At 42.6% G+C, this 72,089-nt stretch overlaps 3 protein-coding genes across 13 annotated transcripts in view; 2 read left to right on the top strand and 1 right to left on the bottom strand.

Moving 5' to 3' along the window:
• The first annotated feature begins 39,543 nt into the window (after window positions 1-39,543).
• LOC110526372 (eukaryotic translation initiation factor 4 gamma 2) lies at window positions 39,544-47,091 on the top strand. Of its 8 annotated transcripts, none has more exons than XM_036981772.2 (21): window positions 39,544-40,126; window positions 40,939-41,049; window positions 41,214-41,279; window positions 41,362-41,487; window positions 41,737-41,839; window positions 41,934-42,065; window positions 42,209-42,275; window positions 42,361-42,512; window positions 42,596-42,706; window positions 42,786-42,968; window positions 43,060-43,195; window positions 43,281-43,444; window positions 43,554-43,661; window positions 43,779-43,907; window positions 44,009-44,113; window positions 44,216-44,431; window positions 44,535-44,793; window positions 44,897-45,101; window positions 45,205-45,413; window positions 45,513-45,634; window positions 45,779-47,091. In XM_036981772.2, exons 8-21 carry the CDS (start codon window positions 42,429-42,431, stop codon window positions 45,842-45,844), a joined length of 2,097 nt encoding a protein of 698 aa, XP_036837667.2. In that variant the 5' UTR covers window positions 39,544-40,126; window positions 40,939-41,049; window positions 41,214-41,279; window positions 41,362-41,487; window positions 41,737-41,839; window positions 41,934-42,065; window positions 42,209-42,275; window positions 42,361-42,428; the 3' UTR covers window positions 45,845-47,091. The 8 variants fall into 8 exon arrangements, with proteins under 8 accessions (XP_036837667.2, XP_090094730.1, XP_090094731.1 ...); XM_090238604.1 differs by having other exon boundaries at window positions 39,887-40,126; window positions 45,498-45,634; XM_090238605.1 differs by having other exon boundaries at window positions 39,920-40,126; window positions 43,554-43,673.
• A 1,585-nt stretch (window positions 47,092-48,676) lies between these two features.
• Window positions 48,677-58,206, bottom strand: LOC110526370 (RNA polymerase-associated protein CTR9 homolog). 2 transcript variants are annotated; one of them, XM_090238597.1, is made up of 22 exons: window positions 58,003-58,206; window positions 57,449-57,547; window positions 56,378-56,617; window positions 56,168-56,285; window positions 55,986-56,075; window positions 55,647-55,903; window positions 55,449-55,556; window positions 55,121-55,357; window positions 54,755-54,973; window positions 52,838-53,021; window positions 52,473-52,747; window positions 52,284-52,371; window positions 52,021-52,169; window positions 51,790-51,906; window positions 51,082-51,227; window positions 50,925-50,996; window positions 50,587-50,722; window positions 50,230-50,379; window positions 49,963-50,090; window positions 49,777-49,876; window positions 49,553-49,659; window positions 48,677-49,453 (listed from the first exon to the last, which is right to left on the bottom strand). In XM_090238597.1, exons 1-22 carry the CDS (start codon window positions 58,045-58,047, stop codon window positions 49,060-49,062), a joined length of 3,459 nt encoding a protein of 1,152 aa, XP_090094723.1. In that variant the 5' UTR covers window positions 58,048-58,206; the 3' UTR covers window positions 48,677-49,059. The 2 variants fall into 2 exon arrangements, with proteins under 2 accessions (XP_090094723.1, XP_021462962.1); XM_021607287.3 differs by having other exon boundaries at window positions 50,236-50,379.
• A 13,106-nt stretch (window positions 58,207-71,312) lies between these two features.
• Window positions 71,313-72,089, top strand: part of LOC110526367 (inositol 1,4,5-triphosphate receptor associated 1) — a 28,983-nt gene continuing 28,206 nt past the window's right edge. For 2 of the 3 annotated variants that reach the window (XR_016496813.1, XM_021607274.3), the window contains exon 1: window positions 71,313-71,714. Coding sequence is in view for 1 of the 3 variants with exons in the window: in XM_021607274.3 (XP_021462949.3) it covers window positions 71,657-71,714 (58 nt within the window). In the remaining 2 variants the exon portion in view is untranslated. The remainder of the gene's footprint in view (window positions 71,715-72,089) is intronic. The other variant, XM_090238598.1, reaches the window with a different exon arrangement.

Genomic DNA, 72,089 nt, shown 5'->3' with positions numbered 1-72,089 from the left:
ATTCCGTTGCTCCAAACATCCCATTTCTAAGTGTTTTTGACAACCTGGGTTGACTCCTCCTGCTCAGTATCATTCCGTTGCTCCAAACATCCCATATCTAAGTGTTTTTGACAACCTGGGTTGACTCCTCCTGCTCAGTATCATTCCGTTGCTCCAAACATCCCATTTCTAAGTGTTTTTGACAACCTGGGTTGACTCCTCCTGCTCAGTATCATTCCATTTCTCCAAACATCCCATTTCTAAGTGTTTTTGACAACCTGGGTTGACTCCTCCTGCTCAGTATCATTCCGTTTCTCCAAACATCACATTTCGAAGTTGCTCTAAACATCTCATTTAAAAGGTTAGGGTTAAGGTTTTGGATAGGGTTAAACCTAAAGTTTAGGCACTCATTCCGGATGCTTAAGGTAAGGGTTAAGGTTTGGGATAGGGTTAAACCTAAAGTTTAGGCACTCATTCCGGATGCTTAAGGCAAGGGTTAAGGTTTGGGATAGGGTTAAACCTAAAGTTTAGGCACTCATTCCGGATGCTTAAGGTAAGGGTTAAGGTTTGGGATAGGGTTAAACCTAAAGTTTAGGCACTCATTCCGGATGCTTAAGGTAAGGGTTAAAGTTTGGATATGGTTAAAACAGAAGACAAAAAACGAGTGTCCACCACTGAGATCAATCTCCCTAGCAAAACCCAAGCCTACTTGATGGTTATAGCACTCACTGTTGCCTCTAGTGGCCTGTTTTGAAGGCATTTCCTGGCGTCCTCAGGAAATGCCACAAGATGAAGGAGCTGCCAGAGAACATGGAGGACCAGATATTACTCTTACTACAGACTCTGCTGGTCAGAACTCATTTCAACAAGTCATGCACACACTGATAAATGGTCTCTTGGGTTGTACTGTGGCCTTGCAATCCTTTAGTCATTAGAAAGATCAGATCACACCACTCCTTCATAATAACATGACACCAAGGACCTGAGAATGCCCGCAGGCAGGTGCACATATAGGCTGCTACAATGGTTCTGTCAGTTCTGTACCAGCCGAAAAAAAAATGATAATAGGTGCAGTCCGTTCAGTCTTGAAAATCCCCTGCAATATACTCTAATCAAACTGTATCACTATGATCTTCTGTGTCAAGATTTGCTTAGCTGAAGTTGGCAGGGGAAACACCGTGATTCTGCATAAACACACATTTCTGTGGCAGCGTGGCTCTGCAAATGTGGTCCCATCTACCTTAGCCCCAGTCTCTGTGTGCACTCCCAGGGTTGGCAGGCTAAAGCCTGAGTATGATGTGGAAAAGACACAAATAGACTAGTGCAGGAACTCCGGAGTGAAGCACTGCTAGTGACTACACAAAACCTGCCCAAGTGCTAAAGCTTTTAATCACATTCCCCAGGAGACTGGGGAAGGAACAGTCCATTGTGTGTATGCACATATAGTACACAGTATAGTGTGAAGTCTATTGCTTGTGGGACTTCCATTGTGTCTGCACATGTTCAGTGATGAGACGTCAATTGTGTATGGACATACATTGTTGTGCAGTGGTGAGGCTGGTGAGAAGTGCTTGCTTTGTGTCACATCCTCTCACAGAGCTGCCTCTGTGGCTATATGGGATTCTCAGCAATGTTTTGAATTTGCATGCTGGGTAAGGGAGCACACAGTCCATATTCATATTTGCTATTCAAGTTTAATCCAAACAGTTCTATTTCTAGTGGCTCAATCCTAGAAGATTTATGCTTTGTAAACACTGTCAATTTTTTTTGGAATGTGTACAGCCTTTGTGGCACAGTTTTTTCCACCCTAGTATAAATATACACCGAGTGCACAAACATTAGGAACACCTTCCTAATGTTGAGTTGCATCACCCCCTTTTGCCCTCAGGACAGCCTCAATTCGTTGGGGTATGGACTCTACAAGGTGTCGAAAACGTTCCACAGGGATGTTGGCCCATATTGACTCCAATGCGTCCTATAGTTGTGTCAAGTTGGCTGGATCTCCTTTGGGTGGTAGACCATTCTTGATATACACAGGAAACTGTGAAGCATGAAAAACCCAGCAGCGTTGCAGTTCTTGACACAAACCCGGGTGCCTGGCACCTACTACCATACCCCGTTCAAAGGCACTTAAATATTTTGTCTTGCCCACCCACACTCTGAATGTCACACATACACATTCCATGTCTCAAATGTCTCAAGGCTTAAAAGTCCTTCTTTAATCTATCATCTACCCTTCATCTACACTGATTGAAGTGGATTTAACCAGTGACATCAATAAGGGCTCATAGCTTTCACCTTTATTCACCTGGTCAGTCTATGTCATGGAAAGAGCAGGTGTTCTTAATGTTTTATACACTCAGTGTACACACGCAGTCTCTTGAAATAAGGCGTTGGCATTTCCTGGACCCTTTGGGTCGTCCTTGAAGTTTTTACTTTCTACCGGTTGCTGTCTGCTGATGGGAGCTTAGGTATCTCGTGTCATTTCACCCTCAGCTCAAATACCCCATAGTCTTACTTGTATTTGACTTACAAAATGAAATTTACTAAGTTTTCTTATCATCTCCGTGTCAATTGTGGTCCTCCAAACAGATTCTATGACAAACACAACTCCTGCTGCATTAAAAAAACAGTTCACAGTATACAAGGAGCTGAAGGAGCCAAGAGGAGAGAAGTTATTGCAAAATAATGATTGCAAAAGGCAGTGTGTGTGTGACTATGTTGTGAAGTCAAAACTAAACTGCATCCCTTTGATCGCAAATAAAGTCGTCCTTGAAGGAAGGGCCAATGAATCAAAGTAAACTTCAACTCGATGCTTCTGCAAACTTCACACATGTAAGTCAATAGAGTCTATGCCGCTTAAATCACCCAACAGATGATATCACCTCTGCTCAATTCGAACGCATGCCTTATGTATTTTAAGATCAGGGATGAGTCCATCGATGTATTTCATAGTCTTTGGTATGTCTGATTTGCTATGGCTGGGTTGTGCAATGGGGCACTCTTGGCACTTTGCCGCCTTATTCACTTCATGTTAATGTAAGCACTTGAACAGATCCCTTTAGTCCGCTGTGGACAGCAGTGCACTTCAGATCTAGGAAACAGTATTGTTATTTTCCCAAATTGTTGCTCTTTCCAATATATCAAGAATTCTCAACAGGAATCACATGGTGTAAACCTATTGGTTTACTGGGGTGAGACAATGTATTGTGATGTGATTCAGTATCGGTGCACTGTGTTCTTTATTTAGAAGCATTCTCACACAGTTGGATAAACAAAGCTCATCTCTATACTGGAAGAGGCAGAGAGCAAGTTCTCATGAAGATTTTAGACTTCCTGCCTCCAACTCCCTGTCTATTGCCCTGAATAGTCTTTACCTCTAATATAAACTGACATATTGGACCACTCATAGCATTATGAGAGAAATGAAAACTCATATTACAGCGCATATGGAGACAGGTTAATCTATTTGTATTTTGTTGACAATATGCAAGCAGCGTGCCATAATGGGACACAAATCACAGCTCCAGCATTGATTTTATGAATCTCAAAACACCACCAGTCAAAAGAATGCTGTAGAAAGCAAGGAAATAGCACAATATTACAACCTAAATAAGGATTGCCTTGATACATGTATTGACAACTGCTTGTGCATTCTCATGACAGAAGAATGAGAAAAAGGTGTGATTATACCCAGATTGACTCTGCTCAGTGACTGTCTGAACACAAATCCATAGATCATCATCTACAAATCAAATCAAATGTTATTGGTCACACACATATATTTAGCAGATGTTATTGGTCACATACATATATTTAGCAGATGTTATTGGTCACACACATATATTTAGCAGATGTTATTGGTCACACACATATATTTAGCAGATGTTATTGGTCACATACATATATTTAGCAGATGTTATTGCGGATGTAGTGAAATGGTTGTGTTCCTAGCTCCAACAGTGCAGCAGTATCTAACAAATCACAACAATACACTAATCTAAAAGTCAAATAATTGAATAAAGAAATATATAAATATTAGGACGAGCAATGTTGCAGTGGCATTGACTAACATATAGTTGAATATAATACAGTATATACATATGAGATTGATAAAACAGTATATAAACATTATTCAAGTGACTAGTGTTCCATTATTAAAGTGGCCAGTGATTCCATGTCTATGTACAGTATATAGGGCAGCAGCCTCTAAGGTGCAAGGTTGAATAGCCGGTTGGTAGTCAGTGCTGCTATCACTGCTCTGCTACCATTGTGCTTTGATGGAAGGCAATAACAAGCTCAAACGCTTTTCAGAAAATTCCGATTTTGACATTCAATTTCTAACAAATGTTTCAAAAGCGATGTGGCTACATTGTCTCTATTTATTTTACAAGAAAAATACAAGAAAACTTCAACAGAATATTCAACTGAGAAGGTCACATGCTCAGAATGGATTACTAAACCATACATTTTCAGCATTCTTTCTTTAATTGATTCCTAACTTTAGGGATCCATATTATGCTTCATGTAGCATAAATTATATAGGCCTATCCGTGATATATTGATTTTGATATTTCAGTGTGAATTTGGACTGAGACGGTGAAATGGTTTATCTGACTGAATTGAGTGGAATATACTGTACTGCTGGTACCTTGCCGACCTCCTGCAGGAATACACGTCAACTGTTAATTTATGTAGAGGGGTACAGAGCATCCGGAGCTCGTTTGGCAATTAACCTGTGGGCCTCCGTACTCCCCTCCATTAGCAGGGCTCTGAGACAGCTTTGTTAGCTCAGCACTTCCTCTCCAGCTCCTAGCCCCACGTAGAGCTCAGTCAGCTTCACAGCATACAAAGAGAGATAAATTGACTTGATAATGAAAATGAAATATACTCCTGGGTGATATTAGCACTAAGTCGCTGACATAATGCATTATGGCAAGGATGCGTCAATAGGGAGATTGCATTATGAGGTGGTTTTGGGGCAGGTTGTTATTTTACAAATTCTGCTGCTCAGCTAAGGAAAATGTTCTTTGTTGTGTCAAACAAGCTCTTGAAATGGGATTTTATTGTAGTGAATACACATGTGGAAATAACATGTCTGAAAGGGCAAAATGATGAGGACATGCTGACGGGATGTTTTGTTCATTATTGTCTGTTCAGATTATGAAAGATGGTTTGTAAAAACAAAAAGTGAATGTCTGTGTGAGGCGACTGCACTGGACCTGTGATCCTCTTTATCTGTTGATGAACTTTTCAGAATGAGCTGGGGGAAAGAAACTACGCCTCAGCAAGAAAATGTATTCTTCTTTCCATTTAACTTTAGGAGATAAGGAATTGATGCTCTCTGTGTCTGTAATCATGAATGTGTAGAGAAATCCAGCATGAGTCATATTCTCCCCTGATCACACATAACAAACACTGTTATTTCTCTAGATAACACAATTGCACATTACAATATTAACATGCACATTAGTCACAATGCGAAACTAAAATAAATACATTTCTTTCTAAATGTTTCTTTGTTGCACCACTCAGGAGGGTTGAGAGTAATCCTCCTGTTAGTTCTCCCATTAAGTTAAACTGCAGTCCTCAGAAATAATTTTCCAGCTCATTTGTATTGAGCATTCATCATTTATAAACATTTATCCCGAGGGAAGATCATATCTAAAGGTATCATTCATTATTGGGCACCTTTTCACCACACTCGTTTTCTGCATCAAAGAATACCACAGCAAATATGTACTTATACTGTATTTACTAGTATTTTAATTCCTAGGTTTTCGGGACGATACAAAGCACAGAATGATTCACCTATCAAGCAAAATTATGAGTCTATGGACTGAGCCAGGGATGTACCTATGCGTTACATCACATCAGTTAGGTTGATAAACAATCTTCCATTCAGACAGTCTCGCTGTTGTTGAAACACATCGCAATCACTTTTATCTCAATGCAGTTTCACCCAGCAGCACTGCCCTCTGGCATGTATAGAGGGGTTTCCCCTGATTATTGAACCCTTCAAAAAAGAGGGGGGGGGGGGGGGGGGGTTGTTCCAGGACCAGTGACCATCATTAGCTTCACCACACATCAGGAGACACTTGATCAGAGGGACATCAAAATCCCACTGAACCTTATTATTAAATGTACTAGCCATCAAATAGAATATTATGCAGTGTCTCAATGACAGCCGTGGCAGCATCACAGCATCAGTGTGATAAAACATTCATGGAACAAGAACCAAGTAACATGCACAGTGTGCAATTCTGTGATCACTGAGTCTGTGCCAAGCACAAAAAATAAGCCCATATGCTATTTCCTTGGTCTGCTGAGGGAATATGTGTCCTTTCATAAAATAATCCCTCTTCGTCTCTCTTTTCTTGAATCATATCCTGATGGCTAATTAGACATATGGACAGAGACAGGGTTCAGAGCCTATTTACAGGAATACGATACAGACACAGAGAACGGTTTCGAGTCAGAAGCTGAGCTGCTGACATTTCCCTCTCATTGACTGACAGCTAAATTGCTGGGATGATGCTTCTGTGCCAATGATATGTCTTTTTTAAGGGACAGAGGAGGCATTTCTTTAGTCTGACGTGGGCTAGAGGGCTGCATGTAAGGGAATGCATGACTGTTAGCTGTCGTGACTGTTGCCTGTGTTACCTGAGTGGAACCAGACCTATGTCTATGCTGTGTCCTCAACACGTGTGTATGAAGAATGGGGAGGAGAAGAGATGGAATTTAATAATACAGTGTTGACTGTGCAATGACAAAACGCCTACTTATTCTTGCATTGTAAAGGGGTACATTTTGGGGGATTTGTGATGAATATACAGAATTGCAATATGCTGCCTCGCCATAAAAGCGTCCTGAAGTATAATGGGCTCAAGACAGCAATAAAACCAGGTATATGCTTTATGTAGCTAGACACCCTCTCATGGCACAACTGATCCAAGACCAGGGAGTCAGATCATAAATCTAAATGCAGAAAGTGCTATTCTAGGATTATAAAAGGTGTGTGCATGTGTGTGTGTGTGTGTGTGTGTGTGTATGTGTGTGTGTGTGTGTGTGTGTGTGTGTGTGTGTGTGTGTGTGCATGTGCATGTGTGTGTTTGTGTGTGTGTGTGCGCAACTGACAGAGAGAGAGGGAGAAAGACAGAAAAGTGTGTGAAGGTGAAACAGAGCTTCACCACTACCGCATGCAATGCTGAAGGTGATTGAAGTATGACACTCAGCTCTCTCTCTGTTCCTGTTGAGTCTGAAGCAGGTGTCCACCACTAAGCTGACAACAGTATCACAGCTGCTGCTGGCTGCAGAAACTACGCCACACTACACAACACAAACTGACAGCACCTGAAGATGTGAACAGAGGTCTCTCTCCACGGTACAGGCCAGGACAACAAAATTACCCACAGCACACTGATAGAGCTCTAATTAAAGGCCAGTAGAGAATGAACGGTTCCATTTCTTTCTGTGCATTCCTCCTACTAACACAAATTGGGACTACTTTTCTGGTCTTAAATTAAACATGTAACAAAATGAATGATTGTGTGTCTGTTCCAGGTTCAGATTTAATTAGGGAAATTGATGGAAAAGCGCTCTCTTAGATTTAAAAGTCACGTTAATTGGATTTCCGGGACTGATGGATGTGGTTGCATGAAGCTCATTCAACAGTTTGCAACTTTTTCCTCAAATTCTCCTGTATAACTGAGCATCTCCCTCATCGTCTGGCCACCTTATCTATATGTACATATCTACCTCAATCACCTCGTACCCTGTGTACAGTGCCTTCGGAAAGTATTCAGACCCCTTGACTTTTTCCACATTTTGTTACATTACAGCCTTATTCTAAAATTGATTTAAAAATAATAATCTTCATCAATCTACACCCCATAATGACAGAGCAAAAACAGATTTTTTGACATTTTTGCAAATTGATTAAAAATAAAAACTGAAAAATAACATTTACATAAGTATTCAGACCCTTTAGTCAGTCCTTTGTTTAAGCACCTTGGCAGCAGTTACAGTATCGAGTCTTCTTGGGTATGATGCTACGAGTTTAGCACACCTGTATTTGGGTAGTTTCTCCCATTCTTCTCTACAGATCCTCTCAAGCTCTGTCAGGTTGGATGGGGAGCGTTGCTGCACAGTTATTTTCAGGTCTCTCCAGAGATGTTCGATTGGGTTCAAGTCCGAGCTCTGGTTGGGCCACTTAAGGGCATTCAGAGACTTGTCCAGAAGCCACTCCTGCAATGTTTTTGCTGTGTGCTTAGAGTCGTTGTCCTGTTGGAAGGTGAACCTTCGCCCCTGTCTCAGGTCCTGAGCGCTCTGGAGCATGTTTTCATCAAGAATCTCTCTGTACTTTGCTCTGATCATCTTTGCCTCGATCCTGACTAGTCTCCCAGTCCCTGCCGCTGAAAAACATCACCACAGCATGATGCTGCCACCAACATGCTTCATCATAGCAATTGCTCAGTTTGGCTGGGTGGCCAGCTCTAGGAAGAGTTTTGATTATTTTGTGTTCTTGGGGATCTTCAATGCTTTCTTGGTACCCTTCCCCAGATCTGTGCCTCGACACAATCCTGTCTCGGATCTCTACAGACAATTCCTTTGACCTCATAGCTTAGTTTTTGCTCTGAAACTGTGGAACCTTATATAGACAGGTATATGCCTTTCCAAATCATGTCCAATCAATTGAATTTATCACAGGTGGACTCCAGTGAAGTTGTAGAAACATTTCAATGATGATCAATGGAAACAGGATGCACCTGAGCTCAATTCTGAGTCTCATATCTCATATAAGGGTCTGAATACTTACAGTGGGGAGAACAATTATTTGATACACTGCTGATTTTGCAGGTTTTCCTACTTACAAAGCATGTAGAGATCTGTCATTTTTATCATAGGTACACTTCAACTGTGAGAGACGGAATCTAAAACAAAAATCAAGAAAATCACATTGTATGATTTTAAGTAATTCATTTGCATTTTATTGCATGACATAAGTATTTGATACATCAGAAAAGCAGAACTTAATATTTGGTACAGAAACCTTTGTTTGCAATTACAGAGATCATACGTTTCCTGTAGTTCTTGACCAGGTTTGCACACACTGCAGCAGGGATTTTGGCCCACTCCTCCATACAGACCTTCACCAGATCCTTCAGGTTTCGGGGCTGTCGCTGGGCAATACGGACTTTCAGCTCCCTCCAAAGATTTTCTATTGGGTTCAGGTTTGGAGACTGGCTAGGCCACTCCAGGACCTTGAGATGTTTCTTACGGAGCCACTCCTTAGTTGCCCTGGCTGTGTGTTTCGGGTCATTGTCATGCTGGAAGACCCAGCCACGACCCATCTTCAATGCTCTTACTGAGGGAAGGAGGTTGTTGGCCAAGATCTCGCGATACAAGGCCCCATCCATCTTCCCCTCAATACGGTGCAGTCGTCCTGTCCCCTTTGCAGAAAAGAATCCCCAAAGAATGATATTTCCACCTCCATGCTTCACGGTTGGGATGGGGTTCTTGGGGTTGTACTCATCCTTCTTCTTCCTCCAAACACGGCGAGTGGAGTTTAGACCAAAAAGCTAAATTTTTGTCTCATCAGACCACATGACCTTCTCCCATTCCTCCTCTAGATCATCCAGATGGTCATTGGCAAATTTCAGACGGGCCTGGACATGTGCTGGCTTGAGCAGGGGGACCTTGCGTGCGCTGCAGGATTTTAATCCATAACGGCGAAGTGTGTTACTAATGGTTTTCTTTGAGACTGTGGTCCCAGCTCTCTTCGGGTCATTGACCAGGTCCTGCCGTGTAGTTCTGGGCTGTTCCCTCACCTTCCTCATGATCATTGATGCCCCACAAGGTGAGATCTTGCATGGAGCCCCAGACCGAGGGTGATTGACCATCATCTTGAACTTCTTCCGTTTTCTAATAATTGCGCCAACAGTTGTTGCCTTCTCACCAAGCTGCTTGCCTATTGTCCTGTAGCCCATTGCAGCCTTGTGCAGGTCTACAATTTTATCCCTGATGTCCTTACACAGCTCTCTGGTCTTGGCCATTGTGGAGAGGTTGGAGTCTGTTTGATTGAGTGTGTGGACAGGTGTCTTTTATACAGGTAATGAGTTCAAACAAATGCAGTTAATACAGGTAATGAGTGGAGAACAGGAGGGCTTCTTAAAGAAAAACAAACAGGTCTGTGAGAGCCGGAATTATTACTGGTTGGTAGGTAATCAAATACTTGTGTCATGCAATAAAATTAAAATGAATTACTTAAAAATCATACAATGTGATTTTCTGGATTATTGTTTTAGATTCAGTCTCTCACAGTTGAAGTGTACCCATGATAACAATTACAGACCTCTACATGCTTTGTAAGTAGGAAAACCTGCAAAATCGGCAGTGTATCAAATACTTGTTCTCCCCACTGTATGTAAATAAGGTATTTATTTTTTCATTTAATCAATTTTAGAATTTGGCTGTAACGTAACAACATTTTGAAAAAGTCAAAGGATCTGAATATTTTCAAAGGCATTGTATTTATCGTCGCTGTGTATTTATTCCCTGTGTTATTATTTTTACGAAGTATGTGACGGTTCTTTTACAAAGCATGTGACAAATACAATTTGATTTGATTTGTGTGAACCAAGCCTTTTGCCTTTTGGTTTCATCATCAGACATCCATTCTAAGAGTTAATTGTGTATGGTATGAGTAGAATTACACAGCTTGATGAACATTTTCAAATGAATATTAACACCAGACATATTTTAATTTTGCATACGTCAATCCATAATTTTCATCATGTGCTTTTCTGCATTCCTGCATGACTTCGATCACCTTTACCAAAGCTTTGTACTCAAATTGAATGCATTTTCTTCTTTGCTAGAATCCGTTTCAATTGGAATGGCATTGGACTCATCACCAATACCTGTCCAGAACGCAACTGACTATACTTCTAGGGAAGCCTTTTCCTAACACAGTTTCAAGTACTGCTTCTTTGAGGACCAACATAGCACAGTTACGCTTGCATCACTCTCTTAATTCACTCAGGTTTGAGTGCCAAAACACATCATCAGCAACGCGCCACCTTGAACGTGCCCAATAGGCTCCATCAACAAAATGCAACACAATCTCCGCCTTCATATGACCAAAACAAAAACAAAACCCACCACCTGACCAGTAACTAGACTAGAGTGCCCCTGGTGGTGACAAGTGACAACCAACAACACACCAACTGGAAAAATGACTCTTACAATAATTAGCAGCCTATTGAAGTTCGGCACCATCCCCAGGCAGTCACCTAGAGGCTCACAAAGAGGTTAATAAAACTCATTCTTGGAGATATAACTTTGCCTTGCATCAAAAGGCCTTGCACCAAGGGCACTCAACCTGTTATTCCATTAAAGTGTTTTATTTGAATACTAAATTAAATCTCAAACCATTAAATTGCAACACTCAAGGAGACAGGCCTAAAGTGATGTCAGATAGATTGATACAGCAGGTTATTGAAACAGTCAGTGTCAGTTTGTTTGCTGCAGATAAAGCAATGAGGCTGAATATTATGGCTTTCTGTATTTGTCAGACTGCTGGATCATCACAGAGAGGCAGAGGGAGCCCTGATAAGACTCATTTCCTGGGCCGCACCTCCACTATCCAGGAAATGACTGGTTCTAACTCATTCTTTATGCTGTGGGAGTGCAGTATAGTATGTTGGATGATATGGCCCTGTGCGCAATCATATATTTAGGTACATACCCATCCTCTAAAGACCATTTTAAAAAGGAATAATCTGGACTATTTGCTTGAACACATTCTAGAATCGGTCCACACATGGCTTCTTTGACACATTTAAACTCAAGCATTTCTGGAAAATGGCTGTCAAGACCAATTATACAGAAATTGAATGCCTCTTACAACACTTTAACTGTGCCATTGTGTCACGCATTTAAAGCACTGTCTCTCATTGAGGAAGCTAGAGACTGTACCTCTGTCTCTCCTGCCTCTTTCTCTATTCTCTCTCTCTGCTTGGTTTATTGTCCCCTTTCATCATTCAGTAGCTGATTTTTTTTTTCTGCTAGAAAGACGGCAGCTTCTCCCAGAAGGCTTTCTTTGGTCCAGCGTCTCTTTGACTGGTCTACTCACAGACTTTTATTAAAGTGCCTTCTCCATTAAATATTCATAGACCCAATAACAGCTCGGAGTTTCCTCCACCCCCTACTAGAGATTAATGTGACACTTTTTTTCTGAGACATGTCTGTAGTGTGAATAGGTGGGACTTCATAGACCATTAAATCAATATAGTTAATCATATAGTTAATCACTACATATAATAGAGATGACAATACTGTACATAACATCAAATTTTGCAGAATTTTAACGGTGGTAAATGTGGCCGGTTCAAATATCTCTCTCCCTATGTCCTGTGAGTCTGAGTCACATTATGAGAGGAGGAGTATTCTGATGTCCCACCTACACTATTACAGCCTGTTGTGGTCCTCATCTGCTGTTTCCCATTCAGTTTCTGCTAAAGCGTCGTGTAATCCAAATCTTTCTATTCAGTTGTAGGGATAGCAGGAGTATATAAACAGGGTCTCAGGGGCTACGTTGTGTTTGGTGTGGCTCATCCCTAGGGCTAGTCATCACAGATATAATTTTGATGGATTAAATAACATTGGGAAAGGTACAGCGCATGAGAGAACACAAATCAATGACACAGTCAATTGTTTTCCAAAGGCAAATACACTGATCAAATTTAATTATAGCCTAGAGATACCCACTTCCCATGAATTTCATTTGGGTCTGACCATTGTGCCAATCATGGTAAATCATTTAGACGGAAAATCAATACACAACGCAAAACCCTGGCAGGCACACCAGTCACAGTAGGAACTTAAAATGTCAAGGAATTTCTTCCAAACAATACCTTACCAAGCAGACAACAAGTCCTTATCTGCCTTTTAAATTGCTGGAGTGTATTAAGAGTAACAAAAGAGAGAGTGTTATAATGAACTGTAAGATTAACAACTTAAATTGCATTTTGAATTGCAGGAAGGGGATTTGAAGGAGTCCTACTGAATTAATGCAGAGGCTTGGGAGGCACCTAGCAGTCCAGTGGATGGGAGCCTTTGTTAGTAAGGGCCCAGGGGACAGAGGTGTCGGGTATAGCCGCGCAACCTCTGAACCAACATGTTGCAGTCTCACAGGCTCCAAGGGAATGGAGAATGATGGACTGAGACTAAAATTCCTATTATTGGCTCGAGTCTAAAACAACAATTTTGATTATATAGGCTACCAAGGACAGAACACAGTAGTACTTCAACATGGATCATGTAATCATAGCGCCTGCCTACCTGTAATTACCATGTAAACTTATGGGTATTAGCAGCCTGGCTGCTAATACCCATAAGGGGGGGGGGGGATAGGTACACTTAATCCACGGCAGTCAAACAGTCTAGCAATCTAAACGTTGCATGTTCGATTAGCGTCGGGGACAACTGAAGCATTTTAGATAACCCTTACCCTAACCCTTATTCTACACTTTTAAAAAAGGGTCTAGGGTTTTTTGGTTCCAGGTACAACCCTTTTGGTTCCAGGTAGAAATGTTTTGGGGTTCCATGTAAAATCCTTTCCACAGAGAGTTCTATATGGAATCCAAAAGGGTTCTACCTGGAACCAAAAAGGGTTCTAGCTGGATCCAAAAAGGGTTCCCCTATGGGGACAGCCCCAAAAACTTTTGGAACCCTTTCTTCTAAGAGTGTAAGCTTAATCCAATTCACCTAACCTGTAAAATCAAAGCTTTGTCATTTTATACTTACGTTAATAGTTCCCCTAACCGCCAACGTAAATTCTCCCAGTTATTCTCCTTTGTTTTAATGGTGCAGCAAGCAATCTGGTCTCAGATAAAGACGTGCAATACTATACGTCCTCCAAGAACTATGATAAATTATGTAATCTAATTTTTATGCTATTTCCCACAGGGTTAAGACTTCTGATACTATACGTCCTCTAAATTGTAAGATATTGACCGACCACTTTTCCATTCATAATGTAGCCTAGCGTAACATAACATATACTAAATGGAGTGTCACAGAGTTACATAGAATATAGTACGAATTGCCTTGAGACCACGTTGGTATTAGGGACACTTTCTGTAAAGTGACACCCCGTGGGATTGTAAAATGGCTGGTTTTCGGGAGACAGATTACTAAAAAGTGCTTTCAATAAAAATTCTCCATTGGACTAGGCTTAATCTGAGTCCTGGAAACAAAGTTTTACACTACATGAAATATGTTATTTATGACCATTTATGATCTTGGTAGGAGTGATTGAGTTCATTACCCCCAAGTTAGTCTGTGAAGTCCCACTTCCAAACGATCACCCTCAGTGCAGGCAGGGCTCCCCAGTGTGTGGAGATCTGCTTGTTGGTCGTGATTTAGTACACCACCACTGCTAGAGTGCATGATTAATTAGTATTGTGTGTTAACACAGGGACATTGGGCAAGGTGAAACCCTAAGGGGGAGGCCTCAGCCTCATTAATCCTGAGAATCTGATTCCAGATACCTTTGAATCAACTTGCCAATCTATGAGACGTGAGGTGAGATGAAGGGTTACTCTGCTCATTTCCATGAGACGACTTTCGTTGAAGTTCTGCCGTGTGATAAAAGGCCATAATGAAAGGTTCACAGAAGAGGCAGGGGTACACTGTGATAGTTGCTATGTAAATATGCATCATCTATAGCATGCAGTGATTACACATAGTTCAATTTATTTTTTAATTAGAATGAGAATTAAATGACTATCAGATGTTAACCAGGATTTTACTTGAACAGAATTTGGTATTTTATTAGGATCCCCGTTAGCTGTTGCAAAAGCAGCAGCTACTCTTCCTGGGGTCCACACTAAACATGAAACATAATACAGAACGACATAATACAGAACATCAATAGACAAGAACAGCTCAAGGACAGAACTACATATATTTTTTTAAAGGTACACGTAGCCAACATGCATACACAAAAACTGTCTAGCTCAAATAGGGGAGAGGCGTTGTGCCGCGAGGTGTTGATTTATCTGTTTTTTGAAACCAGGTTTACTGTTTATTTGAGCAATATGAGATGGAAGGAAGTTCCATGCAATAAGTTCTCTATATAATACTGTATGCTTTCTTGAATTTGTTCTGGATTTGGGGACTGTGAAAAGACCCCTGGTGGCATGTCTGGTGGGATAAGTGTGTGTGTCAGAGCTGTGTGTAAGTTGACTATGCAAACAATTTGGGATTTTCATCACATTAATGTTTCTTATGAAAAGAAGAAGTGATGTAGTCAGTCTCTCCTCAACTCTTAGCCAAGAGAGACTGCATGCATAGTATTTTTTATCAGCCCTCTGATTACAATTAAGAGCAAAACGTGCCGCTCTGTTCTGGGCCAGCTGCAGCTGAACTAGGTCTTTCCTTGCAGCAGTGGACCACACACCTGGAGAATAATCAAGATTAGACAAAACTAGAGCCTGCAGAACTTTCTTTTTGGAGTGTGGTGTCAAAAAAGCAGAGCATCTCTTTATTATGGCTAGACCTCTCCCCATCTTTGCAACCATTGAATCTATATGTTTTGACCATGACAGTTTACAATCTAAGGTAATGCCAAGTAATTTAGTCTCCTCAACTTGTTCAACAGCCACACCATTCATTACCAGATTCCGCTGATGTCTAGAACTTAAGAAATTATTTTTACCAAATACAATGCTCTTAGTTTTAGAGATGTTCAGGACCAGTTTATTACTGGACACCCATTCCAAAACAGACTGCAACTCTTTGTTAAGGGTTTCAGTGACTTCATTAGCTGTGGTTGCTGATGCGTATATGGTTGAATCATCAGCATACATGGACACACATGCTGACCTGCGGTACACCACACTTCACATGTTTAACAATTAGAGAAGCTTCCATTAAAGAAAACCCTCTGAGTTCTATTAGATAGATAGCTCAGAATCCACAATATGGCAGAGGTTGAAAAGCCATAGCACATAAATGTTTTCAACAATAGGTTATGGTCAATAATATCAAAGACTGCACTGAACTCTAACAGTACAGCTCCCACAATCTTAATATTATCAATTTCTTTCAACCAATCATTAGTCATTTGTGTCATTGCAGTACATGTTGAATGCCCTTCTCTATAAGCATGATGAAAGTGGATTGTTAATTTGTTTACAGAGAAATGGCATTGTATTTGGTCAAACACCATTTTTTTGAACAGTTTGCTAAGAGCTGGCAGCAAGTTTATAGGTCTGCTGTTAGAACCAGTAAAGGCCGATTTACCATTCTTGGGTAGCGGAGTTACTTTGGCTTTCCTCCAGGCCTGAGGACAAAGACTTTCCTCTAGGCTCAGATTAAAAATATGACAGATAGGAGTGGCTATAGAGTCAGCTACCATCCTCAGTAGCTTTCCATCTAAGTTGTCAATGCGGGGAGGTTTGTCATTATTGATCGATAACAGTAATCTTTCCACCTCTCCCACACTAACTTTACAAATTGCAAACTTACACTGCTTTACTTTCATTATTTGTTTTTTTATGCATGAATACAATTGCTCACTGTTCATTGTGGGCATTTCCTGCTTAAGTTTGCCCACTTTGCCACTAAAATAATAATTGAAATAATTGGCAAAAATCAAATGGTTTTGTGATGAATAAGCCATCTGATTCGATGAGAGATGAGTTGAGTTTGTCTTTCTGCCCATAATTTCATTTAAAGTACTCCAAAGTTTTTTTCCATCATTCTTTAAATCATTGATCTTGGCTTCATAATAACGTTTCTTCTTCTTTTTGTTGAGTTTAGTCACACCATTTCTCAATTTGCATTAAGTAAGCCAGCCAGACTTATTAGTCACTAATTTTGCCCCATCTCTTTCAACCATACAGTTTTTCAATTCCTCATCAATCCATGGAACCTTAACAGTTCTAACAGTCAGTTTCTTAACAGGTGCATGTTTATCAGTAATTGGAAGACGCAATTTCATAAATTCATCAAGTGCAGCATGTGGATGTTCCTCATTAATCACATTTCCTGTGACTCACATCCACATAAGATTCACAGGGAAATATTTTGTATGATCTCTTATACAGTATTTTAGGCCTAGCTGTTGGAACTTTGGCTTTCCTGGACATAGCCACAATATTGTGATCACTGCATCCAATGGGTAGGGATACAGCTTTAGAACAAAGTTCTACAGCATTGTTCCTGTAGTGTTTGTAAACACCCTGGTAGGTTGATTAATAACTTGAACCAGATTACAGGCACTGGTTACAGTAAGAAGCTTCCTCTTGAGCAGACAGCTTGATGAAAACCAGTCAATATTCAGGCCCCCAAGAAAGTAGACCTCTCTGTTAACATCACATACACTATCAAGCATTTCACACATATTATTTAGATACAGACAGTTAGCACTTGGTGGCCTATAGCAACACCACCAAAGAAAAGGCTTTAGATGTGCCAAGTGAACCTGCAACCACAACACTTCAATAACACTTGACATAAGATCTTCTCTAAGCATTACAGGGATATGGCTCTGAATAGATACAGCAACACCTCCCCCATAAGCATTTCTGTCTCTTCCATGAATGTTATATCCTTGTATTCCTACTGATGTATCATCAAATGAATGATCTAAGTGAGTCTCAGAATTGGCTAATATGTGAATGTTATCTGATATTAGCAAGTTATTGATTTTATGAATAATTTCAATGTGGGTGAACGAGGAAGAAATGATCATGTGATGTAGGTTTAAATGATTTGCGGGATGTGTATTCTAAAACTAATATGGCATTTTGGCAGAAAATAGGTCTCGAGGCAGCTGTAACGCATTTTATTCCATATCATCATGCACAATGATTGTTTATTTCTAGCAAACACAACTGAATGACCAATTATGCATTCATATCCATAATGACAGCTGGCCTTTGGCAATTATACATTCATATCCATAATGACACCAGGCCTTTGACAATTATACATTCATAACCATACTGACAGCTGGCCTTTGACAATTATACATTCATATCCATACTGACAGCTGGCCTTTGACAATTATACATTCATATCCATAATGACAGCTGGCCTTTGACAATTATACATTCATATCCATAATGACAGCTGGCCTTTGACAATTATACATTCATATCCATACTGACAGCTGGCCTTTGACAATTATACATTCATATCCATAATGACAGCTGGCCTTTGACAATTATACATTCATATCCATAATGACAGCTGGCCTTTGACAATTATACATTCATATCCATACTGACAGCTGGCCTTTGACAATTATACATTCATATCCATACTGACAGCTGGCCTTTGACAATTATACATTCATATCCATACTGACAGCTGGCCTTTGACAATTATACATTCATATCCATACTGACAGCTGGCCTTTGACAATTATACATTCATATCCATACTGACAGCTGGCCTTTGACAATTATACATTCATATCCATAATGACAGCTGGCCTTTGACAATTATACATTCATATCCATACTGACAGCTGGCCTTTGACAATTATACATTCATATCCATAATGACAGCTGGCCTTTGACAATTATACATTCATATCCATACTGACAGCTGGCCTTTGACAATTATACATTCATATCCATAATGACAGCTGGCCTTTGACAATTATACATTCATATCCATACTGACAGCTGGCCTTTGACAATTATACATTCATATCCATAATGACAGCTGGCCTTTGACAATTATACATTCATATCCATAATGACAGCTGGCCTTTGACAATTATACATTCATATCCATAATGACAGCTGGCCTTTGACAATTATACATTCATAACCATAATGACAGCTGGCCTTTGACAATTATACATTCATATCCATACAGACAGCTGGCCTTTGACAATTATACATTCATATCCATACTGACAGCTGGCCTTTGACAATTATACATTCATATCCATACTGACAGCTGGCCTTTGACAATTATACATTCATATCCATACTGACAGCTGGCCTTTGACAATTATACATTCATATCCATACTGACAGCTGGCCTTTGACAATTATACATTCATATCCATACTGACAGCTGGCCTTTGACAATTATACATTCATATCCATACTCACAGCTGGCCTTTGACAATTATACATTCATATCCATACTCACAGCTGGCCTTTGACAATTATACATTCATAATCATACTCACAGCTGGCCTTTGACAACTTTACAGATGTACCTCATACACCTGGACCTACATTGAACAAAAATATTAACGCAACATGCAACATTTTCAAAGATTTTACTGAGTTACATTTCATATAAGGAAATCAGTCAATTGAAATGAACTCATTAGGTCCTAATCTATGGATTTCACATGACTGGGAATACAGATATGCATCTGTTGGTCACAGATACCTTAAAAAAGGTAAGGGCGTGGATCAGAAAACCAGTCAGTATCACCTTCCCATAGAGTTAATCAGGCTGTTGATTGTAGCTTGTGGAATGTTATCCCGCTCTTCTTCATTGGCTGTGCGAAGTTGCTAGATATTGGTGGGAACTGGAACACGCTTTTATACATGTAAATTCAGAGCATCCCAAACATGCTCAGTGGGTGACATGACTGGTGAGCATGCAGGCCATGGAAGAACTGGGACCTTTTCAGCTTCCTGGAATTGTGTACAGATCCTTGCAACATGGGACTGTGCATTATCATGCTGAAACATGAGGTGATGGCGGCGGTTGAATGGCACGACAATAGGCCTGAGGATCTCGTCACTGTATCTCTGTGTATTCAAATTGCCATCGATAAAATGCAACTGTGTTCGTTGTCTTTAGCTTATGCCTGCCCATGCCATAACCCCACCACCATGGGGCACTCTGTTCACAACGTTGACATTAGCAAACCACTTGCCCACACGACACCATGCACACTGTCTGCCCTCTGCCCGGTCCAGTTGAAACCAGGATTCATTTGTGAAAATCACACTTCTCCAGCATGCCAGTGGGCATCAAAAGTGAGCATTTACCTACTGAAGTCAGTTACGACGTTGAACTGCAGTCAGGTCAGGACCCTGGTGAGGACAACGAGCACTCACATGAGCTTCCCTGAGATGGTTTCAGAAAGTTTGTGGAGAAATTCTTGGGTGGTGCAAACCCACAGTTTCATCAGCTGCCCAGGTGGCTGGTCTCAGACGATCCCGCAGGTGAATAAGCCGGATGTGGAGGTCCTGGGCTGGCGTGGTTACATGTGGTCTGCGGTTGTGAGGCCAGTTGGACAAACTGCTAAATTACTTTGGAGGTGGCTTATGGTAGAGAAATTAACATTCAATTCTCTGGCAACAGCTGTGTTGGAAATTCCTGCAGTCAGCATGCCAAAACGTGAGACATCTGTGGCCTTGTGTTGTGTGACAAAACTGCTAATTTTAGAGTGGTCTTTTATTGTCCCTAGCACAAGTTGCACCTGTGTAAAGATCATGCTGTTTAATCAGCTTCTTGATATACCACACCTGCCATGGCAAAGGACAAATGCTCACTAACAGGGATGTAAACAAATGTGTGCACAAAATTTGACAGAAATTGTCAAGGCTATGGGTAACTGGTGAAAGGAGTCAGGCGCAGGAGAGCTGAGATGCGTGGACAAGGTATTTAATTTAAGAAAACACCAGTACAAACACAATACTATGGTGCAGGGAAAATACCTGTACCATGAATAAACGGGCATAACAACAAAACCCGGCGAAAATAATACCAGCCATCAGATACAGCCTAACAATAAAAAAAACACGCACACAAACATGGGGGAAACCAGAGGGTTAAATAATGAACATGTAATGCGAGGAATTGAAACCAGGTGTGTAGAAAACAAAGACAAAACAAATGGAAAATGAAAAGTGGATCGGTGATGGCTAGAAGGCCGGTGACGTAGACCGCCGAATGCCGCCCGAACAAGGAGAGGGACCGACTTTGGCGGAAGTCGTGACAGAAATAAGCTATTTGTGAGTGTGGAACATTTCTGGGATCTTTTATTTCAGCTCATGAAACATGGGACCAACACTTTGCATGTTGCATTTATATTTTTGTTCCGTATAGTTTAAAATCTAGGAAGAATAACAAAAATCTATTTTACATTTACACTATATTTTAGTAATTTAGCAGCAAGCACTCTTGTCCAGAGTGACTTAAAATAATTGCACTTAAAAGTTTTCTGTCTGTACTTGTTCTCTAATAGATTCAGTCTAATTATAAAACATGAACCACTCCGACACCTCTTCCCTCAAATGATACCCCTCTTTTGTATGAGTCACCAGTGTTGGCATTTAAGGAGTTGCCTGGATGGTGAGAAGTGCAACCGGTGGTCATGTGTTCATTTCATAACTCTGAGCTCTATGTATGCAATACCTCCTGCCAATCATCACTGGAGTGCTTTGGTGGGCTCAAAGGATGGAAAGGGGATTTCAGTGAAAGGCAGGTAATGATTTATGTGTCCTTGAAATGAAAAACACCAGCATGAGCTTTAGCACACTGAATACTCACCACTCGCTAAAATGTCTCTCTGGAGAACCACTATAAAAGTGACTGGCACATGAAAATGCCATCAAGAGAATGACAGCTTTCCTCCCTTGGACCAAGTGTGGAATTGCATATGAAAGAGTAAATAACACCCGTGGCTTGAAGAGAAATGTGTGTTTGTGTGGCAGTCAGCTGTCATACCATTCCTCTGTTGACTTTATGTTAAATTAAGCTGGGTTAGGCCTGGTGGGTACCTTAATGAGAGATCATCCAAGTGGTGGAGGCCAAGCCAATGCCCAAGGACAATGGCAGGGATGTAAAAACCCCACTTGCTTCTTTGCATTGGAAGCTGATGTGAGGCTGACGTGTATTACCCAGGTGGGTGCTACCCATACAATGTTAAACATTTTGAGACGAGTGAAAGCGTAATAGAAAATGTAATCCATTATTATGATTATTAATGACATTTTGAAAAATGTAGTTCCTCTAAATTACACATATGCAGGCTTTTCAAACGGTTGGGATTGAACGATGAGAATTGTTTTCAAGACATTTGGTTATACACTGAACAAGTTAAATGAGGGGGTGGGTTTTCAACGGAGAAAATAATTAACAGCAAGTATTTGTTCATCAATTGAATTCAATGCTACTGAGTTCCATTGCTCACATTCTGTACATATCCAGTCTGCATTGACATAGGGCAGCTGCACAATATCATTCAAGAGCTCTGTTTTCCCTTGATTTGCCCCACTTTGAGACACAGTTCCCATTTAATTTTAAGTAATTTAGCAGACAATCTTATCCAGAGCAATTAAGGTTAAGTGCCTTGCTTAAGGGCAGAAAAACAGATTTTAACAGTTGACTCAAACCAGCAACCTTTTGGTTACTGGCCCAACGCTTTTAACCACTAGGCTACCTGCTGTCACACCCTTATCTGTTTCACCTGTCTTTGTCATTGTCTCCACCCCCTCCAGGTGTCGCCCATCTTCCCCATTATCCCCTTTGTATTTATACCTAAGTTCTCTGTTTGTCTGTTGCCAGTTTGTTTTGTTTCGTCATGCCTACCAGCGGTTTTCCCTCTGTTCCTGTCTCTCAATTGTTCCTGTTTTCTAGTTTTCCCGGGTTCGCATCTTTTCTGCCTGCCCTGACCCTGAGCTTGCCTGCCGTCCTGTACCTTTGCCCCACATATATGGATTACTGACCTCTGCGTACCCTGACCCTGAGCCTGCCTGCCGTCTTGTACCTTAACCCCACCTATCTGGATTACTGACCCCTGCCTGCCCTTGACCTGTCTTTTGCCTGCCCCTGTTGGATTAATAAACTGTTGTTAATTCGACGTTGTCTGCATCTGGGTCTTACCTGAAACATGATAGTACGAACTGGTACCTACTTACACAGCAGACCCGGGCCAGCTGTGCAAAGCCATCTCCTCTCAAGGAGCCACCATCGGTAGGCATGCTCAGTGTGCCCTCGTCTTCGAGCTTCAGCCCTCCTCCTTCCTCTCGGATCGCTCCAAGATAGCCTACCTCACCACACTGATGTCTGGGAGGGCTCTCACCTGGGCTACTGTTGTATGGGAACAACAGCCGATCATATGTGTTAGTCTGGAGGGGTTCGTGGGAGAGGTGAAGAAGGTTTTTGATGCCCCGTTCTCCGGGAGAGTAGCTGTCAGGAAGCTAATCCAGGAAGCGCTGTTTGATATGTTCCTGCACGGCGTCTCGGAGGAGGTCAAAGACGAGCTTGCTGCTCGGGAGTTACCTACCTATCTCGATTCCCTCATCGCATTGACCATCCGTATCGATGGGCAATTACAGGAACAATGGAGGGAGAGGAAATTTGATTTTGCTTGCACGTCCAGAGATTCCACCTTGCCACCAAGTCATCCCGGAACTCCCCGATGGTCCCGTTGCCGAGAGAACCCGAGGATTCCTGACCTTCCCGAGAGTCACCGAAGACTGCCGAGTCACCACTTCCCGAGCCTATGAAACTAGGCAGAACTGGGCTGTCACCAGCGGAACGGCAATACAGAATCAACACGAAGAGTTGTCTGTGTTGCGGGACTCTTGGTCATTTTGTGTCCTCTTGTCCTTTAAAAAGACCAGGCTCACCAGTAGGAGCGAGTACTCTGGTGGGCCATATGGATAAATTTTCTGTTTCCCTTGCTTACACCCCTTTTCATGCCAGTCTAAATCTCTCCGGGTCCTCATTGACTCTGGGGACGATGAAAGCTTTTTGGACGCTACCCTGGCTTCCGAGCTGAACATCCCCACTCAGCACCTCTCCATTAGAGTGCTGGATGGGCTCTCTATAGACTGGGTCACTCATAATACCACTCCCATCAACCTACAGGTGTCAGGGAATCACAGCGAGACTATTCAATTTCTGCTCATCAAGTCTCCTCAGATTCCCATGGTTTTGGGATTCTCCTCGCTCCAGCGAACACAATCCCCTCATCAACTGGTCTACGGGTGCCATCATGGGCTGGAGTCCGTTCTGCAACGCCATTGTCTGAAGTCAGCGCAACCTGCCCCGGGACGTCTTCCTGGGTGCTCGGAAGGTGCCCCGGATCTCTTCGCCATCCCCGCAGAGTACCAGGACCTCTGAGAGGTGTTCTGCAAGGCCCAGACCATGTCGCTTCTGCCGCACCAACCCTATGACTGCGGGATTGACCTTCTCCCTAACACCACACCACCCCGGGGACATCTGTACTCTCTGTCGGGACCGGACACCAAGGCTATGGAGACCTACATTGGGGACTCCCTAGCTGCAGGATTTATCCGTCCCTCTTCCTCTCCCACCGGCGCAGGGTTCTTCTTCGGGGAGAAAAAGGACAAGACCCTGTGCCCATGCATTGACTCCCGGGGACTCAATGACATTACTGTTAAGAACCGTTACACGCTACCACTCATTTCCTCTTCCTTCAAGTCACTCCAGGGGGCCATTGCATTTTCCAAGCTGGATCTATGGAACGCCTACCACCTGGTGCGGATACGAGAGGGGGACGTGTGGAAGACTGCCTTCAACATGGCCAGTGGCCACTACGAGTATCTGGTCATGTCTTTTGGCCTCACCAACATGACATGTTGAACCGGTTCATCTTCCTCTACATTGATGACATCCTTGTCTTCTCCCGTTCCCCCCAAGAACACGTGCTCCATGTCCGGCAGTTTCTTCAATGCCTTCTGGAGAATCAGCTGTTTGCGAAGGCGGAGAAGTGAGAGTTCCATCGCTCCACTATCCCATTTCTGTGTTGCATCATCTCTGCTGGGAGTGTACAGACGGATCCCAGGAAAGTGAGAGCAGTGGTGGATTGGCCTCAGCCTACGTCCAGTGTGCTCCAGGGTGCAGCTGCAACATTTCCTGGGTTTTCCAACTTTTATCGCTGCTTTATCCGGGGTTACAGCTCCCTGGCTTCCCCCATGTCTGCACTCACCTCTACCATGGTTCCGTTCACATGGTCCTCTGCCACTGATCAGGCATTCCGGTACCTCAAACACCACTTCACCATTTCTCCTATCTTGGTTCATCCTGACCCTTGCCGTCAGTTTGTCGTGGAGGCCGATGCCTTGGATGTCTGAGTGGGGGCTATCCTGTCCAACTTTCTACCCTGGATCTTAACCTGTTAGAGCTCTAGGGGCGCTATTTCATTTTTGGATAAAAAACGTTCCCGTTTTAAGCGCGATATTTTGTCACGAAAAGATGCTCGACTATGCATATTCTTGACAGTTTTGGAAAGAAAACACTCTGAAGTTTCAGAATCTGCAAAGATTTTGTCTGTAAGTGCCCCAGAACTCATTCTACAGGCGAAACCAAGATGATGCATCACCCAGGAATTAGCAGAATTTCTGAAGCTCTGTTTTCCATTCTCTCCTTATATGGCTGTGATTGCGCAACGAATGAGCCTACACTTTCTGTCGTTCGCCCAAGGTCTTAGCAGCATTGTGACGTATTTGTAGGCATATCATTGGAAGATTGACCATAAGAGACTACATTTTCCAAGTGTCCGCCTGGTGTCCTGCGTCGAATTCGGTGCGCAATTGCCAGCTGCTTCTACTTTACCATTTGATTCAGGGGAGAAAGCATGTGTCCAAGAACGATGTATCAATGAAGAGATATGTGAAAAACACCTTGATGATTGATTCTAAACAACGTTTGCCATGTTTTCAGTCGATATTATGGAGTTAATTTGGAAAAAAGTTTGCGTTTTGAGGACTGAATTTATGGATTTTTTTTGGTAGCCAAATGTGATGTATAAAACGGAGCTATTTCTAATACACAAGGAATCTTTTTGGAAAAACTGAGCATCTGCTATCTAACTGAGAGTATCCTCATTGAAAACATCAGAAGTTCTTCAAAGGTAAATGATTTTATTTGAAGGCTTTTATGTTTTTGTTAATGTTGCGTGCTGGATGCTAACGCTAATGCTAACGCTAAATGCTAACGCGAAATGCTAACTCTAGCTAGCTACTTTTACACAAATTATTGTTTTCCTATGGTTGAGAAGCATATTTTGAAAATCTGAGATGACAGTGTTGTTTACAAAAGGCTAAGCTTGAGAGATGGCATATTTATTTCATTTCATTTGCGATTTTCATAAATAGTTAACGTTGTGTTATGCTAATGAGCTTGCTGATAGATTTACACAATCCTGGATACAGGGGTTTTTTCATAGCTAAACGTGACGCAGAAAACGGAGCGATTTGTCCTAAACAAATAATCTTTCAGGAAAAACTGAACATTTGCTATCTGTGAGTCTCCTCATTGAAAACATCTGAAGTTCTTCAAAGGTAAATGATTTTTTTGAATGCTTTTCTGTTTTTTTGTGTAAATGTTGCCAGCTGAATGCTAATGCTAAATGCTACGTTAGCCATCAATACTGTTACACAAATGCTTGTTTTGCAATGGTTGAGAAGCATATTTTGAAAATCTGAGATGACAGTGTTGTTAACAAAAGGCTAAGCTTGAGAGCTAGCATATTTATTTCATTTCATTTGCGATTTTCATGAATAGTTAACGTTGCGTTATGGTAATGAGCTTGAGTCTGTATTCACGAACCCGGATCCGGGATGGGGAGATCAGAAAGGTTAAGCTGCATCCCTGCGCCTTCTTCTCCCACCACCTCAATGCCATGGAGAGGAATTACGATGTGGGAAATCGAGAGCTTCTCATGGTGAAGATGGCGTTGGAGGAATGGAGGCACTGGCTGGAAGGGGCGGAAAATTTGTGCATTGTGTGGACCGACCACATAAACCTGGAGTATTTCCGCACCGCCAAGCATCGCAACTCCAGGCAAGCGAGATGGGCCCTGCTGTTTACCCGGTTCAACTTTTCCCTCTCTTACCGGCCGGGGTCCAAGAACGTCAAGCCGGATGCCCTATCTCACCGCTATTGCCCAATGGTTACCACGCCAGAGCCCAAGACCATCCTTCCCACAGGTCCAGGAGGCGCAGTAGTCCCAGCCGAATCCTGAAGGGTCGAGGTAACCGGATGTTTGTGCCTGATGCTGTCCGCTCTGCGGTCTTGGAGTGGCTTGCCTGCAGCTTGCCTGTCACCCGAGCTCCCGGCAGACCCTGGCCTTTGTGCGACAATGCTTTTGGTGGCCTATTATGGTTCTGGATGTCACCGCGTTTGTTGCAGCCTGCCGGTCTGTGCTCAGATCAAGACTCCTCGGCAAGCTCTGGCTGGTCTTCTGCAACCACTGCCTGTCCTTCACCATCCCTGGTCCCACATATCCCTGGTTTCGTCACGGGTCTCCCCTCGTCTGAGGGCAACACTGCCATCCTGACAGTGTTCGACCGGTTTTCCAAAATCGCCCACTTCATTCCTCTCCCCAAACTACCCTTGGCCAAGGAGACGGCCCAGCTAGTGGTATAGCACGTCTTCAGGATCTATGGACTGCCCGTGGACATGGTCTCCGACCGGGGTCCTCAGTTCTCGTCCCGGTTCTGGAAGGCGTTCTGCACCTTCATTGGGTCACTGGCCAGCCTGTCCTCTGGGTTCCACCCCCAGTCCAATGGCCAGTTGGAGCGAGCCAACCAGGACCCCGAGACTACTCTGCGCTGCCTGGTCTCCGCCAACTCCACCACCTGGAGCCAGCAGCTTGTGTGTGTGGAATACGACCGCAGAACCCTTCCCTGCTCTGCCATGGGCCTATCGCCATTTGATTGTCTCCACCCCCCTCCAGGTGTCACCCATCTTCCCCATTGTCCCCTGTGTATTTATACCTGTGTTCTCTGTTTGTCTGTTGCCTGTTTGTTTTGTTTCGTCAAGCCTACCAGCATTTTTTCCTCTGTTCTTGTCTCTCAATTGTTCCTGTTTTCCTGGTTTTGACCTTTTCTTCCTGCCCTGATGTTGAGCCTAAATACCGTCCTGTACCTTTACCCCACCTATCTGGATAAGTGACCTGCTTGCCCTTGACCTGTCTTCTGCCTGCCCCTGTTGGATTAATAAATTGTTGTTAATTCGATGTTGTCTGCATCTGGGTCTTACCTGAAATGTGATACCTGCTCCATTTCACTGTGGTCTTCATCTCTACGGTATGTTTCCAATGCTGACCTCGATCGATTTTGCCCATTGCTCATCCTGGTAGACACATTTTCAACACATTGACGAAACAGTGAAGTCTGTAATTGGTGGTTGTACGTATACAAATGTTTTTCTCTTTATGTGGAGCCCAGCTTGCTAATAAAAGGACAACCAAAAATATTAATGCAACATGCAACAATGTCAAAGATTTTACAGAGTTACAGTTCATATAAGGAAATCAGTAAATTGAAATATATTCATTAAGCCCTAATCTATGGATTTCTCATAACTGGGAATAGAGATATGCATATGTTGGTCACAGATAATGTACCTTTAAAAAAAGGTAGGGGTTTAGATTGGAAAGCCAGTCAGTATCTGGTGTAGCCACCATGCCTTGTGCAGAACAACACATCTACTTCACATAGAGTTGATCAGGCTGTTGATTGAGGCCTGTGGAATGTTGTCCCACTCCTCTTCAATGGCTGTGCGAAGCTGCAGGATATTGTCGGGAACTGGAACATGCTGTCATACACGTCAATCCAGAGCACCCGAAGCAGGCTTAATGGGTGACAGGTCTGATGAGTATGCAGGCCATGGACGAACTGGGACATTTTCAGCTTCCAGGAATTGTGTACAGATTGTGACATGGGGCTGTGCATTATCATGCTGAAACATGAGGTGATGGAGGCGGATGAATGGCACAACAATGGTCCTCAGGATGTCGTTATGGTATAAAATGCTATTGTGTACTTTGTCCAGAGAGACTGAGGTCATGAGCAGATGAGCTCTCACATTTTTCATCATGTTTAAAAAAAAATAGATTTAGAGTTAGACAAACTAAATATATACAGGATGCTACCCTCAACAACATAACCTTCACTCCAAATCAAAACTCCACACCTACAACTTGATTTCGGTCGTAATTACCTGGAATGCTTCTACACCCATGGATTATTATTCCTAAACTATACAGCAAATGCTCTGGCAAACAAGCAGAGACCCGAAAACACCATCCAACCTGGAGCTGAGTGAGTAATGCTTAGTCTGAAGCTATTTTTTTTACTTTCAAAAGCCAAGAAGAAAAATACATTACAATGATATATTTTACTTCATAAGGACTGAATGCTAAGGCTACCAAGCTTGCTAGGACAAAGAGATACAACTTCAATTAGCACTGACGTGTGAAGTGAGGGGTGTCGAAGCCTTTGAGCCTAACAAATGGTAGGCTACCTCACTCAAATCCAGAGGCCTTGAAGCCCCCTCCTGCTGTTCAGCCCATCCACTGGCATTTTCTACAAGAAGTCTGTCTCCAGAAATAAAAGCTTCTCCCAAGAGGGTGTGACACCCGTTGCCTGCTGAACTGCTGCTTTGATTCCACCTGGCGATCTGTTCACCATCTGCTCTGGTTGTCTCCCCCAGTCTGGTACAGGTACCCCCCCCCAAGCTTTTGCTTGCCTCCAGCACACAGGCACTGTTGGGGTGAGTGATTCTGTACTTAAAATGGCTAGCCCCAAGCTGTTATATATTTCCAGAGGTGGGACCAAGTCATTGTTTTACAAGTCACAAGTAAGTCTCATGTCTTAGCACTCAAGTCCCAAGTCAGGTCCCAAGTCAAGACAGTGAAGTCCTAAACTTTGAGTTTCAAGTCCTAAACAAGTCATAATGTGCTCTTCACCAAATTACATTCACCAAATGCAATACCATTTCATATTTTTAATAGTTAGTAAATTACATTTAAGCAAATCATGAATGCTTTTAAAAATATCTCTATATTTATTACTTTCCAAATAAACATTATATTTCCATGGAAATACATGGGTAGCCATGAGAAAGAACCACTCCACGAGGTACTGAAGGCCCCCCCCCCCCCCCCCCCCCCCCCCCGACGCCTCGAATCGAGGATGGAACGAACGAACGAAGTACCCCAGGGACCCCTCGATGTCCAAAGGGGGTGGATTCAGATTCCTGTAGCGGACCAGCCAACACCGGCCTGAGGAGAGACACATGGAACGAGGGGTTAATACGATAATAAGAGGGAAGTTGTAATCTGTAACATACCTCGTTCACCCTCCTCAGAACTTTAAATGGCCCCACAAACTGTGGACCCAGCTTCCGGCAGGGCATGCGGAGGGGCAGGTTACGGGTTGAGAGCCAGAACCAGACCCCCGGTGCGAACACAGGGGTCTCACTACGGTGACGGTCCCGCTGGTTTTCTGACGACCCGCGGCTCGCTGGAGATGGACACGAGCGGTCTCCCATGTCTCCTCCACACGCCTAAACCAGTCGTCCACCGCAGGAGTATCAGTCTGACCCTGATGCCATGGTGCCAGAACCGGCTGGTACCCCAATACACACTGAAAGTTGGAAAGGTTAGTGGAGGAGTGGCGAAGTGAGTTCTGTGCCATATGTATCCATAGCCACCATCTCTGCTTGCGACAGGGGATACACGTGAAACCTGGGAAGCGCAGCGTCTGCCAGGAGATTTATCGCACAATCCCCCCGTCGATGAGGTGGTAATTGAGTCGCCTTTTTACAGAAGGCGAGAGCCAAATCGACATATTCTGGGGGGGATGTGCATGGTGGAGACCTGAACTGGACTTTCCACCCTAGTAGCACCAACAGAAACCCCTACACACCTCCCTGAGCACTCTCACGACCACACCGTGAGAGCCCTCTGTTGCCAGGAAATAGTGGGGTTATGCAGAGACAACCAGGGAAGGCCTAGTACCACAGGAAATGCAGGTGAGTCAATGAGAAAGAGACTGATTCTCTCCTCATGATTCCCCTGCATAACCATGGCCAAGGAGATAGTGGCCTCCCTGATTAGCCCGGACCCTAATGATCGACTATCTAGAGCGTGTACCGGGAAGGGTCTAACTATAGGAAAAATGGGGACCCCTAACCTAATGGCTCTGTCGATAAAATTCCCAGCTGCGCCTGAATCGACGAGCGCCTTATGCTGGGAATGTGGGGGAAACTCAGGGAAACAAACAGGCACAAACACTCCTCTAACCGGGGTACCTAATCCTGCTGACTCTATTCAATCGGTGTGTAATTCTGTCAAGATGTGTATGAAGTCGAAGTCAGGTGCAGGACAGCAGAGTATGATTAAATAAAGCGCACTTTATTATAGTCCCAAACCGGGAGCACAACAAACGCGCTCAAAAAACTGAACAATAAAGTAAAGTGCTGAAGGAACATCACTTGACATGAAAACAATTACGCACAAAACATGATGGGAAACAGAGGGTTAAATACAAGTAGATTGATTGGGGAAATGAAAACCAGGTGTGTATGAAAACAAGACAAGACAAATGGATATATGAATATATGTAAATGCTCCCTATAGGACACATCACTGCACTCTATACTCAAACTGGATAGTTTTATCTCAATCTCTGCATTCAAAGACTCAATCGTGGACACTCTTAATGACAGTTGTGCCATGTTTTGTGCTGTTACCATGTGTTTTTGTCATGTTGTGTTGCTGCCTTGCTATGTTTTTGTCTTAGGTCTATTTTTATGTAGTGTTGTGTGTTTTGTCCTATATTTATATATATTATTATTTTTTAATCCCAGCCCCCGTCCCTGCAGGAGGCTTTTTGCCTTTTGGTAGGCCATCATTGTAAATAAGAATGTGTTCTTAACTGACTTACCTAGTTAAATAAAGGTTAAATACAATAAATATATTATGGCTGTCCATACCGTAACCCCACTGCCACCATGGGGCACTCTGTTCACAACATGGACATCAGCAAACCGCTTTCCCACACAACGCAATACATGTGGTCTGTGGTCATGTGGCCTGTTGGATGTATTGCCAAATTCTCTAAAACGACAAACAGCTTATAGTAGAAAAATGTATATTCCTGTAGTCAGCATGCCAATTGCACACTCCCTCAAAACATGGGATATCTGTGGCATTGTTGTGTGACAAAACTGCACATTTTAGAGTGGCCTTTCATTGTTCCGAGCACAAGGTGCACCTGTGTAATGATCATGATGTTTAATCAGCTTCTTGATATGACACACCAGTCACTGATGGATTATCTTGGCAAAGGATAAATGCTCACTAACAGGGATGTAACCAAATGTGTGCACAACATTTGAGAGAAAAAATGTTTTTGTGCGTATGAAACATTTCTGGGATCTTTTATTTCACCTCATGAAATCAACACATGTTGCATTTATATTTTTGTTCAGTGTAATAAAAAGCCATGCTCTCTTTGACCACACTTGGGATTCATAGAAACCAAGGCTACCTTAAAGCCTGGTCGCATCTCCTCATCAAGGAATATTAAATGCAGAAGATGGAGATTTTGGCTCTGTGGCACACAGATCATAGATATTTCAGTATATGAGATTCAGGATGCAGGGCAAGGCACCCTGCCCCCATCAAAACGAGGTCAGTATTGGCTAAACTAATCTGTATTCTGAAATATAAACATGATCAAAGACATGCAGATCGCAGCCTTGCCTTCCTGGAATATTGGCATAGATCCTCCCCCACTGCTGAATACAGCGCAGGTCCGCCAAAGCAACATACTGAAACCAAGGGCTTGCAGGCATGCAAGCAAACACACTCACACACATGCAGTATGAGTAATGAAGAGCACCTTTGGCAGCAAATAACACGCCAGCACCAAGATAAACAGCACATCTAGGCACATCACAGTGTGAACACTTTCAGGATACTGCCAGGCCTCATCCTGTCTCAATTCTCACATTTATGTGTGAGGCACAGAAGTTGTTTACTGTTGGTAAAAACACCTCTGGAGAGAGTGTTTGAGGTTGTGATAAATGCTCTGTTCTGGAGGTGTTGCTAACAGCAGAACAAATACCTCACTCATGGAGATCCCGTGGAAAAGGCCGCTGATATGGAAAGTGGATGAAGATTAGTCAAAAAAATCAATGGATATTATATATATGACTGTCAATACTTAGATTTATCATATTTGACAAGGCTAAAATGTTTACATATTGTCCCTGAGGAATCCAATCACAAACAACCATGAAATCATCACATCAAGGATGCACTGTATTTGATAAATCTCCTGAAAGCCCACTTTAAATTCAGCCTTTGCTGGGTGTTGAAAATCTCTGCGCTGACAGCCTTGACACTTCATTCATAACGAGCAACATGGGAACTGAGTGTAACTTTCTACGGACTTTTCCAAAATGATGGAGACACCCAGAATCATCTTTGAGTTGTTCTTCACTTGAACTGAAAATTGGTGCCATCACACACAAGCATTTCATTTCAATTCTCTACTGTGTGTGCCTGCATTCTTCATGCCTCAGACAATGCCTCGCCAAGCCTCGACAGTCCTCTTTAAATCTTCATCCAAGGCCACCTATTGAAAACCCCAGCATAACTCTCTCCAGTGAGGATGTCTCAGACTTCATTGTGGATTTTAAATTCAGATCAACATATTTACTTGGTCTGTGCTCAAACATTTGTAAATGTTTTCACATCGCACGTTAAACACAAAGCACATAAGATAGTGAGTGTAGCGAGAAAGCATTTATTGAAATAGTGTACTATGAACAGCTGCATTGCTCTCAACAAGAAGAGCATATGCTTTTCTATTCCGAAACACAAACAAACGGTCAGTAAAAACCCTGAGAACATCACTGCTGCATGACTTCTGTATTCATTTGAATATGAATAATCTGAATATGACTAAGAATCACACATCACACGCAATCAAAATAAAGTACAGTACAGTATGTTCAGTCAGTGAGTGAGACTGCTTCCAGTCTCAGTATTCCACACACGGCTGCAAGCCCTCTCTCGATCAATACCTAGAGTTTAGGGTCTGTCATAAGATTCAGTCCACAGCTAATATCCATCAAACACCACTTGATAGCCAAGTATTGAGTTCTGGTGGACAGAGATGGTGGACACATTTCTCTTCATGTCAGCATCTCTATAAGTTCCAAAGACAATGAAGTCCATCTAAACATTGAAAGGGAATCAAGAAACCAGTTCTGTAAATCTACCAATGTAGCCTATAACACATTACTGTATTACAACCACATTCTACGTTTAAAAGTTTTACAAGGAAATACTCCTTACCCTGTGACTTTTCTCTTCTTTGGCCAGCTGGCCCAGGTGGCTTGGCCTGTTTAGATAGGCCAGTCCTTTAATCAGGCTTTAATTCGTAGTGTGTATCAGAGTGGGAGATAGAGCACCCACATTGCTCAGTCCTGACAGGACACCTCTCTGCATGCCAAAGTAATTTGGCACCACCAATCTGACGGCCATTTTTCTCACTAAGCCTGAGGGATTTGGTTGGGAATATTATACAGTGACATAACAGTGGCTCATTTGAGCAGGGTCAAGGTTTTTGTCTGTCTGTAACTTCCTTGCCACTCCTGGGTATCAGGACTACAGCTAAACTAACAGTACCTTGCTCTTTACCCATGAAATGATTACACGGGCACTTTCATTATGATTTGATTGAAATTAATCAATATTATGCAACATTTGGAGCTCCGTTTTTCATTCCAACACAGCTTGGAATTAACAATTCACATCAGCTGGCTTTACAGTGTTTCTAATTCTTGGATACAGTCAACTATACTTTAAACAGAAAAAGTTGTTTGCTTATTATTCACAGATCATGGATCATTTCAGAATTTGCAGCGATTCCCTCTGAAATATGATGACAACCTCAAGGGCTGTATGTAAGTGTAGTGAGACTGGGGTAAGATGGGTCGTTCTTTCAGGTGGTTGACAGGCCATTACTGTCGAGGCTGGACCTCCATCTCTCAGAGTGCAGCTTGCCAGAGAGCCTGCCTATCAGTCATCAACCAGTGTGCCTCAGTCTTCAAAGGCGGTCCCACACTGCAACACTCAAACACTCCATCCCCAATGAACCTCACTGGGGTATCATTTGTTCACTTTACACGGGGATTTAATCAGACTGTTTGTTTAGTCACTTGGCTAAAGAACCAGTAAAAAACGGACAATTCTATAAATAGGTGATCTACTTAGTCACTCAAAGAGTTAGGCTGGATTCCTGGCACATCATGCAGCTAGTTATGAACACTCCGTGTGCATGTGAGGTAGAGAAGAGAAACGAGCAGAGGCTCCAAATTACAAAGAGCTCGTCACCACCATCTACTGGTCATTTGTAATAGAGCAAGTAAATAATATGAGTCCTTCACAGAAATATTGAGTACTGATAGCCTATCAGAAATATTGGGTACTGATAGCCAATCAGAAATATTGGGTACTGATAGCCTAACATTCTAACAAACATAGAAGCTCAGATAAATATTACTACGGGTACCTATCATTTATGATTCATAAATATTTCTACATTTCTAGAGTCACCTTTGCTATGCTTATGCTGTATTCTTCATTGAAGATATGCATTGAAAAGACTTCCATTTGTCTTTCTTTTTTCTCTATCCCATTTATATTTGGTAAATGTTGCTAGGACATTTGCATTTGTGAGATTCCTATCATATTGCTAGTCAGGATTCATGTAAGATGGTCTAAGGCACTGCATCTCAGTGCTTGAGGTGTCACTACAGACACCCTGGTTCGAATCTAGGCTGTATCACAACCGCCAGTGATTGGGAGTCCCATGAGGAGGTGCGTAATTGGCTCAGCGTCGTCCAGTTTTGTAAATAACAATTTGTTCTTAACTGACTTACCTAGTTAAATAAAGGTTCAATTAAATATCATGAATAACTTGTTTAAATTGGGGGTATTGCAATGATAGTCTATAATGTGAAAACATAAATACACTGTAGGATCATATAAGTCTCCCATTAGGATTCAAAACCGTCAAGGCAGCAATGTGTGAGTGATATTATTAGAGCTACTAAGTGCTGAGCCCTGGCCTTCCTGCATGGGGAGTATTGCAATGATAGTCTATAATGTGAAAACGTAAATACACTGTAGGATCATATAAGTCTGCCATTAGGATCCAAAACCGTCAAGGCAGCAATGTGTGAGTGAAATTATTAGAGCTACTAAGTGCTGAGCCCTTTTTTATTCAACCTTCACTAGGCAAGTCCGTATAATGTGGGAGGTTGCATATGAAACTGAAATGACAACGCACCAGGAAAAGTCACAGATAGTAATATATTTGATGATACGTAAGCACTGTTAAAATGACAAATGCATATAAAAGAGGGCAGCAAGGCAGTTCTCGTACTGTAAATAGCTACTGTATATTGAAGACGCCAAACTAAAACCTGCTGCTACTCACACACATTAGCACAGGCGCACACAAACACTACATACATAGGGCCTACTGTAAACTTGCATACAACAAGCTCATACAAATGGCCTTCTGATGGCATCACTTTGGGCCTTATTAGCAGCAGTGGGCGCTGAAAGCCAGACAGCTGGTCTATTTCTCTTAATGATTTAAGAAAGCCTTACAGTCACACAGCTGCCTGTAGAAATGTGAGGGGAAGTCTATACAACCTCCACAATGAGAAGAAAAGAAAAGGATTTGAGTGTGTAATAAGAACTGACCATGAACCAGCCAGCTTCCACATTGACAAAGGAATCTCGGGCCTATTGACCATAGAATTTGAAAGGTACTCTAAGTGTTCATGTGATGTTCATTGGTCATTGTCTTGAATTAAAAAAAAATAAAGTACAAGAATTCCTTCAAAATAGCATTAGCTCACAATGCTCTCAGAGATTCAATCCAGCAACCTTTTGGTTACTTTCCCAACGCTCTACCCACTCGGCTACGTGCAGCTCCATACTTAATACTTGATGTGATTACTTCAATAAACATGCTTGAAAGCAGCGTCACCACTGACAGGAGCGCAATTTATTTAGCAGAATATACAGTTGAAGTCGGAAGTTTACATATACTTAGGTTGGAGTCATTAAAACTCATTTTTCAACCACTCCACAAATTTCTTGTTAACAAACTATAGCTTTGGCGAGTCGGTTAGGACATTTACTTTGTGCATGACACAAGTAATTTTTCCAACAATTGCTTACAGACAGATTATTTCACTTATAATTCACTGTATCACAATTCCATTGGGTCAGAAGTTTATATACACTAAGTTGACTGTGCCTTTAAACAGCTTGAAAGGCTAATTGACATCAATTGGACGGGCATCTGTGGATGTATTTTATGGCCTACCTTCAAACTCAGTGCCTCTTTGCTTGACATCATGGGAAAACCAAAATAAATCAGCCAAGACCTCAGAAAAACATTGTAGTCCTCCACAAGTCTGGTTCACCCTTGGGAGCAATTTCCAAATGCCTGAAGGTGCCACATTCATCTGTACAAACAATAGTACGCAAGTATAAACACCATGGGACCACTCAACCATCACACCGCTCAGGAAGGAGACGCGTTCTGTCTCCTAGAGATGAAGGTACTTTGATGCGAAAAGTGCAAGTCAATCCCAGATCAACACCAAAGGACCTTGTCAACATGCTGGAGGAAACGGGTACAAAGTATCTATATCCACAGTTAAACAAGTCCTATATCGACATAACCTGAAAGGCCGCTCAGTATGGAAGAAGCCACTGCTCCAAACACGCCATAAAAAAGCCAGACTATGGTTTACAACTGCACATAGGGACAAAGATTGTACTTTTGGAGAAATGTCCTCTGGTCTGATGAAACAAAAACAGAAATGTTTGGCCATAATGATCATCGTTATGTTTGGAGGAAAAACGGGGAGACTTGCAAGCCAAAGAACCCCATCCCAAGCGTGAAGCACGGGGGTGGCAGCAGCCTGTTATGGGGGTGCTTTTCTGCAGGAGGGACTGGTGCATTTCACAAAATAGATGACATCATGAGAAGGGAAATTATGTGGATATATTGAAGCAACATCTCAAGACATCAGTCAGGAAGTTAAAGCTTGGTCGCAAATGGATAATGACCCCAAGCATAATTCCAAAGTTGTGCAAAATGGCTTACGGACAACAAAGTCAAGGTATTAGAGTGCCCATCACAAAGCCTTGACCTCAATCCTATAGAAAATTTGTTGACAGAACTGAAAAAGTGTGTGTGAGCAATGATGCCGGCAAACCTGACTCAGTTACACCAGCTCTGTCAGGAGGAATGGGCCAAAATTCACCCAACTTATTGTGGGAAGCTTGTGGAAGGCTACCTGAAACGTTTGACCCAAGTTAAACAATTTAAAGGCAATGCTACCAAATACGATTTGGGTGCATGTAAACTTCTGACCCACTGGGAATAAAACATTCTCTCTATTATTACATTTCACATTCTTAAAATGAAGTTGTGATCCTAACTGACCTAAGACAGGGAATTTTTACGAGGATTAAATGTCAGGAATTGTGAAAAACTGAGTTTAAAAGTATTTGGCTAAAGTGTATGTAAACTTCCGACTTCAACTGTGTGTAGTAAAAACAGCTTCCTGTTCAATGTTAATGGTTGCCAGTAAGCATAAGAAAACTTAAATGTATCTATCATTGTCTTTGTATTCCATCCTGGCATTTCCTAATGTCTACTGTGGCAGACAATGGGCTGGGCTGATGACACACTACAAGAGAGACAGACAGGTACAGACTGGCAGAATGGAATGTGTCTAGCCTTGAGCCATGCCGGCCTCAAGAACCTCATCTTCCAAACAGAAATATACTTGGGAGAAACACAATGTTCACTTCCTTGATAATTCAACCATTATTTAGGGCTATGCTCCATCTCACTGGGCACACACTGGTTGAATCAACATTGTTTCAATGTCATTTCAATGAAATTACATGGAACCAAGGTGAAATGGCCGTTGAATTGACGTCTCTGCCCAGTTGTTTAGAAAACAGTGCTTACATATAGTGCTTAAAATTCTAACCGACCATGATGTAATCTAATGAACCTTGACAAACACAAACAGTACATAAAACCAATAGACACATAGACAAGAGAAAGATTGATTAAAGTTTCAGCCGCTGGTGGAGGGCCTTGAGGTACAACGAGTGAATAAGTCAGGAACTGTATTGTATGTATGGTGTGGGTGGTAGAAAAAGATACCTGAGCACTGGTAGCCATTTACCAGAGGCATGAGGATCTGACTTAACATGACCTTGTGAGCATTTTGATCAATAGTGTCAACAAGCAATGGTGTCACAACAAGCAGGTTCCAGGAACTTCTTTCAGCAACATAGTCTGGCCCTCATCTCAGTTCATCATGACCATGTGAAATCTCAGAGCAGAACGTTTTGTACACCACACTTAACTGTAAATCAAATAGTGTTCATGTTTTGAAATCACTGAATGAGAATACTGAAAGTCAGGACACTCGTAAAATAGCCCACTGAATCAAGTTTAATCCCTAAGAACTCACAACAATAGGCTACATGAAACCAATATTATCTTTCACTTATATCAGAGATGTGTCACTGAGCCTCCTATACCTAAACATACTGCCCGGAGGCACCGGAACCCCCGTCAATCAATGTATTGCACTGGCAAATGACCACATTGTCTGAGTCCACATCCTGTGCACTTTGGCTCTCTGATAATCGTGCCAATGAGACACATACTACCCATGGCTTTACAGAAACTGAATGAAGAGGGGTTTTACCATGGGAGAACACCACATATGTTTTGTTCTAAAATATAGATATGCAACTAATAATGATATAAAAACACAAACTCACATTTACAATAGCTCAGACACAAATAAATAGAATGGAAAAAACAGACAGTAACCTCTGATATAATGGATTAAAATAATTAGATAAAAGGCTTTAGAACAATTGAGAGAGAATGCAGTGTATGCATTCCGTCCAGGAATACAACACATAAATACATATTGCGTTTATTTCCCCCAGTAAACTGACGATACATTTTTTATTTAGGGGTTTTAAAAAAATGTAGTGGCGCTTGGGGAGGGGGGTATTTGATTCTGTTTTATGTGTGATACAAAGGCTGGCAGTCCCATCAACGTATGACGTAGATTACAGTCAGCGTTCTTTTCACCGGTGCTCGGTCTCGTCCTGGAACGCACTGCTTTTTATTTCAGTATTTCCAGTTAATTAATCACGACCAAACAGGGTCCTTCCTTCTTTAATTTTATTTCTCACATTTGGAACCACACAACCTACAAAACTGACGTTCCTTCGGTGAAGGTATGATCGTTACATCTAGTCTCTATTTAACTTTAGGATTGGCTAGTTGGCCGTTTAACTGTTCTAAAATGGCTTCCGATTGTTAGCCTAGCTAGCTACTTGGCTAGCTTTCCAATGTGGCGTTTCCTGCGTGTGCTAACTGGATAGCAGTCTATAACCTAACTAGCAGTTGAACTACAATTTATCACGACACATTAGCAGAAAATTGAGTCTTGCCATTGGTAAAATACTACTAATATTAAGCGCTTGCCACACAGAACCGGTATATTGTTATTTTCATTTAACTGTTAATGATGACAGCTACCTGGTTAACTAATAAGCTTTGTAAATGTTGATATCGTATCACAAGACCGCTGACAATAATGATGTTGAAATGTTGAAAGTGACTGCTTACTAACTAATTAGCCAGCTAACGTAGCTGAATAGTCCACCTCAACCAACAGGCAGAGAGGAAATGATGAGCTAGTTACCGGTAGCATTAATTATCTAGCTTGTTCGCTAACGTTATCATTAGTAAATTGCGACCACTTTTGATCAAAACAGACATGGATGGCTACACATGCCATGGATTCGGAATCTCAGCATTACAACGTCCTTGCCATGTTGTTTAGTTGGTTAAATGAGTCAAACATAGCTAACTACTGTAGTAGCCTAACGTTAGCTACTAGGCATTTACAACAAAGGATGTGTAACGTTAGCTGCGAGTGAAACTAGCTAACGTTAGCTAGCTCTGTGCTTTAGCAGGAAGTGTATGCCATGCGTCAGATGTATTCATTTACTTTGTACTCTAAAAAATGCCTTTCTTTCTAAAGGTCGCTTTTGCCTACCCCCACCTTTTGAATATTAATATTTTCGGGAATTCATCGTTGTCAAGCCGCCAAAGTGGAGAGTGTGATTGCAGAAGGGGGTGCTTCTCGTTTCAGGTAAGATTGTAACTTGTTTGTCTAAATGCAATTTAGTCCTCATAGGTCGTTGTTTCACTTCCTACTGATATCCCTCATAGTGTAGAATAGATTATAGCTTTAATAGTCCTAGCTATGTTCTTTTGTTCACGTTATTCTGCAAGTAAATCATATTTGTTCCACAGTGCTTCTTCGGGTGGGGGAGGAGGTAGGGGTGCCTCTCAGTACCATCCCAAGACTGTCGGCAACAGGTACTATTCAAGCCATTTTACTAAAACTAAATGTTACTCAAAACAATCTTACTTAAGATGCCACTAATGCTGTTAATTGCAGCGAGTTCCTGGGGAAAGCCCCAGGATCTAGCGTTCAGAGATGGGTTCCTTCACGAAGCACTAGACGAGATGCCAATGCCTCCAATGAAAAAGAACGACATGATGCAATCTTCAGGAAAGTGAGAGGGTATGTATCCCCTAATAAATTGTGGCTACACAAATTAGATTCAAATAAAAAGGTAATCTTGTAGGCTGTTTGACAACTTGAATCTGGTTGCTTCCCATTGCTTAAAAAAATCCATCAGAAATGACTGGCACATTTGCAAGTCTGCAGATTTCAGTAAATGTGTGTTAGTGGTGCTATTTTCTAAAACCAGATCATGCCTTGTCTTCAGAATGCAGTATTTTTCATGTTTCCTATTCTTTCTATCCTCAGCATACTTAATAAACTGACCCCCGAGAAGTTTGACAAGCTATGCCTTGAGCTCCTGAATGTGGGCGTAGATTCAAAACTCGTCCTAAAAGGAGTGATCTTGCTGGTAATTTAAAATCTATTAGCTCTGTGTGCATTGTTTATTGATCGAGTGGAAAATGGCTATATTGTTAAGTGTGCGGTCACCCCATTTCAAACAGATTGTTGACAAAGCCCTCGAAGAGCCCAAGTATAGCTCGCTTTATGCTCAGCTATGTCTGCGCTTGGCAGAGGACGCACCGAACTTTGACGGCCCATCGCCAGAGATCCAAACGCCACAAAAACAAAGCACCGTAAGCATAGTCATTCTCATCACAGATTGATTACTACCATAATAGACAATGGTATCATGGGGGTTTAAACAACATTGTGATGAGTCTCGTTTTGTCGTTTTTCCCCTTCTAATCTTTTAATTTGGCAACAATGTGTGTTGCAGACATTCAGGAGACTTTTGATTTCTAAGCTTCAAGATGAATTTGAGAACCGCGCCAAAAATGTTGAAAGTGAGTGAATGTTTGAAAAATTTGCATATTTTCTGTGCCCTGTGTGGTTGGTTGTGTTAACCTTTGCTCTTTTCTATTCCCTCAGTCTATGACAAACATGACAACCCTCTTACCTCTGAGGAAGAGGAGCAGCACGCCATTGCCAAGTTTAAGATGCTGGGCAATATCAAATTCATCGGGGAACTTGGCAAACTTGATCTTATCCATGAATCTATCCTTCATAAGTGCATCAAAACAGTAAGTTGAATATATTAGAGCTGTTTTTACGTTTGTTAAACCATATGAAATGCATGTTAACTAATCTTTTGTCTTTATTTCAGCTTTTGGAAAAGAAGAAGAGAGTCCAACTTAAGGATATGGGGGAAGATTTGGAGTGCCTCTGTCAGATAATGAGAACAGTGGGGCCTAGACTCGATCATGAAAAGGCTAGGGTAAGCATATACTCGAGTCATTTTTATTTAGTGTCTTAATATTTTCCATTTGGGCGTGGCTAATTTGTTTCTCTTGCAGTCTTTAATGGATCAGTACTTTGGCCGTATGAAATCCTTAATGAACAACAAGGACTTGCCGGCAAGGATTCGTTTCCTGGTGCAGGATTCAGTGGAGTTGCGAGAGAACAATTGGGTGGCTCGCAAAGCTTTTATCGATAATGGACCAAAGACGATTAACCAGATTCGTCAGGAAGCAGTAAAAGTTAGTTAATCATTCTTTATTAAGTGCAGCCAAATCTTATGAAAACCTATTGCCACGGCTTGTCTTAATACACGTATGCTTTGTCTTGCAGGATTTGGGTGTTTTTATTCCACCAATGGCCCAGGGAATGAGGACTGACTTCTTTTTGGAGGGGCCCTTCATGCCTAGGATGAAACTTGACAGGGAAACTCTTGGAGGGTTGGCGGATATGTTTGGACAGATGCCAGGTACATCCATGACTGACTCTTGAGTAGTTTGAGTTTATAGCTGTCATCTCGAGTCCTGTTGTTTAACGTGTGTCCTGGCTACTAGGGAGTGGGATCGGCACAGGCCCTGGAGTGATTCAGGACCGGTATTCACCCACCATGGGCCGTCACCGCACCAACCCACTCTTCAATGGCCACAGTGGGCACACAGCCCCTGCTACCCAGTCTCAGTTCGAGATGGGAGGCAAGCCCTTCATCAAATCTAACCAGGTGAAAGTTGCACCCTTTACTAAAAGCAGCAGCTTTTTAGTATTCTTTAACTGCTCAAATCTTGATGGATTTTGCATTGCATCCAAAGTAATTTCAAACATTTTCTAAGGGGCAGAATCAAATCTTCCAGAACCAGAATCACTCGCAACAACAGCAGGCTCAGTCTAAGGACATGGCACCGCGTTTCATCAAGAAAGGATCGCTCAACGCTGATGAGGTACAACACCTGGTAGATACCCACTCTTTTAAACCACCGTTTGCACAGGCAATAAGCCAAAACACTTTAGTGCAAGAGATGAGAACGATGCATAATACCCTATATTCCCCTTCTTAGATCAGTCTAAGGCCGGCACAGTCATTCCTTCTCAACACAAACCAAGTCCCAAAGTTGCAGCCACAGATACCAACGATGATTCCGCCAAGTGCTCAACCTCCACGCACTCAAACACCACCACTGGGACAGGTAAAGACAAACATGCATACTGCTTTTTTTTATAGCATTAAGCTGGAGATGATGCTTATCTAAAGTCTGTGCCCACTCTAAACGGTCTTATCATTTCTCAGCCTCCTCTGCTTGGTCTGAAAACCAACCCTCCTCCAATTCAGGAAAAACCTCCAAAGACCACCAAGAAACCGCCTCCTGCAAAGGAAGAGTTGCTTAAGATGACCGTAAGTAAAGTGGAACAATCTCGGGCACTCGCTCAAGTTATACTTTTTGCCCCATAGAAAAAATTGTGAAAGCTAACAGTATTCTTCCATATATCTTATCAGGAGACCATAGTGACCGATTACCTGAACAGCAAAAACATTGATGAAGCTGTGAACTGTGTAAGAGAGATGAAGGCTCCCAAACACTTCCTGCCTGAGATGTTGAGCAAGATCGTGATCTGTTCTCTTGACTGCCCAGATGAAGACAAGGAGCATGCCAGCACCTTGATCCACACACTCCGCACAGAGGGCCTTGTTACTGGGGAGAGCTTCATGCGGGTCAGTCTTCCAGTCATGGCAAAGAGCTTTTGTTGTAACATATCAAAGGTTCTACTGTTCAGTGAATTTACTCACCACATGCCTGTGTACTTTTTTTTTACAGGCTTTCCTCAGTGTTCTGGACCAGTGTCCCAAGATCGAAGTGGACGTTCCTCTGGTGAAGTCCTACCTGGCCCAGTTTGCGGCTCGAGCCATCATCGCAGACCTGGTGAGCATGGATGAGCTAGCCCACCCTCTGGAGAATGGCACCCACTTTCCCCTCTTCCTACTTTGTCTGCAACAGACTGCCAAGCTGAAGGATCGAGAGTGGCTCACTGATCTATTCCAGCAAAGCAAGGTCAACATGCAGAAGATGCTGCCTGGTATGTTAACATCTCCTAAACCCTTATCCTAGAAAGTTCTCAAGTTTTCACATTTGAACATGATTGTTGTGATTTTGACATTTGCCGAAACTTACATCTGCAGAAATCGACCAAAACAAAGATCGCATGCTAGAGATCTTGGAGGGCAAAGGCCTGAGCTTCTTATTCCCACTCATGAAGCTGGAAAAGGAACTGCTGAAGCAGATCAAAACAGACCCCTCTCCCCAGTCCATCTACAAGTGGATCAAGGACAACATCTCCCCTAAGCTCCACACCGACAAGGGCTTCGTCAACATCCTCATGACCAGGTATGGGAAAAGGGCTAATGCCCACATAGCAGAGTTCTGTGGTTATGCATCTTGAAATTACTTATGTTAAAGACTGTCTGAATTCTGCTCTCCCCCACCCCAGTTTCTTGCAGTACATTGCCCAAGAGATAAATGCCAATGAGGAAGAAGACCAGTTATCAGCCCCCACTAAAGAACAGCTGGACCAGGAGAAGCAGCTGCTGCTGGCCTTCAAGCCAGTGATGCAGAAGTTCCTGCATGATCACCAGGACCTGCAAGTCAGTGCCCTCTACGCACTGCAGGTCCACTGCAACGCTAAAGCTTTCCCTAAAGGTACGTACAGGTCACGGGGTCAAATTATTACTATGCAAACACATTTTCCTCATGGTTTTTGTTTAAAGTTTTTTTTCAATACAGATTTTTCTTCTCTAGGCATGTTACTGCGCTATTTTGTCCACTTCTACGATATGGAAATCATTGAAGAAGAAGCCTTTCTTGCATGGAAAGAAGACATAACTCAAGAGTTTCCTGGAAAGGGAAAAGCATTATTCCAGGTAATTAGATTACTCCCAGACAATTTGTATTGCAACTCACACCATTGCAGGTGCGTACTAAACTGGCTTTTATTAGACCAGAAATGTATTACCCGTGTCTGTGGTGTATCTCTGTTTTGGGCTCATGGTATGTTTCCTGTGAAGGTGAACCAGTGGCTGACCTGGCTGGAGACTGCTGAGGAAGAGGAGTCTGAGGAGGAAGCTGACTGAAGATCCAGCCAAAAGCCTTATGGTGCAAAAAATGCTATTGATACTGTTTTTTTGTTGTTCCCCTGTCCCAATATGATATGCATACCTAACCACTGCAACACTTCATTCCGCTATCAAGTTTTTGTCCATGTTAAGCCAATGCATTTTTTTTTATTTTTGGCTCTTTTCTAGCGCTTAAGCGTAATAATGGTTTGCCATCTGTTTTTAAGAGCCCCTTTTTAAGATCAATGGTATTAGCTGCTTTGAATAGACCTTTGTTATTCTTCAAGAAAATTGCAAGGGCCTTGTTCCTGCTGCTGAATTCTATGCTTTTTTTTTTGTGTGTTAACCAATTAACAACACTGTAGAGATGCACTTTGCTCAACGTCATACATGAGTCGTTGCAATATTCACTCATCTGTTGATTGTTACAAAGAATCCTCAACTGTAATCATTGGTTACCATAACATTTAATGGTTTTATTTGCTTGTGTTTCTACCTCCTCCTTATGGGCTTCATGTGCTGGGTTTGAATTACATAATGTCTCCATTTCAAATGTAAACACTTCTGGACTAATGCACAAGTCTGTAATAAAAAAAAAAAGGTTTTACTTGCACAATAATATCCTGATTGTAAGAATTCAAAGTGGTTTTGTGGATGTATGTATGGCACATCACCTGGGAGAGATGAAATTATGCGGCCTTGTTAATTTATCAACCCTCGTTGCTGTGTCTCCCCCCCCCCCCCCCCCCCTTCTGTATCTGTCAAACATTGTGATACTTGAATTCTGATTTTCTTTACAGGGAACAACCAAACAATGGGTGAGTTGGTTTTGCATGGCTCGGTGCCCGATGGAATGATCTAAAAATGTGCAAGTTACCCATCCGGGGCATTTGGCCATGCAAAACCAACTCACTTGGTCTGTTCTCATGCAACAATTTTCAAACTACAGAGGTGCAACATGTTTTATTGGTGAATGAGAAATTATTTCAATTTTGTTACACTTTCTCTGCCCCCCCCCCCCCCCCCCGTGTGAAAATTTGAAGCCTGTTTGCCATAATGTCTGATCCAGATATTTATTGATCGTTTTTATCATGATTAAAAAAAATAATCATCTCAACTTATGATCTGATGAAATTATGCGGTATACATCTGTACTGTACAACTTTCTATAAAAGTGTTACTGTAATGTTCTGTAAGTGCTAAGAATGTTCTTGTGTACCACTATTGCTTAACTTTCAAATAAAGTTAAACACTGTGTTCACTTAGACTTGTCCTGGGTAATATTTATTGAGTTTCAGGCTTGTAAATGTGAGCCCAAGAGCAGCAACATGGCCATTTTAATATGGTTTATAACGTCCTTCAACTACTGTATTAGTGTATGGTTGCTATGTAGAACTCCCCAGTGACCAAGGCAAGCTCTCAAAACACTTCCTGTGTTTCTTAGTAGGCCTCTGAGGAATGCCCAACAATTACAGAAATTCCTGTTACCATGGAAGTTAACTTTGTTTAGATTTTTAAGGAATTCTTGCCTTAATATAGCACATTGTCACACCATTATTTGTCCATTCCCATACTGAAAGGTTTTATTGCAATGGACTGATCATTTTGGAGAACACGTCAAAGATCATCAGTGCCCACACGTGGTATGCATTTTGTAAGAAATTATAGTTAGAAAGGTACTTTTTTGAAGTAGGTTGCAAAGGACAGATGTGACGCGGCATAAAGTGGGTGGTTCGAGCCCTGAATGCTGATTGGCCGACAGATTATCAGATCGTATACCACGGGTATGACAAAACATTTATATTTACTGCTCTAATTACATTGGTAACCAGTTTATGGTATATGGTCAATATACCACAGCTAAGGGCTGTATCCAGGCACTTCGCGTTGCATCAGTGCTTAGCCGTGGTATATTGGCTATATACCACACCCACTCGGCCCTTATTGCTTAAATATAGTACTGTAGCAATTTTGCATGTCAGTAAGTGGTTGCAAGGGGAAGATGAGGCCCATTAGTAGCAGTTGTACAGCATGTCCACAGCTAAATAAGGCAATGGATTAGTGTATTTAGTGGGCCGGGAGTATTCACCAGAATTGTGTTGAGCATTTGCAATGCACTTTAGGCTATTGCCTAGTTGTTCACTTTACTTCTATAGTCCCATTTCCTTATGAGCTTTTATTCTTAGATTAAGCATCCCATCTGCACTTCAAACAGAACTACACTGGTACCCATATTTAGAACCATGTTTAGGCTACCAACACAGTGACAACTCTGAGAAAACTTCTACAAACAGGCGTCAAACTCATTCCATGGACGGCCTAGTTTGTTTTTTCCTTTCAATTAAGACCTAGACAACCAGGTGAGGGGAGTTCCTTACTAATCAAGTACAAGAGAGGAGTGAAAACAGACAGCCCCGTCAGACACACCCTGATCTGGTGTTGTCAGTTCCAGAGGCTGGCCACAGACAGGACCCACAGAGGTACCTCTGGAATGGGGCCATGTATTCAGGGTCTCGATGTGTCAACTCTATAATTACATTTACAACTGCATCACATAGGTCTGCTGCCAGATTACTTAGCACTTCTTGTCTCCATATAGAGGATGTTGATTTTTTTTAAATGGCACATATATACACTTTCACTATTGATTCTGAACTTGTAATCTGGCATTTTATTCACCTCAACATGACTAACAATATTTTTCTGAATGGCAGAGGGCGTGTTGATACACAAACAAGGCAAATGCAGCCAAAACAATTGACACATTACCCCATAATCAGAAGATAAGTGTCAAGTTGTTTTCCAATGTCACACAAGCAGCTTCATCATCAGAAATAGAAAAAAAAACTATTTATTTTGTGTTTGTTTATTATCTACATAGAATTTGTCCCAAATCTGGGCCAATTCACTAATTTTCCATGACATCACCTCTTCCAATCATTTTAAGATATAAAATATATGGGTTACAGCTGTCAGAATACTTACAAGTCACATTTCCCATCAATCATCAACAAAACAAAAGCACACGAGGTACAGCATCAATGCAAAAGTCTTAACAGTCTGGTGACAAAAAACAATTAAAGACAACCCACATTATGGGCCACAATGCTACACTGCATGTGCTCATTTCAATTTCATGGTACAAACCAAGACGGAACAAAAAAGCCTCTACAAAAATCAATGTCAAAATAACTTTTTTTTTTTGGAAAAAAGTCAGTTCTGAGTTTGAAGCCTCAGTCGCTGTCAGAGCCAGAGCCGTGGTTGGAGGCCTCGTTGGCAGAGCCCCCTGGTTCTGATCCATTGTCGGAGCGGCGTGGGGAGCCCGCCGGAGAGCCCGCTTCAGAGCCAGAGGCTGCGGCCGGTGAGCCTGGCCGGGACTCGTTCTCCGACCCAGAGCGGCTCCTCTTGCTCTCGTTATCAGACTGCTCTGAGTCAGACTGCTGCTGCACTCTCTTCCTCTTCACTGGACGTTCGCTGCCTGAGTCGCTACCCGAGTTTCCAGAGCGTTGGGGGCTTCCAGCGTCGCTGCCAGAGCGGTTCCGGCCCCCGTCGGACTCACTGTCGGAGGCGATGCGCTTCTTGTGGCTGCTCTCATTATCAGAGCCTGAACCACTGTCTCTGGGGTTTCTGGGTGGTCAACAGATATATGACATATTAGTGGCACAAAACTCTTCGGAGTTGTATTTTCATGTAGCATTTTATGTACGAATGAGTTTATGCCCTTACCGGTCTTCAGCAATTTTCAGTCCATCCTCGTCTGATGAAGAGTCAGAGGATGAGATGATGGCCTTCGACTTGATCTTGCCTTTGAGAGACGGTGGCACAGGCTCGGCCTAGACAAAAACAGAACGGTTACAACTCTGGGCCTAAGGCCGGGCATTTGGGTAAAACAAAAAAAATATATACCATTAGAAAGACAAAAAGACAGTAACAAACTAGATTTAACTGACCCTTTGGAACTTCTTGCCGCCCGCTCTGGGTTTGCGTTGCTTTTTGGGCCGTGAGCCTCCTTCCTCGTCATCGCTGCCATCGTCACCCCCTTTGTTGGATCTGAAATACACAGTCACAGTGCCACTCACACCAGGCCATTTTCCTACCGGTCACTACAAATAAAACACTTTCCACAGCAGTCTCACCTCCTCCTCTTCTTGCGGCCCTCCTCCTCACTTCCGCTGCCACCCTTCCTCTTCTTCCTCCTTCTCACTGGCAGGTCCTCATCAGAGCCATCGTTGACAAACTCATCAAAGTCACCCCCTTTCTTGCGCTGGGGAGAACAAAACAAACAATATGGTCACACTGCACCCTAGAGCCTTTGTTTGAGGTTCATATCAATCTGATGTGCCATGAGCTAATCATTGATCAACCCAAACCTCTGCGTTGCACTAGCTGTTCGACACATTTACACTCACTCGGCCGCCACCTTTCTTCTTCTCTTTCCTTTCCTCCTTCATTCCATCGGCGAAGGAGAGCAGACCCTTGGTCTTCTCCACATACATGGCTCTCTGCTCCAGCAGCTTCTTCTGATCCTCTTCCTGCTTGGTTCTCTTCTCCTCCTGGTGGGGCAGGAGGAAGACAAGGTCAGTGGGTTAGTCACACTGTTATAAAGGAATACATTTACAGTGGACCAAAGAAACATGTTACTCAAGACATCACAGGCTCAAGTAAGGTCTGTTTACTTAAATGTCTTATCCATTATGGTTTACAAGTACAACATAGAAGGGATGAGGGACTTGTGGAGATGTGACATTCCATAGACAGACCTGTTCTTTATGCATCTGTTGGCGCAGGAAGTCCCTCTCCTGATCCTGTTTGGCCCGGATCTCCTTCTCCTCCTCGTCCTGCTTCCTGGCCCGAGCCACGTGGTACTGGGCCTGACTCAGCAGGTCAGAGCATTGCCTGCAACGGCCCCCACACAAACACAGCTCACAATCCAGGCTTAGCCCGACATCTGATGGCTGGGCTCAGCTGTCATTCCTCTAATTCCTCTGAGATATGATCTGAATTTTGGCTAAGAGTGGTTTATTGATTTACTGAAGGCTATGAAGTAAGTACTGGCCTGAATTTGGATTTTAGAGGGGAGATATTTGTTCAAACTGACCTGGCCTCAGTGGAGGCAAGCACTAGGTCGAACCTCATCTTGTCACCAGCCTTGGCAAGGTAGCTGAAATACCTGAAACAAAAAGAGAAGACAGAATTAGGCTGAGAAAAGTGAAGGATCATTTTAGGAGAGGTGTTAAAGTGAGTTTAGGGTGTACCGGTGGGCCAGCTCCAGCTCTTTGACAGCACTGAGTACAGCCTTTAGGTTACTCTTCTCATCCTTCAGCACCAGAGTGGCCAGCCTCTGCAGCACCAGGGCCACGTTGAACATCAGCACCGTGTCACTGGGGGCCACGTGACGCGCCTGGGGACACAGCCAGCCACTTTTGTTTTCTTCCATTTAACCTTTATTTAACTAGGCAAGTCAGTTTAGAACAAATTCTTATTTACAATGACGGCCTACCCCGGCCAAACCCTAACGATGCTGGGCCAATTGTGCGCCGCCATATGAGACTCCCAGTCACGGCCGGTTGTGATACAGCTTGGAACCGAACCAGGGTCTGTAGTGATGCCTCTAGCACTGAGATGCAGTGCGTTAGACCACTGCGCAACTCGGGAGCCATCAGTGAGTAACAGGTAGCGTTGCAAAATTCCATGAACTTTCAATAAATTCCCTGGTTTCCCAGAAATCCTGGTTGGAGGATATTGAATTTCCTGTTTATTCCCATCTGATTACGGGAATCCTCAAACCGGGATTTCAGGAAAACCTTGGAATTTATAGAAAGTTCTCAGAATTTTGCAACCCTAGTAACAGAACACTCACACAAGGGTCACCCTGCTCTCACATAAACAAGCTCAGTCAAATGAAGCCCAGCCATAGGGTTACTAAAAGGAATGAGAGACGCTTCGTTTCACACAAATCTCACCTTCAGCAGAGTCTGTTTGCACTCCTGGAGTTTCCCGCATTTGAAGAGTGCCCGAGCAAGGTACAGCAGCACCTCAGTGTTCTGATGCTTGTAGAATTTCTTCAGACAGTTCTCGTACTAAACGGCACAATGAGTGGATAAGATATTTTAATAGAACTCAAGTAAAAAAAAATGTAAAAAGGAATATAAAAAACCCTGCAGTGTGTACTATGAGCCAGTACAGAGCCTTACCATCTGCACAGCGCTGATGTACTGTTTCTGCTCCACGTAGATGTGGGCCAGATTGAGCCAGACGTCGCTGATATCAGCTGTGGCTTCTCTCACCTGGGCAAACACGTCACGGGCCTCTCGGTAGTAGCCCTTATGGGCCAGGACGGCACCTGGACAGAAAAGACAGCAAACTCTGAGGTATTTACATGCTAATAGTTAATACTCAGACTTGACTGTGCTTAAGCATTTATGTGAATACAATGAGTGAGAGAAGGCCAACAAACCTATGCCGTTGGCAGCGTAAAGATTCTTGGAGTCGTTTCGTAGGACCTGTTTGTAAATGGCCAGGGCTCGATCCTGATGTCTCTTTTCCTGGAGGGACACAACCACAGACACAGACAAATGATGAAGGCAATGTTTCTGACAGTGATGATTTATGGCTCCACATCAAAACAATTGATATTCTGCCGTACCTTCTCCCGGTCCCTAGTGGGCTGGTGCAGGGTCTGGAGCCACACGTTGCCCAGGGCCAGCATGGAGTAGGTGTCGTTCTGAGTGGACGGCTGCTTGAGGATACGCTCAAACTTCTTCTGACCCGGACCCCACTCCTGCTTGGCCAAGTGGAGATTCCCGATCAGGGACCAGGCGTCTGGGTGATCCTGATTAATCTGCAGAGCCTCTTTGAACCAGTCGGAAGCTTCATAGAAGTTTCCTTTGTCACGAGCCATTGCCCCAAGACGCAGGTAACCTGCAAGCAACAACAAAGGACCAATTGATACGCACACACCCTAAGGAGACAGCCATTAACCAAAACATACAGTGTGTCTTCAGTGCTTACAGTCAACGTAGTTGGGATGTTCCCTCAGGATGTTCTTGTAGAGTTTCTCCGCCTCGTGGAATTCGCACATGGCCTCGTAGAGCCTGGCTAGGTTGTAAGAGGTGGTGACAGAGATGGCGTTGTAGTAATGCTCGTCATGCTCGCCCTCAGCTTTGGCCCGCTCCAAAGAAGCCAGGAAGTATTTCTAAACATGGACAGACAGAACAAACCCCTGAAAACTATTTATAGCTCTGTTGTGTCTACTAGTTGGGCGATGCTTGGAATGACACATCATCCTGTCCAAACACCATTGATATACGATTGTATAGTAAAAAAAAAAAAATTGTTAAAAAAATCTGGGGGGTGTGCGTTGCACAGACGGGGTCAGTCGATTGGCGGGAAGAAAGCACTATAAAGGACACATTTCTAGGCCTGAACAGTGTAAAGCCTAGTTATTTATCTAGTTGAGGCTGTAAAATGATATACAAAATTGGTAGAGCGGTTTCTCTTGTTTATAAAAAATGCTCCGACATCAGTTAAAAACTAACATTATAGCCGTATCAAGTGTAGTCCACTGTCATTTCATTAGGCTACTTTCCAACAGTTTCAGACAAAAAAATTAAAAAAGGCGTGATGGGATTTCACTATAGTACAGTCTGCCTTATGCCATAACAGAAAAAAACTATGGCTCCTTGGAGGAAAAAAAAGCTAATCTTTGCCTGTTTGGTTTCAGGCTGAATGATAAAAGTGAGCCAGCAGACCTGACATAACGGTGAGCCAGCAGACCTGAATAAAGGTGAGCCAGCAGACCTGAATAAAGGTGAGCCAGCAGACCTGAATAAAGGTGAGCCAGCAGACCTGAATAAAGGTGAGCCAGCAGACCTGAATAAAGGTGAGCCAGCAGACCTGAATAAAGGTGAGCCAGCAGACCTGAATAAAGGTGAGCCAGCAGACCTGAATAAAGGTGAGCCAGCAGACCTGAATAAAGGTGAGCCAGCAGACCTGACCTAAGTCACTTTCAGAACGTGTAAAAAGACAATCAGGGCAAAGGATCGACAGACTACAAACCTCCGTCAACATTTACAAGTCCATCATCCTGCTGAGTTCGCTACTCTGGGGCAGAAAAGTTGAACATGCTGGTGTTCCTTGCCAGAAACCATTAGGTAGGCCTAAGACATGGTTTAAATAAAATAAAAAAAACAGACCTAAAAGGTTCAGGGCCATTCCCCTCAGAAATGTCCGGGAACTTGCAGGTGCCTTGGTGGAAGAGTGTGGTAATATCTCACAGCAAGAACTGGCAAATCTGGTGCAGTCCATGAGGAGGAGATGCACTGCAGTACTTAACGCAGTTGGTGGCCACACCAGATACTGGCTGTTACTTTTGACCTCCCCCTTTGTTCAGGGACACATTATTCAATTTCTGTTAGTCACATGTCTGTGGAACTTGTTCAGTTGTTGAATCTTGTTATGTTCATACAAATATTTGTATGTTCAGTTTGCTGAAAATAAACAGTTGACAGTGAGAGAATGTTTCTTTTTTTGCTGAGTTTACATTGTTCTCTTGCATTATGTTAACAGTTTAACAACCTCATATGTATTGAACATTTAGGCTATGGCAAATAGGGAATAGGCCATTTGGCATGTCGCCCTGCTGTGTGCTCTGTGCAGCGCTGTTGTTCGCTGCCAGACTCCAGAGGTGCAGTCAAATTCAAATACGCTAAACTATCGTGTGACATTACGATGTCGTCACTATCAACAATGGCTGTCAAACACCGTCGATAGACGACACAATCGAAAATCACCCAACCCTAGTGTCTACCATTACCAAAGGCAAGTTACGAAACTACAAATAACCATTAAAGTAGTTAATGAATTAATTGCTACAACATGTAATGACTAATTCTAGTCAGGCAGCTCTGCCATCCTCCTAAACTGTACCTTGGCCTCTCCCAGGTTCCCCAGTCTGAAGTGGAGAGCCCCCAGGTTGTTGAGGATCTCAGGGGGGACGTCAGCCTGGACCTTCTCCTGCAGAATGCGGGTGGCCGTGCCGTAGGCAGAGAGGGCGCCCTGGATGTCGGTCTGCTCCAGGATCTGGGCCAGCTCGATCCAGGCCTCCACGTCATCAGGGTACTGCTCGGTCACCTTCTTCAGATGACCCTGCAGAACAAAGACATTACATGTTATTGATTTTTACAATAGTGCTGATTGACATCTACAGAGTTACAAGTGAAGAGATAATGCCACAAAGATCAGACAAACACATACTTCATGTGAGGTTCACCTTCACATAGCGGTTTTACTTACTTTGGCAATGTCTCTCTTTTCCTGATCATCTGAAGTAGCATAAAGAGAGCCCAGGATCTTCATGGTTTCATAGTTGTTGGGGTAGGCCTTTAGGACCTTCTCAAAGCACTGGGCTGCATTCTCCTTGTCTCTACGGTACACGTACATCTGCCCCAGGCCAAAGAAAGGCAGCACAAAGGTAGACGAGGCAAACTGGGTGGCCTGGTAGTAGTACTGGAAGGCCTGGTCATAGTCCTCCTGAAACACACAAGCAAGGAGAGATGTAATGCCAATTCAATTAGAAAAGCAAAAGTCTTCCCGAAAAATAAACTGAGGCCTTAGCGCTTACCTGTACATGAAAGGAGCGGGCCAACTGGTAGCAGCTCTCAGCCTGCATAGCTTCCACCTCTGTGTTGTGAAAGGCATGGAGAGCCAGGTGCTGCACTTTACTGTAGTCCTGAAAATAAGTACATCAATGTGAATGATAAACGATGCTCAGGTCAAGACATGTTACTATATACCAGGAATAAGATGACAACCTTCTCACCTTTTTGAAGAAGAAGTGGTTAGCCAGGTGGTTGAGCACCATGGGGTTGCTGGGGTCGATGGTGTAGGCTCTGGATAAGAGCTGCACTCCATTCTTGATGGAGTCGGGCTCCTTGCTGTTGAGCTCCAGCACAGCCAAGCCCACAAGGGCTCCCACACACTTGGAGTTGAGCTCCAGGGCCCGGCCAAAGGCCAGACGGGCCTTCTCCAGCTTACTGAGCTTGACAAAGCAGTGGCCCATCCCCAGCCTCACTTCGGCTGGGAAGATAAATAGTGACAGTATATTAGGAGACACCAGGGATATTATTTATAATATGACAGGTGCAAGTGAAATGCTTACCAGGACATCCAGGGTTTGTGCGTAGAGCCTTCTTATAGTAGGCCAGTGCTCCCCTGTAATCCTTCTTATTGAAGGAGATGCAAGCTTTACCTGTTGAAATAAAATGTATAATGGTTAGGCCCTATTTCAAAGTGAACCTTTGTGGTTGTAATGGTAGATCTTTCCCTTTGTGATTTACTTACCAAGTAGAGCAGGGATGTTATTGGTGGACTGATTCAAGACAAAGTGGAACTGAGCGTCAGCCTGGTCCATTTTGTCCCCCTCCAGCAGACAGAAACAGGCTCTTCCCAACAAGTGGTTCTGTTACAAACAAATAGAATACATTTATGATTTTTTATGATGGGGAAATTAACTTTCACATTATCCAATAACTGTTAAGCAGATTTTCTTACCTGGTCGTACATGATGATCTTGTCTGCCATGGTGTAGAGCAGGGTGGCCTGAGTGATGAGCTCCTTCTTGGCATCTTTGTTCTTCTCTTTACGTGCCTGCTGGACATAGTAGGCTGCCAAGGTGTCCAGACAGGTCATCTGGTCCTTCTCATGGTCTCTGTAGTCCAGGTTCCCATCGATACGGGCCGCCTCCAGCAGCTTGACAAAGTCCTCCGTCTTCGTCTGTTTGTAATACTCCAGCTAAAAGAAAAATGTTTTTGTTTATTTTGGTGACAAACAATCCCTGAACAAACCCTCAGTCAGTGGGAATGCAACTACATAACTCACCAGGGAGGATAGCCCATTTCCTGGACCAGAGTTCTGTGTGACACCTTGGGAGATATTTGCCGACCCGTACCTGTGCCTGTTTGGTAACGCTTTTCCCACGTCTGAGAATATATCAGCGGTTGGTGGACAGTTCCAATAAGGAAATTGTTGTTTACGTCACCGGGCTGTGCCCAGGAAAGGATTACATTAAATTGTTAGATGCTACCACCCCCCCCCCCCCAAATCAAAACATTCCATGTTGTGTCTCGCTTGTGTGTTTCACACTTGTTTGTCTAGCTAATCAACCTCACAATTGGGCAGCATGCTGCTGCAGACGGGTAGTAGAACAGAGCGTGTTCGCGCAAACATTGACATCCATGTTTGGTTTTGACTTGGGGATGGTATCCTCTAACAAATGGATTAAATTATTTCCTTCAGCGATGCAGACGACAATTTCCTTAACAGAACTGTCCACGGATATACTCTCCAACATGGGAAAAGTGTCTCCAAACAGACACAGGCCAGCAAATATCTCACACGTCTATCCAATGGTATGCCCTAAGACGGAATGTTACTGTAAAATAACTGTACATGGCGGCAAGCCTGTAGGGCTACAGGGAGGAGTTACAGGTAACAGTACAAATTACAATCTAACTGTATTTGATGCAACACTCACACAGAGTAAAATGTACAACTATCAATTCAACCATTACATTTTTTAAGGCTTAAATGAATTCTCATTCCAGTCTGTGTATTCATACTTACAGCAAGAGCAATCCATATGTGCAACTGTGTGTGCTCCTGTTTCAGGATACTGATGACCTCATCTCCTTCTGGCAACTGGTCGAAATCAAGCTCAATAACCTGCAGAACAAATAATTGATTCACTAACAATACACGGGTCTACGTGAACACCAGTTTGTACACATACAACATGACCTTTAACCTATGGCTAAAAAGCTTGATCAGAGGCCAAGTTATTTTATTAAATGTTTTGACTGGGGAGAAGAAGTGGCTGCATTTTATTGGTTCCTGAGACTTGTATCTCACGTTAATTAACTAGCTAACTAGTTCGCTTACTGAATGATCTGAACGACAATATAAACTGTAGCAATAGACAACTTGCAAGTCTAACCTGGGTTATGACCCATCATTTTCATGACTAATAATAAAAAATGTTTTTTACAAAATCTCAGAAGTTCTTAGCGATCTAGCTGACGTTAGTCAACAAACACAGGGCAATACTACGTTAATAGCTAACGTTAGTAGGCTAGCTGTAGCAATCCACGGTCAAACAAAGCAGCGTAGCTAGTCCTTACCTCGTCGGTGTCCCGTAAGGGGATTTCAATTGAACCCCGAGACATATTGGCTGATGGAAATCCACGTCCCTACTCTAATATATTCCCAAAATGTGTTCAGCTGTACCCGTGGTCTCAAAGATCTGGCTCCACTTCCGCTCTAGAACAAATGCATAGGTGTTCACAAAACAATGTCCGGGTAGTACAGCGAGCGACTGGTGGAATGATATGACCCACTAGTGTAATACCGGTAGCAAATGTTTTATCTCTCTTCTTGGCAGCCTAAACTTATTTCGACTGAAAGAGAAACATTCTGTATTTTCACAGTAGTATTTGTTGTATTTTCAAAAGTAGTAGGTATACTAGTTGTTTAGAAATCTGTAAATGTTTGTTAATAATAAATGGTGTTGTGTTCACTATTTTACCATGCGCAAAGTAGGGAACTTGAATTTGTTCATTATGCAGTGCGCCAGTGTGCCTTTCCATTCAAGCTCCATAGTGGTCGTGTTCGAGAGCATCAAAACCGTGATGTATCATGGGTACATTATGACTGACTGATCTACAAATAATAAAAGACAAGAAAGGGAAATAAATATTTGATTGATGATTGCTTAAGGGAGGGAAAAATAAGACAATAATAAAAGCTGTTATAATTGTGATAATCCTCTGTGATGTGTTTCTGTGACCTGTGCCCAGTTCAGGTCTTCATTGACCCTGCCCTATCCAAAAGATTCTGATCGCTACTGTATGAAAAAAACAAACTAGTGATTTCCTATTGGTTTATGCGTGAGATGTTATGCAGATGATCTAGAATAATTTGATATGTTAAACTGACTAATGTTAATTCAAAAAGTCCATTAACTGTGTTATTGTTTGCTGGCTTGAGCCAGCAATCGGTGGAGCTAAGGGGAGGGAGTGGAGGTGTCAGCTGGTTTTGATGTGTGGCAGTGAATGATAAAAACAGGCAAAGGCTACACTCACTGAAGAGCATCTTGAGGGTTTCCCACTGCAAACTGGCAGCAATAGAGCTGTCTAAAATTAGGGTGCATTTTTTACCAGCTTATGTGATGAGATGTAGCTAGTTATTATATGTTTTCGAATGAACATTTTCTGCAGCTTTCAAAGGAATATTCCTCAACTGGGAGATAATACTTTATTTGTATGTATTCTCACCCTTTTCTAATATATCTAACATGGTTAGGGTAAGTATATATGTCTTGTATAACTTCATAATGCAATCTTGATTAATTAATAACTGTAAACATCTAATGTAGACTATTTGACATCTAGTAAGCTTAGACAACCTCTCTCTGTTTTATTTTGTAATGTTTCCACAGTCTTTCTTTGCTTCGTGTGCTGTTGACTGACCTGCAGTTTCAGTTACATGACTGTCACAAATCTAGTCCCTGGTTAGGTTAAAGTTCTGAGGGGTCATTCCTTTCTCTTGCCCAGGGACCCAAAAGGAAAAAACACCTGAGTTCAGGAAACATAAGTTAACAAAAGAACATTCCCATTCTAACTGGATCTTAATACATTACCGTGCATGTAAGTATGGTATTATATGCAGATGATGCACTTCTACAGCGATGGCTTGTTAAGGACTATTCTAACTCAGACTTTCCCCCCACAATCAAATAGACATATTTGATATTTTACTTACAAAAACAACACTACGATTCTAACAATTTCTTCAAACTCAAACTTCAGACTTTTTCAGACTAATTTGTAAACCAGTATGACAAGTATTTTATATGCAATGTCATATTTTTCTTTATACAGAGAGATGTTATGGCCTCGGAGAACTTAATGAATGTAGGTCAGAGTTTTCATGGTGAAAAATGTAATCTTAATTAAGAGTTTAATCTTCTGAGCAGCCACGGTGAGAACCATGAAAGCAGCCGGCCATCAACAGACCAGGCCGATGAGAGATGACAGAAGGGGATACATAGCATGAGCACTCTCAAGAGACTCTGGAGTTAGCTCCATAGAGCATTACCTGGTACCGGATAGCAATGAAAGTAAGCATTGATTTTAATATTTACATATTGTCAATGGCACTAAACATTATTATAATACAGAACATCTTGATAACCAGGCATTTATTTTCTCAGATCAGGAAACAGAATGCTTTTATTTTTAAAGATGTGAATAGACATTTAAGTTTAAAACTACTTTCACCACTGCATTTTGACTTCTGCATTTGCTAATTTTGAAATTGTACATGACATAGCCAAATGGATGTTTTAGTGTGGAGCAGCTATGGACCAGAGGATTCTACTGAAGAATCCGTGGGCACAAGTACATTTTCTGAGGAAGAGCTTCTTGATATAACATTTGAGGCATGCAATACCACTGGCACAGGTACAGATCATCTCTTGTAATGACAGCTGTACATTAGTGTTCTTTTTGTATACTCGCATGCTTCCTAAGTCTTTGTTCTCAATAGGAGAGGTTCTGGCCTCCACGATCATGCAGTACCTGCAGACTATGACTAGCCAGAGCCCAGAACAGGACAGGCTGAATGCTTTGAATCGTATGCTGGACCCTGAGTGCCGGGACCCCGCTATTAGCAGGGCCAAATTCCAATCCACCATGAGGGAGTGGATTGCCCAGTGCAGCCAGGATGGGTAAAGAAAAAACCTTCAGACAGTTAACTGCTATAGAATGTTCATCTGCAGCTGCCTTATAATCAACAACATGCCTCAGAAATTCTGCCACTAAAAATGACTGACATTTTTAGTTGACTACATCTGTTTGTGTGATTTATTTTGATATAACATTGGTTAACCTGCTAATCCGCTTTGTATCTATAACTGGAGACTAATGATTGTTTGTATCTTTCAGCATGCATGAGGACGACAAACATATTTCAGGGGAAAACCCTTGTAAAGTGTCTATAAATGGTAAGGTTTTGCTTTTGTAGGCAGCCTGGGAATCTGTCTCAGATATCAGTGTAATTCACTCACTGTGCAATTCACTCATTGTGTTGTTACGGATGGATTTCTCAGGTCCTGAGATCAAAACTGCCTTCTCAGAGAGAGAACAGTGTTATTGGTAAGTTATTCAGCTTTCTCAGTCACTCATGATTTGACTCTTTCTATGCAGTACTTTTTTCTGTATTTTACTGTATTCAACTGGTTTCCAGTTGAAGCTCGCATTGGCCCTCCCACCCCAACGGGAGGGCATCTCCCGCTCAGCCCAGTCCAAGCTATTCTCCGTCCTGGCACCCCAGGGGTGGACCCAGCTTCCCCCTGAAGCTAGTACAGCAGAGTCCCTGCCCATCTTTCGAAAACATCTGAAACCCTACCTCTTCAAACAGTATCTTAAATAATCGTCCTCCTCACCTCCCCTTTTTAAATACACTTACCCCCCCCCCCACACACACACACACACACACACCCACACACCCTTCTAGCTCTGACTCTACTAACAGCTACGTTGTTGAGGAAAATGTTACTTTCTATGCCTGTGAGATGTGGTTGTCCCACTTAGCTATCTCAAGATGAATGCACTAACTGCAAGTCGCTCTGGATAAGAGCATCTGCTAAATTACTAAAGTGTAAAATGTAAATGTATTAATGCTGTAAATCTGACTACTCCTTTGGCTCTAGTGACTCCAGGGAGCTGTTGGCCACTGTGTCTGAGCTGAAGCATGCGCACAGTAGAATGAGTAAGCAAAACAACAGCCTGTTGAGGACTGTATCTCAGGGTGAGGACACCAACCTGCAGCTCACAGTGGAGATCACTGAACTAAGTGCCAAGCTGGCCAGGTACTGTCTGTGAGGATAGAGAAATATGTTGTTTTGATATGGTGGAACATTATATGGATTCATTATTGCAAGGCGTGGTAGTTCTAATGATTTACTGTTGTAAAACTGTTTATGTGACATCCCCAGTGCCCAGCGGTCAGCAATGAGAACCAGGTCCCTTGTGGAGGAGCTTGAGGATGCCAGGAGATCCCTGATGGCACAGGAGAGAGCCAGCCAAGCCCAGGCTAGCAGCTGCAAACTGGTACTGCACTCAGCTCTTAGCAGGAAATTACATATAAGGAAATGGCATATAAGGAAATGGTATACAAATGTCTTAGACCAAAGGGTGGATGATTTTTATTGGAATGCATACATTTCCATATACATTTTTTTTCTTCAATTTTAGAGCAAAGAATGTGACTGTCTGAAATCACACATTAAAGTGCTTGAAGACCAGGTAAATTTGATCTTTATTATTATTTCCTAATAAATGTACAAAGTGTGTGATGTCACATACTGTATATTATATGTGCGTGACACAATCACTTTTATATCTGCAGAATGAACAACTCACACTCGAGGGGACTTGTTCTGAAGATTGTCTCAACAAATTGAGAAAGGTTAATGCTGAGATGAGGGTAAGAACTGTTGGCCAGAACATGTCTGTCTGTCACTGAGATAAGAGTGCAGTAATGGAGATCCTCTAATTTGTTTTGCAGGAGGAACTTGAAGAGACCCATGTCATGCTGGCTGTAAGAGACAGGGAACTCACTAAAGTTAGTATACCATACCTTCACACATAGACGGTTCATTCTCTGTTTTACAATGACTGCATTGGTAGATTTGTATTTTTTTATTGTTCCTTTCCAGAAAGACATACTGATGGATAAGCTGAAGAACTCTCATCTGGAGAACCACAGAATCATTGAGGTATCTTCATAATAACATTCATCATTTCAAGTGCCTGCAGTTATGCCTGTGCGCTAGCAGAAAGTAGCTCTGATTGTTTTTTCCTTGTCGTTGAAGGGGCTACAGTCAGAGTTTATGCATTTATCAGAGCATTCCCAGCAAGCTCTTTTGAGGTAAGTGCTGTCAATCATTTCTATGTCCATATGCTACTCGTCATTATTTTTGTTGCCAACATCTCACCCAACAGCTGTTCAGGTGCCATATTTGTTGGGGCTCATTCGTTACTGAGAATGTGCTGTATGTGAGTGACATAATCACAAAGGGACATGCTAGGGGTCAGAGGGGTCAGTGTGTTTCACGTGGTGCTGTGTTGCTGTAATTCCTAGGTTTGACAGGCACTGTGGCAGTCCAACAGGTTTCCAGGGAAGGAGTGGAGGGGTTCCTAACCACCGCTCTCTGCATGCTGAGATCCAGGACATTCAGCAGGTGACAAAGGCTTTAGTTCTGCAGTTGGTTATCAAAAGCCCTATCGTGTTACTATAGGTTTATTATAATGATGTATTTCCCTCAGCAGCGTGGGGTTCTGGAGGAGATGACTGGTCCAGTATGTGGGGTTTGGTCCTCTCACACTCAGAGGGAAGATATCCAAAACATAATTCACAGGATCAAGTCTGCTGAGCTGGCCCACCTTCTCCACGCACACTACCCAGAGAGGGTGAGAACACACACACACACACACACACACACACACACACACACACACACACACACACACACACACACACACACACACACACACACACACACACACACACACACACACACACACACACACACACACTTGTGTCTGATGAATGATAAAAGTGTAGAAAGGGTCTGATGTCTGTTCAATCACTCAGGATTCTGTTGGTGGTTGTGCTGTTGAGACCCTGGAGAGGCCATATCCCCACAGCCAACAGCCACAGCCTAGCATCAAGCAGCAGCTGGTTAATGTGTATGTGAGTTTTTATCCCCTTCTCTCTTCTGTTGTGATTACTGACATAATAAAAGTATGACAATGGTTGCTATTTCTTGAAACGCATTCTGACAATAAAAATAAAGTCTGGTGTTGCTACTTGCCAGAGCAATTATATGGACTACCATTATATCATCAGCAGTAGTTACTGGCTTTCTGTCTAATATAAGTGCAGATAAGTGCAGTTTTAGAATCCTTGGTTGCTTCAAGATGTAACAATGTGTGAGTGAGTTGTTTATCAAGTTCAGGCTGTTCTTCCAGACTGAAGGAACTGGAGCAGCAGATGACTCTGTGGGAGGAGAGAGAGGAGAAGGTGGCGGAACAACGGAGGCTACAGGAGCAGCAGGAGCAGAGGCAGAAGCCCCAGGCCAAGAGGGCAGCTGTGGTGAACTGGTGGAGAACCCTTAAGGTGGAGGGGGGTAGGACCAAGGTCAAGCCGGAAGACAGCCTGACCCAGCCCAGCAAGACCCTCACTGATACAGATTCCAAGCTCCAACAGGCAAAGCACACCATCACAAAGATTAGGGAGCAGGTATGCCACCTTGAGTCAGCTCTGAGAACTGCCCAGGAGGACGTAGCTGAGCACAAATACATTCAGGACAGGGTGGGTGTTCTTCACAAAGACAAGAAGACCAACACGGTGAGAGAGGGACCTGGCTGGACTGGGGAGGAGGCATCAAAGGAGCGTAAGGACGTGGCTGTGGCTACAGACCATGTGGAGGACCCAGGTAGATCAGAGAAGGTAGCAGCCCAGCTTGTGACCTCAGAGGGTCTGCTGGTGACCCTCAGGAGGATGGAGGCCATGGTCAGCATTGCCCTGGAGGCAGCTGAGCTGGTCAGGGAGAGTCAGCGAAGGGTCAGCCAGGTCAAGGAGAGGATGGAGAGTATCACTCAGAAGATGGAGGAAGCTCTGACCAGAGCAGCGCACACAGAAGATCAGCTCAGTGCCCTGGAGGCCAGGGTCACAGCCAAACCTCAGGTCAGTTTGCATAGTCTATTCTGTGTATTACAAGAATAGTGAGCTCAAATAAGCCCTGACAGTAAAAGTTTAGAATTTTCTTTAATCTAGTATCTGCATGTTTAATATGCAGCCCCACATCTATGTTCACATATCAGCTTTTGCAATGACGACCAATGACCTTTTATACTAGGTTGTTTTCCTCCGGTAAAATTCTTACAATTTATTTACAGCTGTTTAATTTACATTTCCTCTCTCTCTTCTGTTCCGAAGTTGCCAGGTCCTATAGGGCAGACAGCCCAGCCTGGTGTTGAAGCTATAGGCAGAGATAGACCCAGGAATCCCTCTCCACCAGAGCCTATGACCGAAAGCTACAGCAAGTCTAGATGGCCCCTTATAAGCGGTATGATGAGACTACGACTACTGAAATACAGGGCAAACACAGCATTTGTATGTCACTGAATGTAGCAGTATTAATGAGCCTATTCTATTGTAAGAGGAGAAACACAGAAAGAAACAAATTAGTTAGCCACTTTCTTTTTTATTAGTAATCCCTTTGGACGCTACTGAAATAGACCCAGCAGACTGTAACGTACACAAAGCAGTTGGCGCAGAGTGTCTGAAGGCCCCTTGGTGAGTGTCACTGATCATGAAGGTTTTACTGTGGCCATCATGGGCCTTGCCCTTGTTTTCTGTGTCTCGGGAGCCCAAGCCTTATTATCTGGGGAGGAATAGACGAAGCCCCTCAGTAGAAACACCAGGATGTAAACAGTGAACATTTGGTGTGGTTTGCTCTCACAGCTAGAGGGAAGACCAGCTTTGTTTGGTTCATACGAAAGGGAGTCATGCTCATGTGACTTCCGTGACGAGAGTCCATCTAAGCAAGGTCACAGCCTTATTGTTTATTTGTTCCCTAGCCTTCTTCACGGTCAAGTTGATGAGTTTGAAAAATCTTGATAATGCTGGAGATCAGTGGAAGTTGTTTGGTATGAACAGGCCAACTGGTCAGTGTTTGTAGTGTGTTGGTGATCAGATCACTACATTAGTTCTACAGTACAGTGTGGTTTATCACCTGACCCTTGCCCCTGTTCTGCCAGGGTTTTGTGGTGATGAGTAGTCTTCTATTTGCTTAACAAATTAAGCATCTGCCATGAGAACAGCAATATGCCAGAAGCATCCTCTGATGCTCAAATAACATCATGACACTTACCTTACGCATTCTCACCTGGCAGGCATTCTCACACAACCATAGAATATGGCACATACTGCATGTAGGTACTGCAGGCACTGCAGGTGGGATATGTGATATGTGGACTACTAAAAGCCAGCACCAGGCTAATGTAGAGTGCCTTGCGAAAGTATTCGGCCCCCTTGAACTTTGCGACCTTTTGCCACATTTCAGGCTTCAAACATAAATATATAAAAGTGTATTGTTTTGTGAAGAATCAACAACAAGTGGGACACAATCATGAAGTGGAACGACATTTATTGGATATTTCAAACTTTTTTAACAAATCAAAAACTGAACAATTGGGCGTGCAAAATTATTCAGCCCCTTTACTTTCAGTGCAGCAAACTCTCTCCAGAAGTTCAGTGAGGATCTCTGAATGATCCAATGTTGACCTAAATGACTAATGATGATAAATACAATCCAGGTCCGAGATACTGTTGTGAAGAAGTTTAAAGCCGGATTTGGATACAAAAAGATTTCCCAAGCTTTAAACATCCCAAGGAGCACTGTGCAAGCGATAATATTGAAATGGAAAGAGTATCAGACCACTGCAAATCTACCAAGACCTGGCCGTCCCTCTAAACTTTCAGCTCATACAAGGAGAAGACTGATCAGAGATGCAGCCAAGAGGCCCATGATCACTCTGGATGAACTGCAGAGATCTACAGCTGAGGTGGGAGACTCTGTCCATAGGACAACAATCAGTTGTATATTGCACAAATCTGGCCTTTATGGAAGAGTGGCAAGAAGAAAGCCATTTCTTAAAGATATCCATAAAAAGTGTCGGTTAAAGTTTGCCACAAGCCACCTGGGGGAGACACCAAACGTGGAAGAAGGTGCTCTTGTCAGATGAAACCAAAATTGAACTTTTTGGCAACAATGCAAAACGTTATGTTTGGCGTAAAAGCAACACACCATCCCCACTGTCAAACATGGTGGTGGCAGCATCATGGTTTGGGCCTGCTTTTCTTCAGCAGGGACAGGGAAGATGGTTAAAATTGATGGGAAGATGGATGGAGCCAAATACAGGACCATTCTGGAAGAAAACCCGATGGAGTCTGCAAAAGACCTGAGACTGGGACGGAGATTTGTCTTCCAACAAGACAATGATCCAAAACATAAAGCAAAATCTACAATGGAATGGTTCAAAAATAAACATATCCAGGTGTTAGAATGGCCAAGTCAAAGTCCAGACCTGAATCCAATCGAGAATCTGTGGAAAGAACTGAAAACTGCTGTTCACAAATGCTCTCCATACAACCTCACTGAGCTCGAGCTGTTTTGCAAGGAGGAATGGAAAAAAAATTCAGTCTCTCGATGTGCAAAACTGATAGAGACATACCCCAAGCGACTTACAGCTGTAATCGCAGCAAAAGGTGGCGCTACAAAGTATTAACTTAAGGGGGCTGAATCATTTTGCACGCCCAATTTTTCAGTTTTTGATTTGTTAAAAAAGTTTGAAATATCCAATAAATGTCGTTCCACTTCATGATTGTGTCCCACTTGTTGTTGATTCTTCACAGAAAAATACAGTTTTATATCTTTATGTTTGAAGCCTGAAATGTGGCAAATGGTCGCAAAGTTCAAGGGGGCCGAATACTTTCGCAAGGCACTGTAGTATCTCTAGATTTGGGCTGTGTGTAATCTAGCCCAATTGATGTGACTCCTGGCTGCTTTCACTTTAGAAGGAACTCCCCATAAAAGGAGCTCTGGATGCCAGCATCGGCTCTAGCTTGATATTCAAAATCAAATGCATTCCATCCAGTAAGACAGGATGAACCCCCCCTGCCCTCCCCGCATGGAAATGAAGATATTTGGAATATAACTTGTAGGCCTGTTAAGGTGTTAGTAAAAGGCCAGTATTCCAACACACTGACTGTAACATCTCCTGAAATAAGCTTGTTGGATACTAGCCTTCGTCACACACAGCACAAAAGGGGAAGCTAGAGGGTTAAATAAGGAACATGATTATGGAATGGAAACCAGGTGTGTACAATGAAGACAAAACGAAAATGAAACATGGATCGGTGGTGACTAGAAAGCCGGTGACGTCGACCGCCGAACGCCGCCCGAACAAGGAGAGGGACCAACTTCGGCGGAAGTCGTGACAGTCTGTTTACCTTGTTATCTACATTCTACTACGTCCCTCTACTCCGATTTACCCGTAAAACCTTAAAAACAATTTTATATCCCCTGCACATCGGTTTCATATCAACCAAGGCAGTTTAATATGGGCTTGTGTTTATTAGAACATATTAACTAGAATCCAAGTATGTTTTGTTCATACTGAACATTTTGTGCCAAAACATTTGTATTTAGTAGTACGGTAAACTGAAGCAATATTGAACATTCAGTACTGTAGGCCTTATCATTATGTACAGTATCACTTCCACAGGTGCGTATGGGTTTTCACGTGAGAAATACCTATAGGACTCCAGCAAAGACTTGTGGAGCAGGTGTATGTCACTATCAAGAGATTGTCTCAATTTACATCCACACGTAACAAATCAGCAGTGGCAGGGGCAAATGTGACACTTCTACTAGAGTCAGAAAGGAAAAGGGCTCTTATGACCGTTTATGCTTTTCTGAGGCCGAGAGCTCTTGGTGGCGACGTTGTAAAATAAATACTACACAAGAATGAAGTGCTTCAGAGATGTTTTGCCAACGTGAGGTGTGAACGGATGTTTTCCTGTCTGTCCACTGTTGGAGTTGAGTAGCTGAGATGTGGTTTCTTTTCTCAACCTGCCACTGAACCCAGCATGAATGAATTATAGATCCTTGTGATCATTGTATTTCCCTCTGTAATTAGATCTCAAAGCCATGAGGACTTTTTCAGTGATAAGGATGCTTCAAGTAGCATGTAGCATTGGTGTCATTTAGATATTTGTTTGTTAGCAATGATGGAACGACACTGTCTTTCAGGAGAGATTCAAAAGGATATGACACAATAGGCATGCCATGGACCAAGTGCTTTCAACCAGAGGATCAAGCTACCCATGAAACTGGTTGCCAGGTTATTGTTGCCCCTAGAAATGGAGGTAGGGGGTGAGGTAGAGGACTTCCTGAAATACTGTCCGGTCCACCAATTAGACAGACAGCTCACTCTGTGCGTCATCCTCAGAGGAATACTGCCCAATTTAGTGCATTTTAATGGCATTCATTTACATAACATACAGTACAGTACCAGTAACATGCAAATTGAGCCCTCCTCACTTTCTCTGGTTCAAACAGGTGCCATTTATTCACGAACTGGAGGAGGCAACAACAGTGGCAGAAAGGTAAGAAAGATATATATATTCTTTTGTTGGTACTTTTGGTGTTGTATAGGATAAAATAACAAATAAGAAAAATTGTTTGCAAGTTCATATTTTACTGTGGCTTGCAAAAGTATTCACCCCCTTGGCATTTTTTCCTATTTTGTTGCCTCACAACCTGGAATTAAAATGGATTTCTAGGGGGTTTGTATCATTTGATTTACACAACATGCCTACCACTTTGAAGAACTTTAAACATCCTCAACTGGGGGAACATATTAGGTGTATGCTATTAAGCTGTAAAAATAATTTTTCAATTTGTTGACTTGTTTATAGAGGAAAATGTGTTCATAAGAAGGGCCTGAGATCAAAGTCAATATTCAGACAACTGGGGTCAATGTTTTTAGATAGGATCTCCAGTAAGCCTCTCTTTGCAGTAGTAGGATCTCGTTGTTACCTCCTCTCCTTGGTAGAACAACATGCTCAATGCCTGTGTATTTGTAGGGAGGAGATGGGATGGTTAGCTTCAACAAAGTGAGCTGCTACTGGATAGTCAATGTTCTTACACCTGATTTTGCTGCGGTGTTCAGCTGTGCGTTGTTTTAATTTTATTTTCGTTTGTCCTACATAGGCTTTTCCACATGAACAGGTGATGAGATAGAATACTCCCTTGGTCTTACATGAGATGATACCCCTAACAGGGATCTTTCGACCTGTATGTGGGTGTCTGAAGAAATATGTTTATTATTTTGTACAGCTTATTTGCATACACTTAATGCAGTATGTTCCCCCAGTTGATGATGTTCCTTATATATTAAGGTTGAACCAAAAGATTACATGTAACAAAAATGAAATATGAAATTATTATGTGAAATTGAATGAAACAATAATGTATGTTGATGCACAATATTTCATTATGTTTCTATATGATAACAATAGCGTAATATATTTAATATGCCATATACTATTGTTTAACAGTTTCACTAATTAATTTTAATTAACTTAATAATTCTGACACACCCATCACCACTGTCATTGGTTACATGAATTGCACTGTGTGTCTACACAACCTGGTTCAAGTATTCATGACATTACCCCGAGGAAGGCACAGTGATGCTGAAACGTTGGTAAATACCCATTAAATTTCTGGGAGATTATATATGGAGTGTGCTACTTTCTTTATTTTGATAGTTTATAATTTATTCGCCGTTAGTCAGCACCTTCACACAAACTATTATTCTGGGTGTGCGCTAGCTCATGCTTTTTTAAATCTACCTTTATTTAACCAGGCAAGTCAGTTAAGAACAAATTCTTATTTTCAATAACGGCCTAGGAACATGGGGTTAACTGCCCTTTTCAGGGGCAGATCGACAGACACCTTGTCGGCTAAGGGATTCGATTTTGCAACCTTTCAGTTACTAGTCCAACGCTCTAACCACTAGGCTACCTGCCACCCTTTAATCGAGTTAAATACGAGAGGAATATCTAGAATGTTTTCTACAGCCCTTTCTCCTTTCCTCTCTAATCCTTTCTGGGCTTCAAACACCCAAACCTGAGATAAACAATTATCCTCACACTGTAGCAGAGGCCTGTCAGCCCATATTAGAGCAAACTGTACTGCTGCTCCCAGAACAGTGAGATACCGGCTAGCTGTGTCATTATTGGATCATTTAATAATCACACACTAACAGAAGGCCTTTTCTCTTTGTTGAGATCTGATTCCAAATGGAAACAGGTTCCATAATGTGTCTGCTGTTACTGGTTCCACCTTCCACGTACTTTATGTGATATGTAGTGTCTCCTGTTTCTCATACTGTCTCTTATGGTCTTATAGTCTATTAATTACCCCTAAAAAAAAGAAGCTTAGAACCTCAGATAATCCATAATATTCGAGAAGTTTATCAGAAGAGCTTTTTTTAGTCTGTTTGCCTCTGTATGTACAGAACAGAGGATGCACATGTGTGCATGAGTATGAATGTTTGTGTTTGTCTGTGTGTTTATTTTAGGGGCTCAGTAGGAGCTACCCACCCACCCTTCATTTCTTGAGGTTATGTGACTGCTTGGAAGACTGTTTCCACCCTAAACCATGTCCTAGACTCCGATCTCGTGGGGGATGGAGGAATGATAGTTTGAGTTATACAGTGTTTTGATCAAACACACACACGTCCAAACTCTACCCTTCCCTGGTCAGACCTCTGCCCCCACAAGAATGATCACAGAGAGAAAAAAATAGTGACTTGGCGCTCCCAGGCAGAGTACGAGCTCAGAGTTGGAGCTCAGAGTTGGAGTGTAATTCAGGAGATGTGATCAGTCAGGGCTGAGGGGAGAGGAGCGGCAGCCTCAGAGAAAAGCTGTACACATACACAGCAGCAGCCCAGAGAGGCACACAGAGCCTTCTCCTTAAATGGTCAAAGCTCCCAGGAGTGAAAGAGAGGCTGGTGCTGGGAAAAAAAAGACAGGGAAAAGAAAGGAAAAGAGACAGCTAGGGATAGTTAGGTTTTCTGTGAAAAAAATCTGGGAATTACAGTTTGACTGAGGGAAGGTTCTGTCGGGTGTTTTATGTGGAGTTTATGTGGAGCTAAGCAGTGGAGGTTGTATCTCTCACAGGAGGTTACAGGTACAGCTATTGATCTATTCTCTGCTCTGTGGACAGGTAGAGATGATGTATTGCATGCACGTTTTATTTGTTTAGAGATTAGAGAGCCTGCAGCTGCATGACATGCACTTTATCATTAGTATCTTTGGCTATGTGCATCGAGTTGACAGCCATGTTAAACAGTTGCGCAGTTCATCATCATTTTGGGATTGTGTTGGAATATGTATATCTCTTGTGAGGGTTTACAGGCTGTCACTTATTGGGAAGATAGTAATGGTTTGCTAAGGGAGAACAATAATTACAAGACTTGGTTGAAAGTTGCAGATACTGGGATTCTATGCATGGACCAGCAGATGCTAATGATTTGTGATCTATTTGTTTTATTGCGATACTGTA

Source organism: Oncorhynchus mykiss, chromosome 6 (genome assembly GCF_057628025.1).
Source record: "Oncorhynchus mykiss isolate SJ-2025 chromosome 6, ASM5762802v1, whole genome shotgun sequence".
NCBI lineage: Eukaryota > Metazoa > Chordata > Actinopteri > Salmoniformes > Salmonidae > Oncorhynchus > Oncorhynchus mykiss.
Note: the sequence above shows the minus strand (reverse complement) of the source record. Positions and strands in the feature narration are given on the sequence as shown.

Coding starts and splice junctions, on each gene's coding strand:
- LOC110526370 (XM_090238597.1), bottom strand. CDS start 58,047: ATGTCTCGGGGTTCAATTGAAATCCCCTTACGGGACACCGACGAG. Junction 56,076..56,167: donor TAACATCCCTGCTCTACTTG/GTAAGTAAATCA, acceptor TTATTTCAACAG/GTAAAGCTTGCATCTCCTTC. Junction 50,380..50,586: donor AACAGATGCATAAAGAACAG/GTCTGTCTATGG, acceptor CTGCCCCACCAG/GAGGAGAAGAGAACCAAGCA.
- LOC110526372 (XM_090238602.1), top strand. CDS start 42,429: ATGCTGGGCAATATCAAATTCATCGGGGAACTTGGCAAACTTGATCTT. Junction 42,513..42,595: donor TTCATAAGTGCATCAAAACA/GTAAGTTGAATA, acceptor TCTTTATTTCAG/CTTTTGGAAAAGAAGAAGAG. Junction 44,794..44,896: donor CATGCAGAAGATGCTGCCTG/GTATGTTAACAT, acceptor TTACATCTGCAG/AAATCGACCAAAACAAAGAT.